Genomic DNA, 72,089 nt, shown 5'->3' with positions numbered 1-72,089 from the left:
ACACACACTCACCCCAACACACACACACCACACATACACAAACACACACCAACACACACACACACACACACACACACACACACACACACACACACACACACACACACACACACACACACACACACACACACACACACACACACACACTTACACAGAGATAGATCTATATATATGTATATATATATATATATATATATATATATATATATATATATATATATGTGTGTATATAAATATGAATGCACCTGTGACCTATGATCTTTGCTATAGATCAGTGGTCTGAGGCTGTGGTCACAAGAGTAAGGTACACGGTTGATGGCAAGACCCTTACCAGCATTAATATGAAGAGGGATCTTGGGGCCCAAGGCCATAACCTCCAGGAAGTGGCAACACAAACAGATACTGTAGCATTATAGGAGTATGGGATGCTTGCCTTCATTGGCAAAAACCTTGTTACATTGTGCATTGTCAAGAGTCAAGAGAGAGGTTGATGAACCTTTGGATGTTAAGAGAAGCAGGAAATGTAGAATTATGCATAAAAGAGGCACTAAGTTAAAGATCAGCTTCAATGTTATGGAATGGTGGAGCAGACACGAGGGGCTGAATGGCCTACTCCTGCTTCTATTTCATTGGGAATAAATGTGGAATTAAAACGAGTCTCTGTCACGACCGACACAAGGGACAGAAGATGCTGGAATTTTCCAGTATTCCGAGAAGATTTCCCATCGTGTAAACGATGAACTAAAGCCAGTTTTTGACCTTCCTGGAATGTTTTGCATTTATCAACACCTATCAATTGTGCAACTGATCTAAATTCCTTTGCAAGTTAGTCCTGTGTCACTACCACTCCCCCTATCTGAGGTTTATTGGCAGATTGTACACCGGGCTGCTGCTCTAGCCCCACATGGGTGGTTAGATAACCCTGTGCCCAACACCAATCTTCCCCACAGCACCACACATGCAATGTTTAGTATTTAGTTTAAAGATACAGCACGGAAACAGGCCCTTCAGCCCACCGAGTCCACACCGGCCAGCGATCCCCGCAATTAACACCATCCTACGCGAGGGACAATTTTTACATTTATACCAAGCCAATTAACCTACAAACCTGTACGTCTTTGGAATATTGGAGGAAACGAAAGATCTCGGAGAAAGCCCACGCAGGTCACATGGTGAACATACAAGCTCCGCACAGACAGCACCCGTGGTCGGGATCGAACCCGGGTCTCTGGTGCTGCAAGTGCTGTAAGGCAGCAGCTCTACCGCTGCGCCACCGTGCCGCCCCTACGATTCACAGGTATTCTCCATTCACTATCCCCTGCCTTAAATCCATGTTGTTTTTAGTTTAATTAGAAGCCTCTCAGCTGGAACTTTGTCAAATTACTTCGACTGATTTTGCAAGGTTGATCACCCTCAGCAATTTGATTCTGAAACCCAGTTCCTATCACTTCCCATTTAGCTTCATGCCTTATTTTGTATTCCATCCATAATTGAGTCAATACAATTTTGTCCCTCTCCCCAAGACCGCAAGAAAACGTTAATACAGGCCAGTTCATCACATAAACCAGCTTCTCCACACCCACCCCATAAATTCTGTCTACAATCTTGGGAAAGCTGCCAATATAATCAAGGGCTTGCACTAAACGTTATCTGCATTAAACATTATTTGCTGTAAACGTTATATCCTAGTAGACCAAGTGGACCTGTTGGGACCAAACCTCTCCTGCATTGGTGCAGCACCCTCCCCTCCCACCCCTCTTCCTCCTCCCCCTCCCTCCCCCTCCCCCTCTTCCCCTCCCCCCCATTCCATCCCCCTCAACCCCCCTTTATCTTCCCTCCTCCCCCCTCCCTCCCTCGCAAGGAGATAGATTTAAACTTTAAAATGTGAATAACTTAAAAAATATAACACCGATTTCAATGAAACTTCTTCCATTATCACCAAAGGGACGACGGTGAGTAAGTTGGGCCTAAAATTGTCACGCTATCTTGTACCGTTTTGGCTGTAGTTCAGGAACAAACGAACAAACAAACGAGAGTTTTAGTGTATAGATATCCTTTTTCTTATTTGTTTTGAGACACAGCGCGGAAACAGGCCCTTCGGCCCACCGTGTCCGCATTGACCAGCGATCCCCGCACACTACCTACACTCTCCTCCACATTAGGGATGATACCTACTCCAAAGACGTACAGGTATGTAGGTTAATTGGCTGGGTAAATGTAAAAATTGTCCCTAGTGGGTGTAAGATAATGTTAATGTGCGGGGATCGCTGGGCGGCACGGACTTGGTGGGCCGAAAAGGCTTGTTTCCGGCTGTATATATATGATATGATATGATATATGATATGATTTTACATTTATACATTTACACCAAGCCAATGAACCTACAACCCTGTATGTTTTTAGAGTGTGGGAGGAAACCGAAGATCTGGGAGAAATCCCACGCAGGTCACGGGGAGAACGTACAAACCCCATACAGTCAAGGACACGTGGTCAGGATTGAACCCAGGTCTCTGGTGCTGTAAGGCAGCAACTCTACCGCTGCGCCACAGTGCCGCCCCATGGCTAAACCCTAAACCAAGACAATGTGGCTGAGGTAGTCAACAAATGCATTGTGCTAGTTGGATTGTTGTTTCCCCAGGATGGCAATGTGGCGCAGCGGTAGAGTTGCTGCCTTACAGCGAATGCAGTGCCCGGAGACCCGGGTTCGATCCCGACTACGGGCGCTGTCTGTACGGAGTTTGTACGTTCTCCCCGTGACCTGTGTGGGTTTTTTCCGAGATCTTCGGTTTCCTCCCACACTCCAAAGACGTACAGGTATGTAGGTTAATTGGCTTGGTATAAATGTAAGTGTGTATGTAAGATTGTATTAATATGCAGGGATCGCTGGTCGGCACGGACCCGGTGGGCCGAAGGGCCTGTTTCCGCGCCGTATCTCTAAAACAAACTGAACTAAAACTAAACTAGACAGCAAGCCCTCTGTACCTGGCGTTACCTTTCTAATACTGACTTGGTCTGGACTATTTACCTACGAACATTAGGAATGCTCCAAGAATGTTGGTCTATTGCTCCACACTCAAATAATCCAAATGCTTGAAATTCAAAGCACAACACTGCAAATATTGAAAGCATGTAATGGGTTTAGACAGGAGGGAGAAGATTTCTGCTCAGTGTTCTGCAGTATGTTGGAGAGATTTAAATGAAGGTTTATAGCCAGATATCTAAATTCCATTTTTCTCTTCACAATTACCACCATGTAGAGTGTTTCACTAATTTCTGTTTCTATTCCTGGAAATTTTAATCGCTGATTTTTGCTCTAAAAAATTGAAATAACTTAAATACTGCAAATACAACCTCGAAATGGGACTTTAGTGTGAAACACATTTGAAGAGTCGGATAATTTGTATTGAATTAAACTTACCAAAACTCAGCCACATCTATGTGCTGTAGAAATTAAGGAGATGCATTGAGATATTCTGCGTAGAATGATCCTGGTGTTTTCTCACCTCCAGCTCTTCACCCCCACCCCACCCCACCCCCACCCCCCACACTACTTTGTCTGAAGAAGTGTCCCAACCCAAAACATCATCCATCCTTTTCATCCAGAGATGCTGCTTGACCCTTTGAGTTCCTCTAGCACTTTGTGCCTATCTTTGCTATACACCAGCATTTGCAGTTTCTACATGATACCAAAACCATCTCTTATTTACCTATACATAACCCATATCCCTCCATTCTCTGCATATCCACGTCCCTGTCTGAAAGCTTAGATACTATCGTATCTGCCTCCATCAACACCCCTGGCAGCGCATTCCAGACAATCACCACCCTCTGTGTTAAATATTTGCCATGTACATCTCTTTTAAACTTTGTCACTCTCAACTTAAAGCTCTGCTCTCTCGTATTTGATTTGTTCTAACTATGCAGCAACTAGGAATTTCTTTATTTTGTTGCTAATTCATCAGTCCAGAGGTTTGGAAGGGGATTATGGCGTTGAAGGCAGACCTATTGTCAATAATTGGTACAGCGCTCCATGAAAGTATGCATGTTGAGCACAGGAGTTGGGATGCCATGCTACTGCTGGATAGGACATTGGTGGAACCACACTTGGAATATGGCATTGGTTCTGGTCGAGCTGCTATTGGAAGGATGGCATTAAACCGAAGAAAAGATCCAAAAGGATGTTACCACGACTCAAGGGCTTCAGTTATAAGGAGAACAACTTACAACTTAAGGACAATATTCAGGCTGGAGGTAGTGACTAGTGGAGTTCAGCTGGGATCTGTGCTGGAACGTCAGTTTGTGATGCTTATAAATGACTTGGAGGTAAACGTAGACAGGTTGGTTAGTAAGTTTGTAGATGACACCAAGATTGCTGGGGCCAAGGACTGTGAGGAAGGCTCTCAAGGCAAACAGCAGGATATAGATCAGCTACAGAAATGGGCAGAGAAATGGCAGATAGAGTTCAATCCAAGCAAGTGTGAGATGTTGTACATTGGGAGGTCAAATTAGTTTAGTTTAGTTTAGAGATACGGCGTGAAAATAAACCCTTCGGCCCACCGGGTCCACGCTGACCAGCGATCCCCGCACATTAACACCATCCAACACCCAGTAGGGACAATTTTTACATTTACCAAGCCAATTAACCGACAAATCTATACGTCTTTGGAGTGTGGGCGGCACGGTGGCGCAGCCTTACAGTGAATGCAGCGCCGGAGACTCAGGTTCGATCCTGACCACAGGTGCCGTCTGTATGGAGTTTGTACGTTCTCCCCATGACCTGCGTGGGGTTTCTCCGAGATCTTCGGTTTCCTCCCACACTCCAAAGACGTACAGGTATGTAGGTTAATTGACTGGGTAAAAATGTAAAAATTGTCCCTAGTGTGTGTAGGATAGTGTTAATGTGCGGGGATCGCTGGGCGGCGCGGACTCGGTGGGCTGAAGGGCCTGTTTCCGCACTGTATCTCTAAATCTAAATTTGCTTTAATTCATGGTGCAGGATTTAACTCACAATAAAATAAAAAAAAATTGTCCTTCTCCTCCCTTTAAAATCAGAGCGTGAGATCAGGCACGGAATAGGTCACACCTGGAATTAATCAGGACCACATTGCCTGCCTTCGCTCGTGAAGCCTCCTTACACCATGCCGCAGAATTAGACATCGTCTCTCCTCTGCGATCAGAGGTGCTAATGAATGCTTCACGGGCCCACAGTGATTTCCTCTGCACATATTCTTCACAAGTTGTTGGTGGTAACCCGCCAAGTGGACCTGTTGGTTTACCCAGGGCTTTACAATTCAGAGCTTCCTTACACCCGCAAAGGATTCCCTGAAACCTCACTCCGAACCTTCACCGTTTCCCATGTCGCTCGAGTGTTTGTTGGCACTGGGCCTGTACTCGCTGGGGTTTAGAACGGTGAGCGGGGGGACCTCATTGAAACATCGAATAGTGAAAGGCCTGGATAGACTGGATGTGGAGAGGATGTTTCCACTAGTGGGAGAGTCTAGGACTAGAGGTCATAGCCTCAGAATTAAAGGACGTTCCTTTAGGAAGGAGATGAGGAGGAATTTCTTCAGCCAGAGGTTGGTGAATCTGTGGAATTCTTTGCCACAGAAGGCTGTGGAGGACAAGTCAATGGATATTTTTAAGGCAAAGATAAATTCTTGATTATAGATAATAGACAATAGGTGCAGGAGTATGCCATTTGGCCCTTCGAGCTAGCACCACCTTTCAATGTGATCATGGCTGATCATTCTCAATCAGTACCCCATTCCTGCCTTCTCCCCGTACCCCCTGACTCCGCTATCCTTAAGAGCTCTATCTAGCTCCCTCTTGAATTGGTACGGGTGTCAGGGGTAATGGGGACAAGGCAGGAGAATGGGGTTAGGAGGGAGAGATAGATCAGCCATGATTGAATGGCGGAGTAGACTTGATGGGCCGAATGGCCTAATTCTGTTCCTGTCACATATGACCTCAGGACTTGCTTAGTAAATCAGCTTCAGTGCTATTGTCTGAGGTATACATGTGTTATGGCAGCATGTCTCTCCAGCCCCTAGCATGACACCATGACATCTAGGGTGTGAGCTCAATGGCTTTTTGAGAGTCTGTTGGATACATTGAATTCTGCTGTTGGTTTTAATCAGTGTTTTTTCCTTTAGGAAGGAGATGAGGAGGAATTTCTTCAGTCAGAGGGTGGCGAATCTGTGGAATTCTTTGCCACAGAAGGACTGTGGTGGCCAAGTCAATGGAGATTTTTAAGGCAGAGATAGATGGATTCTTGATTAGTACGGGTGTCAGGGGTTATGGGGGAAAGGCAGGAGAATGGAGTTTGGACAGAGAGATAGATCAGCCATGATTGAATGGGGGAGTAGACTTGATGGGCCGAATGGCCTAATTCTGCTCCTGTCACTTATGACCTGATGACATTGATCCCTGTCAACCCTCAGTCAGTAGAAGTCCTCATCTGGGTCAGACCCTGTCTCCACTCCACGTCCACGACTGCACCTGGCAACAAGAGAGAATTAAACATAGACTTGATTGCATTTAGTATGGTATAGACAATAGACAATAGGTGCAGGAGGAGGCCATTCAACCCTTCGAGCCAGCACCACCATTCAATGTGATCATGGCTGATCATCCACAATCAGTACCCCGTTCCCTCCCTCTCCCCATACCCCCTGGCTCTGCTATCATTAAGAGCTCTATCTAACTCTCTCTTGAAAGCATCCAGAGAATTGGCCTCCACTGCCTTCTGTGGCTGAGAATTCCTCAAATTTACAACTCTCTGAGTGAAAAGGTTTTTCCTCATCTCCGTTCTAAATGGCCTACCCCTTATTCTTAAACTGTGGCCCCTGGTTCTGGACTCCCCCAACATTGGGAACATGTTTCCTGCCTCTAGCGTGTCCAAACCCCTAATAATCTTATATGTTTCAATAAGATCCCCTCTCATCCTTCTAAATTCCAGTGTATATCTGGTCTTAACATCGCCCGGTGCGGCTTGGCCGCGGGGCCTTCCATCGCCCGGTACGGCTCGGCCGCTGGACTTAACATCGCCCGGCGCGGCTCGGCCGCGGGGCCTAACATCGCTGGTGCGGCTCGGTAGCTGGAATTAGCGGTGCCCGGTGCGGCTCGGCCGCAGGGCCTAGCATCACACGGCGCGGCTCGGCCGCGGGACTTAGCTGCGCCCGGCTCGGCCGCGGGATGTTTCAGCGCCCGGTGCGGCTCGGCCGCGGGTACTTCCATCCCCTTGCGGGTGTGCGGGTCGGTCGGGGACGAGCTGTCTGTCCGTGGGCGTGGGGAAGAGAGTAGAAGTTTTGTTGCCTCCATCACAGTGAGGGGGTGTTTGGAGTCACTGTGATGGACGTTTGTGTTGGGGTCATGTGTCTTGTGTTCTTTTTTGTGTATGACTGCTATGTAATTTCGTTCGGTACCTTGGTACCGAATGACAAATAAAGCTCTGTTGTTGAACTGTTGATCTGATTGCGTAGCAAGCAAAACAAGGCTTTTCACTGTACCTCAAAGACATGTGACAATAATTAACCTAAACCTAAATCTAAATATGAATATGTAAGAAGGAACTGCAGATGCCGGTTTACACCATAGATGGACACAAAATGCTGGAGTAACTCAGCAGGTCAGACAGCACCTCTGGAGAGAAGGAATGGGTGAGGTTTCGGGTCGAGACCCGTCTAAAGATATTAATAACCTTGCACACTTTCCATTCCTTCCACATTAGGCAGCTTTTCTTTCTTTGATATTCCCTCCAGCCCTTTAATCCACCAGGTTATCTGCGTTTCTCTAATTTGGGGAATCATTTTTCGGGGAGTGACAAAGAAGGGATGATTACTTTTTGTGACTTTGTCACAGGTGACTTTGGCACCTTTGTGGTGACTCTTTTGTGCACATTGTATGCAAAACCCAAAGAATTTCACTGCACCTGACCTGGTACAAGTTACACTGATGTATGGACACAAAGTGCTGGAGTAACTCAGCGGGACAGGCAGCATCTCTGGAGAGAAGGAATGGGTGACGTTTCGGGTCGAGATCTTTCTTCAGGCTAGCTGAAGACAGTCTGAAGAAGGGTCCCGACCCGAAACGTCACCTATCATTGTTCTCCTCACCCGCTGAGTTACTCCAACCTTTTGTGTCCATCTTCAGCATAAAGCAGCATCTGCAGTTCCTCCCCTACACTTATGTGTAATTTAATTTACCGTGGTCAGAAGGTCCAGGACCACATGGGGGCGCTGTCCCTTGCCATCAGGGTACATGTGCTGTGGCGCTGGCAAAATCGGCCTTGTTCCCGGCAGCTCAGTCCCAGTTCAGAAGTTCAGAAGTTTATATGTGATAGGAGCAGGATTAGGCCATTCGGCCCATCAAGTCTACTCCACCATTCAATCATGGCTGATCATTAAGATAGAGCTCTTAATGATAGCGGAGTCAGGGGGTATGGGGAGAGGGCAGGAACGGGGTACTGATTGTGAGTGATCACATTGAATGGCGGTGCTGGTTTGAAGGGCCGAATGGCCTCCTTCTGCACCTATTGTCTATTGTCTACTGTCTATTGTCTGATCTAGCTCCCCCCTATTCTCCTGCCTTCTCCCCATAACCCCTTACACCCATACTAATCAAGAATCTATCTAAGACAGTTCCTTCCTACACTATCTCTGCCATTAAAATATCTCAAAGGGTGTCGAAGGATGAGCTGTGGCGATCCCAGGCTTCTCACTGCAGTTCACCCTTGCCTGGAGAGGAGGCGCTGGTGGTCTCAGGTTTATCCTGGCAGCTCAGTCTTTGCCTCGGTGTATGGGCGCAGTGGATTGTTGGGGGCCAGTAATAGGGATCAGAATAACCTCCAAAGAATGGGGCGCTGTCACACACTCCACCCCTCCAGAGAGAAGGTTCTGAGGACTGGTCCCTGGCCTGAAAAATTAACTTGTTTCTCTTTCCACAAATGCTGCTTGACTGGCTGAGTTAGACAATAGACAACAGACAATAGGTGCAGGAGGAGACAATACGGCCCTTCGAGCCAGCACCGCCATTCAATGTGATCATGGCTGATCATTCTCAATCAGTACCCCGTTCCTGCCTTCTCCCCATACCCCCTGACTCTGCTATCCTTAAGAGCTTTATCCAGCTCTCTTTTGAATGCATTCAGAGAATTGGCCTCCACTGCCTTCTGAAGCAGAGAATTCCACAGATTCACAACTCTCTGACTAAAAATGTTTTTCCTCATCTCAGTTCTAAATGGCTTACCCCTTATTCTTAAACTGTGGCCCCTGGTTCTGGACTCCCCCAACATTGGGAACATGTTTCCTGCTTCTAACGTGTCCAACCCCTTAATAATCTTATACGTTTCGATAAGATCCCCAGCATTTCCTGATTGAGAATACTCAGCCATGATCACATTGAATGGCGGTGCTGGCTCGAGGGGCCGAATGGCCTACTCCTGCACCCATTGTCTATTGTCTATTGTCTATTGTCGTGCTTTCGCCCCCCTACAAGATATTCCTTCAAACCCAACTCAGTAAACTGGGGGCAGCTTTTCCAACGTCTCCTTCTGTAGATTGGTGTTAATGTCTTTTTAATAAAATTTCTCTGTTCCACCTCTGAATGTTTTGGTAGAAGAAGAGCTGTTGTGGTTTGGTTGTTATCCCACAAACCCACACGTCTTTGGGGTGTGGGAGGAAACCGGAGCACCTGGAGAAAACCAACACGGTCACAGGGAGAACGTACAAACTCTGCACAGACAGCACTCGTAGTCACCAACAAACCCGGTTCTCTGGCGTTCAGTGAACACAAGCCCAGTCTTTCCAATCTTTCCTCATATGACAGTCCCTCCATCCCGGGGATTAACCCGGTGAACCTACGCTGCACTGCCTCAATAGCAAGGATGTCCTTCCTCAAATGAGGAGACCAAAACTGCACACAATACTCCAGATGTGGTCTCGCCAGGGCCCTACACAACTGCAGAAGGAATATTTTATCATCTAGGACAGGCAGAGCATTCAGGCATGCACTCATTGATTGCAAAGTGGTTTTGAAGCACGCCAAGGGGCAGGGACGGAAGTGTATCGATGCTGTTTGCACATTCGTTCCTCATGCAAAGAGCACTATCCCTTCTAGTCTGTTTTTCTTTTCCTGGGTTTTACTGCTGTCCTTTTACCTGTGGTGTCAAATGTACTGTAGGTGTACTGGGCAGAGTCACAGCATGGTATAAACAGGGCGAATGCAGAGAATGCCCGAGCAGTATCAGAGGCTGAGGGAGATTTTCATCCGTTTTTCTTATGTCAATAAACATTTGGACAGAACACAGATCAAAGCACACAATCACTGAATTCTGCAAATATGCTTTTGATGGAGCAGGAGCTTTAACCAAATGCCATAATTGGAACTGACAGAGATGAATTGGGCGCTGCTATTTTTTGCCACACAGCCTTCATTTCCCCTGAAGGACTAGATGTGGTGGTTTGTAACGAGCACAGCAGAAAAGACAAAACAAGTCCAGATGGCCCTTTGCTTTCATTTGACTCTCCACAATTAGATTGGGCTCATCTTCCAGGCTGGCACTGTCAGCTTCAAGATAAAAGTCCGACTGGAAGCAGAGGTGGGGGTTTTGCACACAGCTCATACAAGGTGAAACAGCTTTTTTCCACGAGTGACAGTTCTACTCAATAACCAAAGTCTGTAGTCTCTTTTTTGCTCTGGTTTATTTTCACCCACATGTTTAGACTGTAATGTTGTATCCTTATTGTTTTGATGTGGTTATGCTTTATTCTTAATTGTTAACTGTGTGTTTGTGTTGTCATTTGTGAGCGGAGCACCAAGGCACATTCCTTGTACGTGCACATACTTGGCCAATAATCTTATTCATTCATTCATTCATTCAATAGACAATAGACAATAGGTGCAGGAGGAGGCCATTCGGCCCTTCGAGCCAGCACCACCATTCAATGTGATCATGGCTGATCATTCTCAATCAGTACCCCGTTCCTGCCTTCTCCCCATACCCCCTGACTCCGCTATCCTTAAGACCTCTATCCAGCTCTCTCTTGAATGCACTCAGAGAATTGGCCTCCACTGCCTTCTGAGGCAGAGAATTCGACAGATTCACAACTCTCTGACTGAAAACGTTTTTCCTCATCTCAGTTCTAAATGGCCTACCCCTTATTCTTAAACTGTGGCCCCTTGTTCTGGACTCCCCCAACATTCATTCATTCATCTCCTCTAAAAGATGACGCCTCACAGGCAGTGTGGCACAACTCAGCACAGTCCTGAGTGCCAGCTAGGATATTTATACTTAAATCTCAGTTTACTTTAGTTCAGTTTAGTTTATTGTCATGCGTACCGAGGTACAGAGATAAGCTTTTGTTGCGTGCTCACCCAGTCAGCGGAAAGACAACACGTGATGCCAATCGAGCCATTCGTTCACAGTGTACAGATACATGATAAGGGAATAGCGTTTAGTGCGAGGTAGAGTCAAGTAAAGTCTGATCAAAATGAAGGTATTTATTCACAAAATGCCGCAAGCTGCCCAAGCGAAATATGAGGTGCTGTTCCTCCAATAGAAACATATAAAATTCTTAAGGGGTTGGAGAGGCTAGATGCGGGAAGATTGTTCCCGATGTTGGGGGAGTCCAGAACCAGGGGTCACAGCTTAAGGATAAGGGGGAAGTCTTTTAGGACCGAGATGAGAAAACATTTCTTCACACAGAGAGTGGTGAGTCTGTGGAATTCTCTGCCACAGAAGGTCAAGTCAAGTCAAGTCAAGTCAATTTTATTTGTATAGCACATTTAAAAACAACCCACGTTGACCAAAGTGCTGTACATCTGATTAAGTTCCAATGGGAAAAAAAAAGATAAAAAAAGGTAGTTGAGGCCAGTTCATTGGCTATATTTAAGAGGGAGTTAGATGTGGCCCTTGTGGCTAAAGGGATCAGGGGGTATGGAGAGAAGGCAGGTACAGGTTACTGAGCTGGATGATCAGCCATGATCATATTGAACGGCGGTGCAGGCTCGAAGGGCCGAATGGCCTACTCCTGCACCTATTTTCTATGTTTCTATGTTTCTAATTTCCGGTGGGCCTCACTATGGCACTGGAGGAGGCCCATGACAGAAAGGTCAGACTGGGAATGGGAGGGGGAGTTGGAGTGCTCGGCCACCGGGATACCAGATTGGCCAAACTGGAAATTGGAGGAACAGCACCTCATATTTCGCCTGGGCAGCTTGCAGCCCAGCGGTATGAACATCGACTTCTCCCACTTTAGATAGTTCCTCTGCCCCTCTCTTCCCCTCCCCCTTCCCAGATCTCCCTCTATCTTCCTGTCTCCACCTATATCTTTCCGTTGTCCCACCCCCCTGACATCAGTCTGAAGAAGGGTCTCGACCCGAAACGTCACCCATTCCTTCTCTCCTGAGATGCTGCCTGACCTGCTGAGTTACTCCAGCATTTTGTGAAAAGATTGTCGGAGGGTCTTCATATGAGGTGGATAGTGGTTCAGTGCTGCCTCTGGTTGTGGTGGGATGGTTCAGTTGCCTGATAACAGCCGGGATAAAACTGCCCCTGAATCTGGTGGTGTGTGTTAGATACAGGAGTGCTAGGTTCATGAATGGTTGGCAGGGAATTACCCAATCATGGAAGAACACAGCACAGGAACAGGCCCTTTGGCCCGCATGGTCTGTGCCGACCGGATGTCATGGTAGACTAATCTCCTCTGCCTGCAGGCAATCCACATCCCTCCATTCCTTGCCCATCTACGTACCGATCTAAAAGCCTCCTCAACACCACTATCAAATCTGCTTCCACCACCACTGGCAGCTTGTTCCAGGCACCCAGCACCCTCTGTATGAATCAACTTGGCCCACACATCTCCTTTAAGCATTACCCCTGTTCTCTTAAAGCTGTGCTTTGGTAGTCTTTGATCTTTCCACACTGTGAAAAAAGTCTCCCCTCTCTATGCCTCTCCTAGTTTTATATATTTATATTAGGTCTCCCCTCAACCTCCGGTGTTCCAGAGAAAACAATCTGAGTTTGTCCAACCTCCCCTTGCAGCTGGAACACTCTAATCCAGACAGCATTGTGGTCCTTTCCCCTCTGGTTTGGACATGGCCTGTCACTATATGCAGTCAGTGTAGAATGCCTCCGATCACTGGTAATGTTTTTAGAAACATAGAAAATAGGTGCAGGAGGAGTCCATTCGGCCCTTCGAGCCAGCACCGCCATTCATTGTGATCATGGCCGATCATCCACAATCAGTAACCTATGCCTGCCTTCTCCCCATATCCCTTAATTCCACTAGCCCCCAGAGCTCTATCTAACTCTCTTTTAAATTCATCCAGTGAATTGGTCTCCACTGCCCTCTGTGGCAGAGAATTCCACAAATTCACAACTCTCTGGGTGAAAAAGTTTTTTCTCACCTCAGTTTTAAATGGCCTCCCCTTTATTCTTAGACGGTGTCCCCTGGTTCTGGGCTCCCCCAACATTGTGTTAATATGGCATGGACAAGTTGGACTGAAGGGCCTGTGCATGTGCTGTTTAACTCTATATACGCTGGACTCCAGCAAGATACAGTGTTGCAGCCTTATACAATCCAGTGATATGGAACCTGGGCCTTTGCAAGGAACAAAGGAACATACGCAGTGGACTACTGAGGATTCAGCTTTAACGCTGTATCTCTTAAACTAAACTAAGCTAAACTCAGTCCTTGTCCAAGCCATCTTGGCAGGCATTTGCACCAGCAACATGAAAAATAACACTCTGTAAAATACACAAATAACCTGTTTTCATTTTTAATTCAAGCAGCAAACAAAAAATGGTGAGCTCGAGTCTGAATAGTTTACAGTTCAAATAATGAGTCGATTTATCATTTAATTACAGCTGTTTATTTTTTACCTGCAGACATCGTTAAAATGCCAAACGACAGATTAGATACACCAACCGCTTTCTAACATCAAGACGCTGGGATTGTATAACTGGGGAGCTGAAGTCGCCCAGTTGTTTGTCAAAGGTCTATTTTGAATTTTGAATCTATTATAAATGTTATATCAGGAACTCGAAGTGTGGCTGCCAAATGCAATGGGACAATGCTTTATACACTGGGGAGCTGGGCCACTGTTACACCCTTGGTTAATAATTAAAACAGAGTAAGCACGGGTGTAAAGGAGGTCAATTAGTTACAGTGTTAATCAATCTTGCACCAGCAATTCTCCAGATCAGATCGTGCCACGTTGTCAACCAAAACATCTCACATAAAGTATGAGTATTTTTATGAAGGCAGATTCAATCAGCACAGGAAAAAAGCCTGCAGAACCTCCAGGATCAAAAGGGTTCACTGTACCAGAGGCAATGTAGCCCTGATTAGAAACACCTTTGGAATAGAGTGCAGAGGCTGACGGGGCTGTTTAAAGCTCATGTGCGTGTGAGCGTGTGTGTGAGAGAGAGAGAGTGGGTCTGTGAGAGTGAGTGTGTGTGAGAGAGAGAGAGAGAGAGAGAGAGAGAGAGAGAGAGAGAGAGAGAGAGAGAGAGAGAGAGAGAGAGAGAGAGAGAGAGAGAGAGAGAGAGAGAGAGAGAGAGAGAGAGAGAGAGAGAGAGAAGAGAGAAAGAGAGTGAGCGTGAGCATGTCTGGGAGTGAGTGTGTGTACATTAGTGTAATGGTCAGCACAACAGTGTGAGAGTGAGTGTTAGGGTGTATGAGTGAGTGTGAACATGAATGAGTATGTGTGTGTGTGTGTGTGTGTGTGTGTGTGTGTGTGTGTGTGTGTGTGTGCGAGTGAATGAGTGTGGGTGTAAATGAGTGTGTGTGAGTAAATGTGTGAGAGGGAGTCTGTGTGCGTGTGATCTGTGTCACATCTGTGCCAGCATCTGCAGTTCCATTCCTACACATGGAAACAACCCCTTTGGCCTACGGAGTCCACACTAATTCTACATTAACCCCCTTTCCCATCTACTCCCTGCAGATTAGGGACAATATGCAGAGGCCAATTAACCTACAAATCTGCAGGTCTTTGGTTTCTGGAGGAAACCCACGTGGTCAAATGCACCATGGAATCATCTTCGATATGATACGATACAACTTTATTTATCCCGGAGGGAAGTTGGTCTGCCAACAGTCAAAGGATACATACAGTTGCAAGGCATTGAAGGTGTCACATGCATTATGGTAATAATGACATTTAAGTGACCAGTTATTGCACAGCACATACGTAACAAACGCAAAATAAGATAGAGCAGCGGTAGAGTTGCTGCTTTACAGCGAATGCAGCGCTGGAGACTCAGGTTCGATCCTGACTACGGGTGCTGCACTGTAAGGAGTTTGTACGTTCTCCCCGTGACCTGCGTGGGTTTTCTCTGAGATCTTCGGTTTCCTCCTACACTCCAAAGACGTACAGGTATGTAGGTTAATTGGCTGGGTAAATGTAAAAATTGTCCCTAGTGGGTGTAGGATAGTGTTAATGTACGGGGATCGCTGGGCGGCACGGACTTGGAGGGCCGAAAAGGCCTGTTTCCGGCTGTATATATATGATATGATATGATATGATAAGTAGAAAAGTCCTGGATGAGGGATGTGTAAAGATGGGGGGGGTTGATGGGGGGGGAGGGGAGGGGAGTCGAGTCAGTCGGTCTACCCCATGACAGAATAGGGAGGAGCTCTACAGCCACAGAGATAGAAGGATCTCCTGTGGCGTTCGGTGCTGCACCTTGTTGGGCCCAGTCTGTTGCTGAAGGTGCCCCTCAGGTTGACCAGTGTGTCATGGAGGGGGTGAAATTTCTTTTTAAAATTTCAAAATAGACTTTATTCAAGTAAACAAATATATACAATACAGGAACCGTGCAAAAGATTTCATCCGACATTCTCAGTGGTTCTACATACATTCAATACTGTTTACCCAAATCACACAATTTTACCCCACACCCTTGCCACTCACGTGGCCCACCGGCGTGAAATCCATTCTCTTATTTTGAGGGGCGTCTCCACCACACTTTGCCCCCCATGTCTAGCAGCGGAAGGACCCTAGACTGTGGTCCTCCCCCACAGAGCCTTGGCGTTGGCTGCACCGAGCTTCAGTGCGTCCCTCAGCACGTACTCCTGCAGTCCGCAGCGGGCCAGTCGGTAACATGTATTGTCCAAGGTGCTCTGCAGTTTGAGGAACATCCTCCTTCCCAAGACCAGAAGGGCAGTACTGGTTCAAGGACACAGCTCACCAAGGGCAATTAGGAGGGGGTAATAGACAATAGACAATAGGTGCAGGAGGAGGCCATTTGGCCCTTCGAGCCAGCACCGCTATTCAATGTGATCATGGCTGATCATTCTCAATCAGTACCCCGTTCCTGCCTTCTCTCCATACCCCCTGACTCCGCTATCCTTAAGAGCTCTATCTAGCTCTCTCTTGAGGCTCTCTTGAGGCTCTCTTGAGAATCATTGAGGCTCCAGTACTGATCCATCTTTGGCAGTCTAATGCTGGCCTTGCCATCAACATCCATGGTCACAGTTAGTAAATAGGCAAACAGATGAAAAAGAAGGTAGATAAATGGATAAATTGATAAACAAAGGGGCTGCCAAATGAAAGGTGATTTGATCAGATTTTCTTTGGATGTTTTGACATGCTTCTGTGTCAAACTTAAGTGCTGTCTTGCTGGAGCCATTTATCAAAGCAAGATAATCTAGTTGAACAAGGAGAGACGAGGTGTAATAGTCATTGGAAGTGTTCATCTGCTTCAGAAGTACTTATTACGAAAGATACCATCATTCCTAAAAACTGATCAGCAAATAAATAGTTATTTAAATACACCGTAGCACAGTCAAGGGAAAACTGTGCATTATAGTGCATGTGCTAGATATTTATAGCAAACCCTCTGGCACTTAGTGTTCTCATATACGTGAACAGTATAATTACAAAGATCACAATCTATTTAATGCTCTATTCAATGTAATTTCATGTCTTGAAGCCACCTGTCTGTTCAACATGGTTATCATTTGCATGCTTTAAGTATGAAAATACGTTTGTCTTTTCTGTACACTTGCCTCCTCTCAAAACAAGGCGGGAGCTGGGAGTTAGTGGTCCAACCGTCATTAACACAACAAAGGTTGTTAGGATTTATGACACTACTTTCTATTTCACTGTTACAGTTCGATGCTCCCAGGATGTGGAGCCAAGCCTTTATTGAGCTTCTGTCCTTCAGAGAGAGATGACTTAAAGGATTAACTGCTAACACCTTGCAGTTGCCTGCCAATCTTCCAACTGGATTATACTTGCACCTATCCTCATTGGCAGAACATAACAAGTGCACAAGTTCACAAGTTACAGGAGTAGAATTCCAGTGTTTTATGGGCGTGGCGGCACGGTGGCGCAGCGGTAGAGTTGCTGCCTTACAGCGAATGCAGCGCCGGAGACCCGGGTTCGATCCTGACTACGGGCGCCGTCTGTACGGAGTTTGTACGTTCTCCCCGTGACCTGCGTGGGTTTTCTCCGAGATCTTCGGTTTCCTCCCACACTCCAAAGACGTACGGGTATGAAGGTTAATTGGCTGGGCAAATGTTTTTTTTTTTTAATTGTCCCTAGTGTGTGTAGGATAGTGTTAACGTGCGGGGATCGCTGGGCGGCGCGGACTCGGTGGGCCGAAGGGCCTGTTTCCGCGCTGTATCTCTAAATCTAAAAAAAAAAATCGGCCATTCGGCCCATCGAGTTTATTCCACCATTCAATCATGGCTGCCTCCTAATCCCATTTTCCTGCCTTCCGCTCGTAACCCTTGACACCCGTTCTAATCAAGAATTTGTCTGATTCGGCCTTAAAACTATCCACTGACTTGGCCTCCACAGCCCTCTGCAGCAATTAGTTCCACAGATTAACTACCCTCTGACTAAAGAAGTTCCTCCTCACCTCCTTTCTAGAAGAATGTCCTTTATTTCTGAGGTTTTGATCTCTGGTCCTAGACTCTCCCACCAGTGGAAACATCCTTTCCACATCCACTCAATGCCTTTCATTATTCTGCCGGTTTCAATGAGGTCTTCCCTCAACCTTCTAAACTCCTAAACTCCAGTTGCCAACTAAGAGTTGGCAAATTGCAATACTCTCACAAGCACTCGGTGCGGACTCGGTGGGCTGAAGGTCCTGTTTCCAAAACTACGAAACTAAACCTAAAATACATGGTAGAAATAAGTAACTGCAGATGCTGATTAATACACAAAAGTGCTGGTGTAACTCAGCAGATCAGGCAGCATCTCTGGGGAACATGGATAAGTGATGTTTCAGGTTGAGACTCTTCTTTGGACTGATTGCAGAGGGGAGGATGTGAAAGCTAATAGAGAGGAAGATTCAGGAAAAAACGTGGCGCGTAATATGACTTTCATATGAAGAAAGACTGGATAGACTCGGCTTGTACTCGCTGGAATTTAGAAGATTGAGGGGGGATCTTATAGAAACTTACAAAATTCTTAAGGGGTTGGACAGGCTAGATAGAGGAAGATTGTTCCCGATGTTGGGGGAGTCCAGAACCAGGGGTCACAGCTTAAGGATAAGGGGGAAGTCTTTTAGGACCGAGATGAGAAAACATTTCTTCACACAGAGAGTGGTGAGTCTGTGGAATTCTCTGCCACAGAAGGTAGTTGAGGCCAGTTCATTGGCTATATTTAAGAGGGAGTTAGATGTGGCCCTTGTGGCTAAAGGGATCAGGGGGTATGGAGAGAAGGCAGGTACAGGTTACTGAGCTGGATGATCAGCCATGATCATATTGAATGGCGGTGCAGGCTCGAAGGGCCGAATGGCCTACTCCTGCACCTATTTTCTATGTTTCTATGTTTCTAATTTCCGGTGGGCCTCACTATGGCACTGGAGGAGGCCCATGACAGAAAGGTCAGACTGGGAATGGGAGGGGGAGTTGAAGTGCTCGGCCACCGGGAGACCAGTTTGGCCAAACTGGAAATTGGAGGAACAGCACCTCATATTTCGCCTGGGCAGCTTGCAGCCCAGCGGTATGAACATCGACTTCTCCCACTTTAGATAGTTCCTCTGTCCCTCTCGAAGGGCCGAATGGCCTACTCCTGCACCTATTTTCTATGTTTCTATGTGGATGCAAGCGAGGGGGGTATTGGATAGTCAGGTGGTTGGAACAAAGGCCAGATGTTTAATGGTAACATGTACCTAGGTGCACTTCTCCGTGGGTTGTCACCTTGTCGTGGTGGAGAAGCCTGTGTGGTCCTGAGATCCTGAGAGCGATGCCGTCTGGAGCTAGGCTCCTGGTAGGGTCACCCATGGCGGTAAGGTCGAGGGGGATGTCCCTGACAAAGAGCAATCCAACCAAGACCTCAACGGTGGAACAGGCGGAGGGAGGATGATGGCTGACTTTAGTGGAGCGTCACAACGGCTGGGTAGACAGATGGAGGCTGCAGCAGAAAAGGGTCCCCGGTCGTCTTGGACTCCACGCCACTGGATCCTGACCCAGATCTGTCAAAGACCATGTGGTGGCTGTCTGTGCACCAGTCTCCCCATGTTAAACAAAGTCATGCACAGGCGTCCTCTATGGAGAGGACAGTCACACTCGCTTCGAGTGACCGCCGATAATGACCTAGGGGCAGTGATTTCTTTTTTGCAGACAGTTCAGTAACAATCTTACTGTACATCAGACACAATCAAGAGTGTAAGAAAGTAGATTTCACTGAGGCGACACACAAGGGATTGGTGAGACTTGTTTAGTAACTCGGTGAGTCAGGCTCTTTTTCAAGCTGACATTTTGGAGTGAAACCCTTCTTCAGACTGACGTTTCCGGTCGAGTTCCTTCTTCAGACTGAAGAAGGGTCTCAACTCGAAACGCCACCCATTCCTTCTCTCCAGAGATACGCCTGTCCCGCTGAGTTACTCCAGCAAGGATTGGAGTTCATTTTTATTGACTATTAACATCACAGCTCCTATGCAATGGCATCAGGGAGACTTGCTTACTTTGCAACACATTTATATCCAATTGGGTTTAGTTAACAGCTCAGTGTCTATTGCTCCCACTCTTAACTCAGTGGCATTAACCTTCCTTTCAAATGGACCTTCTAATGTTACTGGTGCATTAAACATAATCCCATGGAATCACCAGTTATTTTGCTTTAATCTAATGGTGCACATGGAGTTTGTAAAAAAACCTTTGTTGAGGTATTTAGCACAAGAGATTGCCAGAAACGATTACATGGTGTGGAATTGGAGGGAGCATTTTGTACGGCTGGAGAAAGGGGTGTAGGTAGAATTATTTTTTTCAAAGTGGTTGGTGTAGGAAAATGTATCCCATAACATTCAATGCTGAAGCTACTTATATTTAATGTATATATCAATGACTTAGATGTCAGCCGAGATATGGCACTGTTGAAATCTGAGAGAGATACCAAAGGTTGGGTGTAATTAAGACTTTAGGAAAGCAAGAAAACGCCAAAGAGATGTAGCGAAGACTGGAGGAATTTAGTACAAGAGAGGTCCTATTTGTTTAAACCCAACAGCCTAAATGAGAATACTCCCTTTATTTTGGAGTTAGGCTTGTGCTGGTGGAAGATGTTTAATGGATTTGGCAACACACGTTTGGAGGACAGAAAGAGAAACGCTTCTGGCACATGAGGATGTGAAGCAAGCGAACAGGTTTGTACATCACCAGGAGGTATGGAATGTAAAATCCAGAGATGGTAATGTCCATATAAAGCCTTTTAGCTTAGTTTAGAGATACAGCGTGGAAAAAGGAAACTTCGGACCACCGAGTCCGCACCGACCAGTGATCCCCCCACATCCCCTACACACATTTATACATTTGTACCAAGCCAATTAACATACAAACCTGTGCGCCGTTGGAGTGTGGGAGGAAACCGAAGATCTTGGAGAAAACCCACGCAGGTCATGGGGAGAACGTACAAACTCCGTACAGACAGCACCCGTGGTCAGGATCGAACCCGGGTCTCTGGCGCTGTAAGGCAGCAACTCTATCACTGCGCCACCGTGCTGCCCTCAAGAGTATTGCGTGCAGAATTATGCTCTCTATCTGACTTGGGGGGGGGGGAAATGTAAGAAGAGAACAAACAGATTGGAAAATATACCTTACTTTATAAATTATGAAGAGACATAACTGGAATATTTTAAATTAAGAGGTGGCAACGGATGGATAGAACATTTTTGCCAATGGTTGAGAGAGTTTGAGACATGATTTCCTCTTTTTTTCTTTTAGTATCACTCATCTTTTAATCAACAGTAACTTATACATTTATTCAGTAATCAAGTATTGACTTTGGAGTTTAAGAAAATAACTGCAGATGCTGGTACAAATCGATTTATTCACAAAATGCTGGAGTAACTCAGCAGGTCAGGCAGCATCTCGGGAGAGAAGAAATGGGTGACGTTTCGGGTCGAGACCCTTATTCTCCCACTAGTCTTCCTGTCTCCGACTACATCCTATCTTTGTCCCGCCCCCTCCCTTGACGCCAGTCTGAAGAAGGGTCTCGACCCGAAACGTCACCCATTCCTTCTCTCCCGAGATGCTGCCTGACCTGCTGAGTTACTCCAGCATTTTGTGAATAAATTGACTTTGGAGTTGATGGGTTGGAGGATGAAGGGTGCAGGCAGAAGTACTCTTCTGTCTTCAAGAACTTCCAGCTCCGTTTGTCCCCCGTTCCACCTCTTTTCCAAGGAGAGTCTATGTGCACATTCACCGTTTGTTCTTCAGAAAGTAAAAATATTGAACAAAAAAAAGGGCTACTGCAATTAATTCAAAGTATTGTTTGGCAGGAAGGCTCTCAAAACTTTGCATGGAACAAGCACGGACGGGTATACATGTTGATCAATCTGACTTCATAAGCTGCCATTGTATTGAATCTTGCAATCTGGTTTTGATTTGACTGAATGAACCATGAAAAACGTACATCAGCTGGGCAGCTTGGTAGTTATGATTTCCTCTCGGAGGGGAACATGGGCGGCACGGTGGCACAGCGGTAAAGTTGCTGCCTTACGGCGCCAGAGACCCGAGTTCGATCCTGACCACAGGAGTATGTATGCTCTTCCCGTGACCTGCGTGGGTTTTCTCCGGGACTTCCAGGAACAACTTGGGAAAGAAAATGGTGGGGGTGCGTCAAGCGAAACTCTGAGGTTGAATAATCAATTCCGTGGAAAACTGGATTGAATACAGTAAAGTCAATGAATGAATTTTGAATTTGACGCAGTGGTGCAGATGATACAGCTGTTCCCTCACAAGCCCAGAGCCCAGGTTCAATCCTGACCTCTGGTGCTCCAGTTTCCCCCCCACTTTCCAAAGCCATGCAGGTAGGGAGGTACCTTGCCCCTCCTGTATACGTGTGTGGTACAGTTGGGGACAGGAGTGTTGACGAGAATGTGGAGAGAATAAACAAAGTGGGATTATTGTCAATGGGTGATCGATGGTCGGCATGGACCTGTTTACACTTCATGCACCTCGGCGGGGCCACGGGCAGATTCAAGGATGAGTCTCACCCCACTCACTCCCTCTTCTCCCCTCTCCCATCAGGCAAGATGTACAGAAGTGTGAAAACGCACACCCCCAGATTCAGGGACAGTTTCTTCCCGGCTGTTATCAGGCAACTGAACCGTCCTCTCACCAATTAGAGAGCGGTCCTGACCTCCCATCTACCCCATTGGAAACACTTTGACTCCAACTTTGACTCTACTTTGATCAGACTTTATCTTGCACTTAACATTATTCCCTTCATCCTCTATCTGTACTCTGTGGGAAGCTTGATTTTAATCCTGCATAGTCTTTTTGCTGACTGGATAGCTTGCAACAGAAAAGATTTTCACTGTACCTCGGTACACGTGACAATAATAATAAACTAAACTAGACTAAACTAATCCAAAGGACCAGTTTTAATGCAGTATCACACTACAACTACAAATGTATACAATCATTGTTTAGTTGGATTCGTAGCTATTTCTTCAGAACACAAAAAAAATCTACTCACTTGTAGTGTCCAGTTATACAACCCTAAATACAGGCAGACACAAAATGCTGAAATAACTCAGCGGGTCAGGCAGCATCTCTGGAGAGAAGGAATGAGTGACGTTTCGGGTCGAGACCCTTCTTCAGACTGAAGAAGGGTCTCGACCCGAAACGTCACCCATTCCTTTTCTCCAGAGATGCTGCCTGACCTGCTGAGTTACTCCAGCATTTTGTGTCTACCTTCGATTTAAACCAGCATCTGCAATTCTTTCCTACACCTAAATACAGGCAAGTTCTTCTGATGAACTGTGGGAAGACTCTTTTCGTCAGATCCGGATTTCTTCACCACCGGAGCCAAACGTCGACTTGGCTCGAGCATTGTCTCCAGATGGTGGAATGAAGCCCCAACCCAGAACTTGAGTAAATAAATCAGGCTCCAGTGGATTAAAGTGTAATAATTATGTCAGTTACTGAAACTGCAGGAGGTGCTGACATTGGCCTGCGCTACCTCAAATTGGTCTCTGGAGTAAACTGATCTAATTAACGTCACAGGCCAGACCAACTTTTGGCTATGTTTTCACTGAATTAAAGCAATTGGCATGTTTCCCCCAACATTTCTAAGGTATGCTTTCCTGCAGATACGGTCTGCAGTGTAAGGAAATATCCTGAAGCATTTACCAAGAGCACAGACAAAAACAAAATATCTTGATCCCAAGCCACAGAGATATCAGAACTGATCCCTACTGCTTGAACGAAGAGATCAATTTAAGTGGAATCACAACGGAGAACGAGGCAGAGAATTTTATTGAGAAGTCGAGAGATTTTTGTCATCCAATGATGAGAGATGGACATCGCTGCCGAGGTGGGCATTTATTGCCGGCTGTTGAGAAGATTGGGGTGAACAGGGCAGCACGGTGACGCAGTGGTAGAGTTGCTGCCTCACAGCGCCGGAGACCCGGGTTCGATCCTGATTACGGGTGCTGTCTGTACAGAGTTTGATCCCGTGGGATTTTTCTGGGTGTTTCGGTTTATTCCCACATTCCAATGACAAACAGGTCAGTTTGAAGAAGGGTCTCGACCTGAAACGTCACCTATTCCTTTTCTCCAGAGATGCTGCTTGACCCGTTGAATTCCTTTTTGTGTCGATCTCAGGTGTGAAGGTTAATTGGCTTTGGTAAGTTGTAAAATTGTCCCTAGTGTGTTTGATAGTGTTAGCCTCTCTGGTCGGCGCGGACACGGTGGACCGAAGGGCATGTTTCTCTACAGTCTAAAGTCTAATTCTACAGAAAATGTAACATAGACATAGAAACATAGAAAATAGGTGCAGGAGTAGGCCATTCGGCCCTTCGAGCCTGCACCGCCATTCAATATGATCATGGCTGATCATCCAGCTCAGTAACCTGTACCTGCCTTCTCCCCATACCCCCAAACTGGCCTGATATATCATGATCTTAAGGGATTGGACAGGCTAGATGCAGGAAAAATGTTCCCGATGTTGAGGGAGTCCAGAACCAGGGGTCACAGTTTAAGAATAAGGCATAGGCCATTTATGACTGAGATGAGGAAAACATTTTCACATGAGAGAGTTGTGAATCTGTGGAATTCTCTGCTACAGAAGGCAGTGGAGACCAATTCACTGGATGTTTTCAAGAGAGAGTTAGATTTAGCTCTTAGGGCTAGCGGAATCAAGGGATATGGCAGAAAGCAGGAACAGGGTACTGATTGTGGATAATCAGCCATGATCATCTTGAATGGCGGTACTGACTCGAAGGGCCGAATGGCCTTCTCCTGCACCTGTTTTTTTATTTTCTATGTTTCTATGATCATGGTTTACCACTATGATCCAAGTACAACAGACTGAATGGGCCTGTGAGGGGGTTCCATTAACACTCCCATTAGCAAGGAGAAGAATTTCTTATGAATTGTGTGACTTGAGGTCACACTAGAACTGTATAAAACTCGAGTGAAGCCAGAGACACAGCAGTCCATACAATTGGAGTGGTAGCCTCACAGGAAGGACTTGACAGACGATACAGAGGAGGTAGACGAGAATGTTGCCAAGTTTGGAGGTCAGGAGTCTGGGTCTGAAGAAGGGTCTCGACCCAAAACGTCAGTCTGAAGAAGGGTCTCAACCCAACACATCAGTCTGAAGAAGGGTCTCGACCCAAAACGTCAGTCTGAAGAAGGGTCTCGACCCAAAACGTCAGTCTGAAGAAGGATCTTGACCCGAAACGTCAGTCTGAAGAAGGGTCTCGACCCAAAACGTCAGTCTAAAGAAGGGTCTCAACCCAAAACGTCAGTCTGAAGAAGGGTCTCGACCCAAAACGTCAGTCTGAAGAAGGGTCTCGACCCAAAACGTCAGTCTGAAGAAGGGTCTCAACCCAAAACGTCAGTCTGAAGAAGGGTCTCAACCCAAAACGTCAGTCTAAAGAAGGGTCTCAACCCAAAACGTCAGTCTGAAGAAGGATCTTGACCCGAAACATCACACATTCCTTCTCACCAGAGATGCTGCCTGTCCCACTGAGTTACTCCAGCACTTTGTGTCTATCCACTTTCTTCATCAATTGTGTATTGATTTGTAATAAGTTTTGTTTGAAGAAAGAAGTTTGACGAATGGTCCCGACCCTTCCATATCCTGTCACCTATCCCTGTCCTCCACAGAGGCTGCCTTACCCACTGATTTACTCCAGCACTTTGTGTTTTACCCATGGACATTCATAGTCGAGGGGAGTCTTGTGCAGCGTTCAAGAGCTAAATGGTTGTTGGGAAGAAGCTACTTTTGAAACTTGAGGTCACGGTTTTAAGGGTGCAGGAGAAAGATGTGGATCTCTCTACATCCATACTGTCAGAATCCAGCTCCAGCTTTTTGTGTCTATGTTAGGCCGTGAACGTTGGCGGTTCAGGTGGAGCATCAATGGCCTGGCCCAGCGCTCCAGCACGAGGCTGCTTTCAGGGCAAGACACAAGGTTTGGGACAGAGACCAAAACTGCTTTAATGGCGTGGAAGATTCTGTAACCAGTCCTGCTGTGGCCAGCTCCCAACTTATTTGCATGCTCCTCAGTGCTGCCTTACTGAAAGTCATTACAAGAATCATTATGTAATGACCTTTTGGCTCAACAATTTAATGGCATAATTTAAATGAAATGAAATGTATTTTTTACTTGATGGCTCCGTATTGATAGTCAAGTCATAGACCGAGTAACTTGATGGAGCATTTGCACAGTTAATTACACTGTGCTTTGTGTAACCCGCGCACGTGATTCAAGGTGTCTCATCTTTGCGGCCAAGGTTTTTAAAAAATATATATTATTTTAATGCAACGAGAGTGGGCGCTACTTCTGCTTTCCAAAGCAGCTCGCTTGTCAACAAACGAGAGGTCAGCCATCCAGGAAGCTCGTTCCTCTAAGACAAAGATTTGAAGAGTGGGTCCTTGTCAGGAAATCAATTCTGACTTGTACATCGGCTCTGAGAGAGCGATGAGAGTCAGTTTTGTGTTTCGGTTTTTAAAGGGACTCTGCCAAGCTGGTTAAAACCGACTGAGCATTGACCATGTGAAAAATGTATACAATACAATACAATACAATGCAATACAATACAATACAATATATCTTTATTGTCATTGTGCAGGGGTACAACGAGATTGGGAATGCGCCTCCCACACGATGCAATAATTTAATTAATTTAAACAACAACAACCCAACGAAACAAATTGTAACAGTTTTAGGACAGAATAAAGTGCAAGTAGATCTGTGCCGGTTCATTGTGTGATGTAACCATCCGGCTCAGCAGGACCGGTTCATAGCAGCTATGGCCCTGGGGATGAAGCTGTTCCTGAATCTGGAGGTGCGGGCGTAGAAGGCCTTGTATCGTTCTGCCCGATGGAAGGAGTTCGAACAGACTGTTGCAGGGGTGTGAAGAGTCTTTGTGGATGCTGGTGGTTTTTCTGTGACATCGTGTGTTGTAGATGCCCTCCAAGTCTGGTAGCTGTGTTCCGATGGTCCTCTGAGCTCTATGGACTACCCGCTGAAGAGCTTTCCTTTCTGCCTCCGAGCAGCTGAGGTACCACACAGGGATGCCATGTGTTAGGATGCTCTGGGACTGTGACTGGTGCAATGCAGAATCCTGCCCTAGTATTTAAGGTGCATGTTCTGGACCTTCATGAGCAGCTTGTTGCTTTAACAAGAGCACCACTGACCAGAAAATTCTTCAAAACATCTACAAAGCTATTTCTTTACCTACTGAGTAAGGGTAAGAAGGAACTGCAGATGCCTGTTTAAACTGAAGATAGACGCAAAAAAGCTGGAGTAACTCAGCGGGACACACAGTATCTCTGGAGGAAAACGAATGGGTGACGTTTTGGGAACAAGGGTCTCGAGCCGAAATGCCACCCATTCCTTCTCTCCAGAGATGCCACCCGTCCCGCTGAGTTACTCCAGCTTTTTGTGTCTATCTTTACTTACTGAGTTTGGTATTCATTGTTCCTAATATCGGTGATCACAGAATTCTCCATTACAATCCAATGGAGAACTAAACACTCTGGTGAAGTTAACAAAAGCCCTGTTTACTCTACGTGTAGGAAGGAACTGCTGATGCCTCAAAGGTAGGCATAAAATGCTAGAATAACTCAGCGGGACAGGCAGCATCACTGGAGAAAAGGAATGGGTGACGTTTCGAATCGAGTCGCTTCTTCAGACCGAAGAAGGGTCTCGACCCAAAACGTCACCCATCCCTTCTCTCCCGAGATGCTGCCTGACCCGCTGAGTTACTCCAGCATTTTGTGTCTACCTCCTGCTCCTGTGTCTTATGGTCTTATGGTCTAAAACAGAAAATGCACTGAATGGTGAAGTGTTGCCTTCTAATTCCTCTGCAGTCTGTTTATCGAGTCCATTACAGCGATGTGAACTGAGATCGAAATGCACAGTCGCTATGTTATTGAACTTAACCTTGAATGATTCAATGGGTTTCATCTCCACTGACTTCTTTGAATGAACGTTCACTCTCTTTGTCTGCTTACTAGCTAAATACATTCTCTCCAGAGCACACAAGTCACTGACAGGAATTGTCACCACCATTGTCTCCCCCTGTGCTCTTGTGACTGAATGGAATGCATATTATATAATCGATAAGCCTCCAACATAAGAGATGTTTTACCATGTAAGGAATCCGTAGGAAGTAGAGCTTTTCCTGACCACACTCACCTGGGGCAATTCAAGTTTACTTGGGCATTTTTGGATATCCAGAGAAGTGTTGAGACTCACCAGTCAAACTGCATTGTATCGCAGAGCGCTGGAGTAACTCAGCAGGTCAGACCGTTCTTCAGACTCCCGATCCAAAGCGTTATCTGTCCATGTTCTCCAGAGATGCTGCCTGGCCCGTTGAGTTACTCCAGCATTTTGTGTCCTTTTGTGTAAACCAGGTAGACACAAAATGCTGGAGTAACTCAGCGGGTCAGGCAGCATCTCAGGAGAGAAGGAATGGGTGACGTTTTAGGTCGAGACCTTTCTTTGTCCTTTTGTATAAACCAGCATCTGCAGTTACTTGTTTCTACAAATGGCATTGTGTGTTTAATGAAGAAGAACGGGCGGCGCGGTGGCGCAGCGGTAGAGTTGCTGCCTTACAGCGCCAGAGACCCGGGTCCAATCCTGACCACGGGCGCTGTCTGTTCGGAGTTTGTACGTTCTCCCCGTGACCTGCGAGGGTTTTCTCCGGGTGCTCTGGTTTCCTCCCACACTCCAAAGACGTACAGGTTTGTAGGCTAATTGGCTCGGTGTAATTGTAAATTACCCCTAGTGTGTGTAGGATAGTGTTAGTGTGCGGGGATCGCTGGTAGGTGCGGTCTCGGTGGGACACAGGGCCTGCTTCTGTGCTGTATCTGTAAACTAAAATGAACTAAGAATCACTGACCTGCCTTGACTCGTCCTGACCCTGCCAAGGTAACCCAAACCGGGCAGAGAATTTGAAATTCATATATCAACCGCCAATCCCTCGATAATTCTTAAAGTTAAATGAGGATGAGTTTCAATTAGACAGCCTTACCCAAGCAAATCAGCTTTCATTATATATTATTGTAATCTTTAAGCCAACTGTCAGTGGAGAACCATATTGAATTTGCAAACACACCCACACATGCACGCACATGCACACACACACACACACACACACACACGCACATGCACACGCACACGCACACGCACACGCACACACAATTACATGTACACTATACACAACCTTGTGGGGACTTGCTTTAGTTTAGTTTAGAGATATCGTGTGGAAACAGGCCATTCGGCCCACCAAGCCCGTGCCGTGCAGCGATCCACGCGCACTAACACGACCCTACACACACTAGGGGCAATTTACATTTACACCAAGCCAATTAACCTACAGACCTGTAAGTCTTTGGAGTGTGAGAGGAAACTGAAGATCTCGGAGAAAACTCATGCAGGTCACGGGGGGAACGTACAAACTCCGTACAGACAATCATCATCATAATAATCATCATAATCATACTTTATTAGCCAAGTATGTTTTGCAACATACGAGGAATTTCATTTGCCATACACTCATACCAATAAAAAGCACCAGAACACACAGAATACATTTTAACATGAACATCCACCACAGTGACACCTCCACATTCCTCACTGTGATGGAAGGCGAAAAAAAGTTCAACCTCTTCCCTTCTTTCTTCTGCCGCGGTCGGGGGGCTTGAGCCTTCCGTTGACGGGACGATCTTACACCCGTAGCCAGCGGCGTTTTGACCCTCCGCATCGGGGTGATCGAGCTCCAGCATCGTGGGGGACTCTCACCTCACCTGCGCTGAGCGATTGGATCCGGGTCGGTGCTGGTCGAAACCTTCTGCGTCTTTGGAGCTTCCCGACATCGGTCTCTACCCGAGACCAAGCCAATCTTATCATGTATTTGTACGCTGTGGACGGCTCGATTGTAATCATGTGTTGTCTTTCCGCTGACTGGTTAGCACGCAACAAAAGCTTGTCATGAATGTTGGCATTCATAGCAAGAGGATTTGAGTTTAGGAGCAGGGAGGTTCTGCTGCAGTTGTACAGGGCCTTGGTGAGACCGCACCTGGAGTATTGTGTGCAGTTTTGGTCTCCTAACCTGAGGAAAGACGTTCTTGCCTTAGAGGGAGTACAGAGAAGGTTCACCAGATTAATCCCTGGGATGGCGGGACTTGCATATGAGGAAAGACTGGATAGACTGGGCTTGTACTCGCTGGAATTTAGAAGACTGAGGGGGGATCTTATAGAAACATATAAAATTCTTAAGGGGTTGGAGAGGCTAGATGCGGGAAGATTGTTCCCGATGTTGGGGGAGTCCAGAACCAGGGGTCACAGCTTAAGGATAAGGGGGAAGTCTTTTAAGACCGAGATGAGAAAACATTTCTTCACACAGAGAGTGGTGAGTCTGTGGAATTCTCTGCCACAGAAGGTAGTTGAGGCCAGTTCATTGGCTATATTTAAGAGGGAGTTAGATGTGGCCCTTTTTGCTAAAGGGATCAGGAGGTATGGAGAGAAGGCAGGTACAGGTTACTGAGCTGGATGATCAGCCATGATCATATTGAATGGCGGTGCAGGCTCGAAGGGCCGAATGGCCTACTCCTGCACCTATTTTCTATGTTTCTATGTTTCTATGTTTCTATGTTTCTATGTTTCTACCTCGGTACACGTGACAATAAACTAAACTCAAACAGATGACAATTAAACACTCTTGACTCTTGATTCCTGACTCCCTGACAAACTAACAGTTCTGATTGAATATAGACACAAAACGCTGGAGTAACTCAGCGGGACAGGCAGCATCTCTGGAGAGAAGGAATGGGTGACTGACCTGCTGAGTTACTCCAGCATTTTGTGTCTTGCATCCGTCCATCTGCGGGAGATGATGGTGCGGCTTGGCATTGTCCTGCTTGGAGATGGGGGGGGGGGGGGTTTCATCTGTGGTTACATCTCATTGTGTGACTGACTAGGCCTATCCGTGACAGGCAAACCCTTCCAAAGTTACCACAGGTGAGGTGCTCTCTGGGTAGTCCGTGGCTGCTGTCTTGGACCATGTTGCTGTGTTGGCGCCTGTGTTCCAGGGTCTTGAACCACATGCTGTCGTGATGTTCCGTGCCTGCCTGGAGGTCCTTCTTCGGTTTAAACCAGCATCTACACAGTTCCTTCCTGCACAGTTCTGACTGAAGACTACACTGTAACTCCACAGTGTAGTATGACACATAATACATAATATGAACAGACCACAACCAAACCATTATTGTTCCATTGCTGATTCCAATGGAAATTGTTCAGTAGGCAGACTTTCCCCTGCAACACAAGCCTGAATGTAGCCCCATCTCCGTCCTGACAGGGCATCTTATTTACTGTCACATTTCATACAAGTTGATGGGGAACCGAATCACAACAGGAAATTGTATCATTTATATAACAGAAGCAACTAATTGTGAAATTATTCCTCACATGTCAAAACAGTGGGTACAACAACACATTAGATTTTCATTGCAGTTTGACAGCTTGGCTGTATCACTGGCTGTATTTATTACGAAGGAATTAAGATGTAAAACCTGGGAAATTCAATACTCAACGTGAATGTACTCTGCAGAGTTTATTATAAAACAATGGTTAACTAAATCACTCATTTGCTCTTGCCTGCAGACTCTTTGAAGAAATCTGACAAGAGGTTTGGTAGCTAAACAGGGAATTTAAAAAAAACCGAAGATAGACACAAAATGCTGGAGTAACTCAGCGGGTCGGGCAGCATCTCTGGAGAGAAGGAATGGGTGATGTTTCGGATCGAGACCCTTCTTCAGACTGAGAGTCAGGGGAAAGAGAAAGAAGAGATATAGACGGTGATAGAAACATAGGAACATAGAAAATAGGTGCCGGAGTAGGCCATTCGGCCCTTCGAGCCAGCACCGCCATTCCATATGACCATGGCTGATCATCCAAAATCAGTACCCCATTCCTGCTTTTCCCCCATATCCCTTGATTCCATTAGCCCCAAGAGCTAAACCTAACTCTCTCTTGAAAACATCCAGTGAATTGGCCTCCACTGCCTTCTGTGGCAGAGAATTCCACAGATTCACAACTCTCTGGGTGGAAAAGTTTCTCCTCATCTCAGTCCCAAATGCCCTACCACTTATTCTTAAATGGAGAGAGATACAGAACACATGAATGAAAGATATGCAAAAAATAACGACGATAAAAGAAACAGGCTATTGTTGGCCAGGGGCTAGGTGAAAACGAGTTCCAGACAATGAGACTCAACAAGATGACTTTCAGAACTTTTTTTGTGGTGTTGCTTGGAAATTGTACAGTTGTGACTTCTCTCGCCAAGCCCCTGCTCTGCTTTGACAGTCGGACTTAGTACCCTCTGAGTAAGATTATTAAGGGGTTGGACACGTTAGAGGCAGGAAACATGTTCCCAATGTTGGGGGAGTCCAGAACCAGGGGCCACAGTTTAAGAATAAGGGGTAGGCCATTTAGAACGATGAGGAAAAAAATTTCAGTAGGACAGTTGTAAATCTGTGGAATTCTCTGCCTCAGAAGGCAGTGGAGGCCAATTCTCTGAATGCATTCAAGAGAGAGCTAGATAGAGCTCTTAAGGATAGCGGAGTCAGGGGGTATGGGGAGAAGGCAGGAACGGGGTACTGATTGAGAATGATCAGCCATGATCACATTGAATGGTGGTGCTGGCTCGAGGGGCCGAATGGCCTACTCCTGCACCTATTGTCTAATGTCTATTGTCTATTGATGGCAATGGGCAGTAGTTTCTGTTAAAGAACGTTCTTGATTATGTTTCATTGCAGAGATGTGAGTCCAGTGATACATGCTGAGCCTCCAGTGTGGTCCAACGTAGATATTGAACTGAAGATAGACACTGGTAGACATTGGACTGTTGGACATGCTGTGGTTTGGGTGACACACTAAACTAAGGCCAGGTGACATAAAACATGTGATACTCCTAACATAAGTGCATATAGAGTCATAGAGTCAGAGAGTGTTAGAGCATGGAAACAGGCCCAACTTGCCCACACTGGCCAACGTCCCATCTACACTAGTCACACCTGCCCGCGTTTGGCCCGTATCCCTCCAAACCTGTCCTATCCATGTACCTGTCTAAATGTTTCTTAAACGTTGGGATAGTCCCTTGCCTCATAAATCTTCTCTATACCCTTTCCAGCTTGACAACATCCTGCCTATAACATAGTGCACAGAACTGAACACGATACTCTAAATGCGGTCTTACCAACGTCTTATACAACTGCAACATGACCTCCCAACTTCTATACTCAATACTCTGACTGATGAGGCCAATGTGCCAAAAGCCTTTTTGATCACCTTTCTCCCTGCCACTCGACCTTCAAGGAACCATGCACCTGCACTCCTAGATCCCTCTGCTCTACAACACTCCCCAGAGCCCGACCATTCACTGTGTAGGTCTTGCCCATATTAGACTTCCCAAAATGCAACACCTCACATTTCTCTGTATTAAATTCCATCAACTATTCCTCAGCCCACCTGGCCAATCAATCAAGATCCTGCTGCAATTTTTCACAAACATCCTCACTATCTGCAAAACCACCCACTTTTGCACTGAATATCGTGAAGATATTCGAGCGGCTGCCTGTTCCAGTTTAATGTTGATCGACAGAATATAACTGGCGAGTACAAAACTGAATCTGCAGAGGTCCACTAAGTGTTGCACTGCCTACACCTTCCAGGTACACTCCTGCAAACTCATCCCTGCCACTTTCTGCCTTACAACCCATTCCCAAACATATCTACCATTTGGAGATTGAAAAATAGGCCATTGAATGGAATTCTGTCAAAGAGCTGAAGATAGACACAAAAAGCTGGAGTAACTCAGCGGGTCAGGCAGCAACTCTGGAGAACAGGAATAGGTGACGTTTCGGGACTTCAGACTGAGAGTCAGGGGAAAGGGGAATAGCTTCTTTGTGTCAAGACCCAGATGGTTAAACTGTTATCCAAATGTATGGATAAGGCAGCATCTGTGGAGGGAATGGATTGGCAACATCTCAGGTCAAGCCCCTTCATCAGACTCAAATGTGTGAAGACTCAAGACCGAAACCTGAGATCCCTTGTACAGAACGTCACCTATCTATTTCCTCCATGAATGCTGTTTGACCTGTTGAGTTCCTCCAGCACTTTGTGCTTTGCTCAAAATTCCAGTTTCTGCAGTTTCCTGCAACTCCGTCCTTTCTGTCCACACTCGCTCGTGATACTTCAGCGTTCACTTCACCTCATCCAGGCCTCCACAATCTTGTACATTTTAATCAAGTCTGCCCTCAATCCTCCGTTGTTCATTGGGGGGTAAATACCAGCCAGAACCCCAGGAATTACTGCTCTTCCTTGTGCATGTTGTGCGGGAAACCTTAGATCCACGCTATTGCAGAGAGAATGCAGAAACTGAATTTAAGATTTTGTCTAAAACTTAGCATGTCTAACAGCGAGCATATTTGGGACTATGTTAGAACATAGAGCAGTACAGCAGGGGAACTGGCCCTTCGGCCCATCGTGTCTGTGCTGACCATCATGACAATCTAGTTTAGCTTACTTTTGAGATACAGTACGGAACCAGGCCCTTCAGCCCACCGAATCCGCACTGACCGGCGATCCCCACACGTTAACACCACCCTACACACACTGGGGACAATTCTACATTTATACCAAGCCAATTAACCTACAAACCTGTGCATCTTTGGAGTGTGGGAGGAAACTGGAGATCTCTGAGAAAACTCAAACGGCTGACAGGGAGAACGTACAAACTCTGTACAGACAAGCACCCATGGTCAGGATCAAACACGGGTCTCTGGCGCTGTGAGGTAGTAGCTCGACTGCTGCACCACCGTGCCGCCCTGATTTAAACTAATCCCATTCTCCTGCATGTGAACTGAAGCCTCCATTCTCTGCTACTCCCATGCCTGTTTAAACATCACTATTATCTCTGCTTCCACCACCTCTCCTGACAGTTTGTTCCACCCTCTAAAAACTTTCCTTGTGAATCTCCTTTCAACTTTGCTCCTCTCACCATTGGCCTATGCCCTCTAATATTTCATTCATAGTTCTAACTTGGGGAGAAAGACTCTCATGTGTCATAGGGACACATAGCAGAGAAAGAGGCCCTTCAACCCAACTTGTCCATGCCGACCAGCTTTTATGACTGAGCTCGTTCCATTTGCCTGCGTATGGACCATACCCTTCCACAGCTGTCCTATCCATGTAGTCTAGTTTAGTTTTGAGATACAGTGTGGAAACAGGTCCTTCGGCCCACCTAGTCCGTGCCGACCAGCGATCACCCATACACTAGTTCTATCCCACACACTAAGGAGTATTTATAGAAGCCAATTAGCCTACAAACCTGCACGTCTTTGGAATGTGGGAGGAAACCGGAGCAACTGGAGAAAACCCACGTGGTCACAATGAGAACATTGTAGTGAGTCCAAATCGAGCGATGTTATCAAAATACTTTATTCTTGGTAAAAAAACGTGACAATACGCAACGCACTTACTTTGGACACACACTACTTAACTAGCTAATATAATTTAATCTAATCTCTCCAGTTTGGCGCCAGACACTCCTGTACCTCGCGCTCCCGCACCACGTGACCCGTTAGCCCAACCGAGGGTTCGAGACCCCCCCGCCAATCCGTATGTCCCTACAACATACTAACTCCACACAGACAGCACCCCGAGTCAGGATTGAACCCTGGTGCTGTAAGGCAGCAGCTCTACCGCTGTACCACTGTGCATCCTCTTGTCTGGATGTTTTTTAAACATCACTATTGTATCCACCTCTAGAGTATCCTCGACCCATATACACAACGACCTATGTGAACGTGGCCTGACCAACGTCTTACACAGCTGCAATACGACTTCCCAACCTTCATACCCAAAGCCTCAAGTTATATTTCCCACCCTGTGATGTAATGGCAGTGCACATAGCTGTGTTCAGATTTCAAGAGTGTTACAAACCCATGGCCAATTAACTGAGAGGAAAGAATGCAACGTGACACAACCTGAACTGATAGAAAAATAAACCAAGCATTCGTTCATTAAGTTGCTTGGAGGTGATACAAAATTGAGATTGGAGGGGGGATTCGGCCGTTAGTCCAAATACTTTGCCCTCGGTCACCGAAGTGTTTAGTTCAGTTTATTGTCTCGTGTACCGAGGTACAGTGAAAAGCTATTGTTGCGTGCTAACCAGTCAGCAGAAAGACAATACATGACGAATGAATGAATGAATACGTTTATTGGCCAAGTATGTGCATATACAAGGAATGTGCCTTGGTGCTCCGCTCACAAATGACAACACAAACATACAGTTAACAATTAAGAATAAAGCATAACCACATCAAACCAATAAGGACACAACATTACGGTCTAAACATGTGGGTGAAAATAAACCAGAGCAAAAAAGAGACTACAGACTTTGGTTATTGAGTAGAACTACCACTCGTGGAAAAAAGCAGTTTTTATGCTTACAATCGATCCATTTACAGTGTATAGATACATGATAAGGGAATAATGTTTAGTGCAATGTAAAGCCAGCAAAGACCGACCAAGGATAGTCCGAGGGTCATCAAAGAGGTAGATAGAAGTTCAGTACTGCTTCCTGGTTGTGGTAGGATGATTCAGTTGGGAAGAAATTGTCCCTGAATCTGGAGGTGTGCATTTTCACACTGCTGTTCCTTTTGCCCGATGGGAGAGAGGAGACGAGGGAGTGGCTGGGGTGTGACTGGTCCTTGATGATGCTGCCGGCCTTGCCGTGAAGAGTTAAATGGAGCTGTTAGTCCAAAGAATTTGCCCTCAGTCACCAAAGAGTTAAATGGAATCGCAGTTGCGACTGTGTGAGGAATGCTGTGATAGAGAAGTGTTGGGATTCCTAACCGGTACATAGCGTTGACGTGCTCACACGGAATGCCAGGGGCTGCTTTGATGTGGCGCACTTGCCCTCTCCTTTCAAAAATAAATACTGTTTTGTTTTTGTTTCCAAGGCGATGAAATGTTCTGGCTAAACAAGGGAACGATACCAGTAGGTGAGCTGCAGATACATGTCCCTCAGCCTTGAGGGAGGCACTCGTGCATTGATGTATTTGTAGTTCAGTTTAGAAATACAGTGTGGAAACATGTCCTTCAGCCCACCGAGTCCACGCCGACCAGTGATCTCCCTCTACCCAAGGGACAATTTACAATTTTTACCGAAAAGCCAATTAACCTACAAACCTGTACGTCTTTGGAGTGTGGGAGGAAACCAGAGCTCCCAGAGAAAACCCATTCGGTCACGGGGCGAACGTACAAACTCCAACCCAAAGTCAGGATGGAGCCCGTGGCTGTAAGCCAGCAACTCTACCGCTGCGCCCTGAATGTATTTGCACGCTCCACTAGCTCTGGAGATCTGGAACCCTTGCAATTCCCTGTCCAAGGTCGCAGAGACATGCTCGCTGAGGAGGCTCAAGGCAGCGATCAATTGATTTTTGACTCCTGATATTGTGTGCAGTTGCTGAGTTTCAGGACATCTTGCCACTCCCGGGAAAGTTCCAGGGGAATTCCCCTGGGATGGCGGGACTTTCATATGAAGAAAGACTGGATAGACTAGGCTTGTACTTGCTGGAATTTAGAAGACTGAGGGGGGATCTTATAGAAACATATAAAATTCTTAAGGGGTTGGAGAGGCTAGATGCGGGAAGATTGTTCCCGATGTTGGGGGAGTCCAGAACCAGGGGTCACAGCTTGATAAGGGGGAAGTCTTTTAGGACCGAGATGAGAAAACATTTCTTCACACAGAGAGTGGTGAGTCTGTGGAATTCTCTGCCACAGAAAGTAGTTGAGTCCAGTTCATTGGCTATATTTAAGAGAGAGTTAGATGTGGCCCTTGTGGCTAAAGGGATCAGGGGGTATGGAGAGAAGGCAGGTACAGGTTACTGAGCTGGATGATCAGCCATGATCATATTGAATGGCGGTGCAGGCTCGAAGGGCCGAATGGCCTACTCCTGCACCTATTTTCTATGTTTCTATGTTTCTATTTCCATGTGAGAAACGTGTCCCTTGGGGACCCGCCATTGGTGTGTGTTCCCCACTCCGAGCCACTTTACCCTGCGTTTCCACGCACTGACCAACTTCCACCCCTCCAGTTTCTGGAGTCAAGTCTCCATAATACACGTGGACAGCATGTAGTAGTGGGGGAGGAATGAATGACTTGTATATGTTTCTATAAGATCCCCTCTCATCCTTCTAAATTCCAGTAAATATAAGCCCAGTCGATCCATTCTTTCCTCCAAACCCGCAATATCTTAGACCAAACCTCCTCATGTCGAGAGGTATGAATATTGACTTCTCTAACTTCAGTAACCCTTGCTTTCCCTCCCTCTCCATCCCTCCCCATCCTTGTTCTCCGACCAGTCTGACTGCCCCCTTGATTAAATTTTACCTCAGTATGCTTCGTTGTCACCTTCCCTGGGCTAACAACGATCTATTCTACATTTTCCTTGAACGTCATCCCCTTTGATGTCACATTTTCACACCTTCCCCTTCCGTATCTCTGTGTCTCCCTCTCCTCTGGCTCTCAGTCTGAAGAAGAGTCTCGACCCGGAATGCCACCCATTCCTTCTCTCCAGAGATGCTGCCTGTCCCACTGAGTTACTCCAGCATTTTGTGTAAACCAGGCATAGTCTACGCTTCCCCCACACATAGTCTATGCTTGGTCTCACCAATTAGAGGGGGCCATGTAGGGAGCAACAATGCAGTACACAAGGTTGGAAGAGGTCACTTTCTTACCTGGAAGGGTTTGCTAACGTCTCTTGATGGAGGTGGGTTCAATTTGCTCAAGATACCATCTGCGTTTCTTACACTATAATCGGTTTAATTTATACCCTTCTATTTCCATAAAACATGCTGTTCTATAGCTTTAGGGGTCTGAATTCTTCCTTCTGCACTTTACTGTCTGTTTGCCAGGCGTCTCGTTCATTAACAAAGGTCAAGTGGTTCATTAAGGTTGTTAAGGCGATGAATTAGCATCATTCAATTTTACCTGTCTTTGAATGATTTAATGTACACGCTTTCTTCATGAAGTGTTTAACAAATCTTTTTATTTCAAGGAGATAAAAGTGAAGAGTTGTGGATACAGGATTAGCACCAGTAAAATTCTGCCGTGGTCTACATCGTCTGCCTGCTTGTGAGTGGAAATAAACCCAGTTGCGTGTCTGGCTGCAGATTTCTGCTCTGATATTGTGTAGGAAGGAACTGCAGATGCTGGTTTAAACCGAAGACAGACACAAAAAAGCTGGAGTAACTCAGCGGGACAGGCAGCATGGGTGATGTTTCAGGTCGAGACTGAAGAAGGGTCTAGACCTGAAACCTCACCCATTCCTTCTCTCCAGAGATGCTGCCTGTCCCGCTGAGTTACTCCAGGTTTTTGTGTCGATCTTCCGCTCTGATCTTGCAGCTTCTAATGTACGGTAGGCAGAACATTGGTGCAGTGGGTAGACCTGCAGCTTCACAGCGCCGGAGACCCAGGTTCAATCCTGACCTCGGGTGAAGGGGGCCCTGCTGAGAGCTGCGCAGCCGACCAGCCGACCAGGATCACTCTTGGCCACCGGTAGAGTGAGGAGAGGCATCTGTCTGTACGGAGTTTGTATGTTCATTCCGTGACACACGTGGATTTACTCTGGCAACTCCGGTTTCCTCCCACACTCCAAAGACGTACAGGTTTGTTGGTGAATTGGCATCTCTAAATTGTAAATAGTTTCAAGTGTGTAGGATAGTGCTAGTATACGGGTTGGCGCGGACTCGGTGGGCCGAAGGGCCTGTTTCCACACTGTATCTCTAAAGTCTAACGGAATGTGCATGAAATCATTAGAGGGTGTATAAAATTGAAGTAGAGGAATCGAGGACCAGAGAACATAGGTTTAAGGTGAAGGGGAAAAGATTTAATAGGAATCTGAGGGGTAACTTTTTCACAAGTGGGTGTATGGAACGATCTGCCAGAGGAGGTAGTTGAGGCAGGGACTATCGCAATTAGATAGGTACTTAAATAAGACAGGTTAAAAGGGATATGGGCCAAACGCAGGCAGGTGGGACTATTGTAGCTGGGACATGTTGGTTGGTGTGGGCAAGTTGGGCTGAAGGGCTCCAATGTTACATCTTGGCACTGAATGTTGTACCCTTTATCCTTTATCTGTGCAGTGTGGACGGCTCGATTGCAATCATATATAGCCATTTCTTTGTCTGGATAGCGTGCAAACAAAAGTTTTTCATTGTATCTTGGTAAATGTAACAATAATAAACTAAATGAACTAATTAACTAAGTTGGATATTGGGCGAGTCCTATTTTCCTGCATTTGGCCAATATTTCTCTAAATCCTTCCCATCCATATATCTGTCCAAATGTCTTTTTTTACAGTCATAAACCTACATACCGTGCAAGCCAATTAACCTACATACCGTGCACGTCTTTGGAGTGTGGGAGGAAACCGAAGATCTCGGAGAAAACCCACTCAGGTCACGGGGAGAACGTACAAACTCCGTACAGACAGCACCCGTAGTCGGGATCGAACCCGGGTCTCCGGCGCTGCATTCGCTGTAAGGCAGCAACTCTACCGCTACGCCACCGTGACCGCCTCTAGATTCTAGATCACTACTTCTATGTTATCCCAGTTTTGCATCCTGCACACTAGGGGCAATTTACAGAGGCCAATTAACCCACGAACCTGCACGTGTTTGGAATGTGGGAGGTAACCACAGCACCTGGAGAAAACCCACGTGGTCACAGGGAGAACATGCAAACTCCGCATAGACAGTACCCGAGCTCAGGATCAAACTCGGGTCTCTGGCGCTGTGAGGCAGCAATCTTACTGCTGCACCACTGTCCAGTGCAAAAAACAACATGGAAACCTGGACACATTGAATGACGATGAGTTAATGATTTAGTTGTGTTTGCTGAATATCCCAAAATCTCTCCGATTTTTTTGAAATGTTTAGCTTTTTTTCCCCCTTAAATTCTGGAAATTCCTAAGATGCAGGTGCTTACTCTGTGAGGAATGAGTACCGGCAACGGCAGACAATGAAATCACTCTCTGTCAGATATCATTCTGCTTTACCGGAAGGCAATGGATTTTAATATCATCGAGCTCCCAACATTAATTATCTCTTGGATTTAGCTACTCATGTGTCCTTAGCTTAAGCTTCCTTGCAGCTTAAAAGTGATTAGAACCAGTTCATTCCCAAGTAAAGCAACGAACTTAATTAAAGAAAGTATACTTATTTAACTGTTTGGTGTTGGTAAACTTCCCATGGTGTGAATGCCTGAGGTCACACTGTAGGATGTTGGCATCTATCCAGACGGAAAAAAAACTGCAGATGCTGGTTTAAATCGAAGGTAGACACAAAATGCTGGAGTAACTCAACGGGTCAGGCAGCATCTCGGGAGAGAAGGAATGGGTGACGTTTCGGGTCGAGACCCTTCGTCAGTCTGAAGAAGGGTCTCGACCCGAAACGTCACCCATTCCTTCTCTCCAGAGATGCTGCCTGACCCGCTGAGTTACTCCGGCATTTTGTGTTTGCCCAGCACCTCTCCAGTGGTGTGGAATTCCACTCCCGGTTTTAGAACAGTGTCAAAAGTGTTCAATTTATACTGGAGATCAGCTTCCGCAGAAACAGAGGATAATTGAGAAATCCATTCAGGGTTTGGATATTTATTTTGCAGGATCAACAAGGAATGGAAAGGAGCTAGTCAATTATCCAAGCCAAGGCCACTTCCCCCATCAGAAAGCACAGTCACATGCAAACATACTGGCAGACACCATTCAGCAAGCACAACTAAACCTTTAACTCGAAGGTAGACACAAAATGCTGGAGTAACTCAGCGGGTCTGGCAGCATCTCGGGAGAGAAGGAATGGGTGATGTTTCGGGTCGAGACCCTTCTTCAGACTGATGTCAGGGGAGGGGGCGGGACAAAGATAGAGTGCAGTCGGAGACAGGAAGACTGGTGGGAGAACTGGGAAGGGGGAGGGGAATAGAGAGGGAAAGTAAGGACTAACTGAAGTTAAACCATTTAACTCACCATTATTCAGCATAGATAGACACAAAGGGTGGTGGGTGTATGGACCAAGCTACCAGAGGAGGTGGTTGAGGCTGGGACTATCCCAACGTTTAAGAAACAGTTAGACAGGAACATGGATAGGACAGGTTTGGGATATGGACCAAGTGCAGGCAGGTGGGTCTAGTTTTAGATTTTATTTTAAATTTTAGAGATACAGTGCGGAAACAGGCCCTTCGGCCCACCGGGTCCACACCGCCCAGTATACTTTGGCTTCTGCACTATTGTAGTCTGGTTGACCTAAATTGCTGATGATGCATTGTATATTTACTTAGTATAAGAAAATAACTGCAGATGCTGGTACAAATCGAAGGTATTTATTCACAAAATGCTGGAGTAACTCAGCAGGTCAGGCAGCATCTCGGGAGAGAAGGAATGGGTGACGTTTCGGGTCGAGTCTCGACCCGAAACGTCACCCATTCCTTCTCTCCCGAGATGCTGCCTGACCTGCTGAGTTACTCCAGCATTTTGTATATTTACTTGTTGTTCTTGTTGTGTTTAATGTGCCTGTAAAGCTGCCGTAGGAATGTCATTGTGTAGGAAGGAACTGCAGATGCTGGATTACACCGAGGATAGACACAAAATGCTGAAGTAACTCAGCGGGACGGGCAGCATCTGTGGAGAGAAGGAATGGGTGACGTTTCGGGTCGAGACCCTTCTTCGTTGTTCTGGTTCATACCCAGTGCATCTGACAAATAAACACAATTGAGTCTTTGTCTCAATGCCACTGCGTACAAACAGTGAGATCATTCAATTTGGTGCTGGTTAAACCATTGCCATGTTTATAAAGAAATTAAAAGCAGTTTGGCCACGATGATCTCAGGAAGATGGTTCTTCTTTCATGAAATCTGGCGGGCACATATTCTCAGCTACCGCTTCCCAAGAAAGAGATTAGACCTTAGATAAACAGCAAATTCCACCACATAATTTAATTCCTTGTCCATTTCTCCATCCTAGAAACATGTGCCATTTTGATCCACCCACGCATTTTGTCTCTACTGATTTATATATTGGTTGTACATCCTAATTAGTGTCAAGCTGCCCTACACTGAACTGAACTGAACTGGTTTGTAAGTTCACAAGTGATAGGAGCAGAATTAGGCCCATCAAATCTACTCCACCATTCAATCATGGCTGATCTATCTCTATGCTCCTAACTGCATTCTCCTGCCTTCTCCCCATGACCCCTGACACCCGCACTAATCACCCGTTACTAAGGTAATGAATCGTTTCTGCAAATGTCTACGTTTTCAGATTTTTTTTCATTATTTCTCGCTTCTTGCTGAGTTCTTCAAATCTCCTACTAGGGTCCTACTTCTCCAGAATCGCAGAGTGTAGAATTCCCCACAGCTTCTGTTGCGATCAGACACCGGCAATCAACCAAACACCAGACGCGAAGGATGTCCTCCTTTATATTAAAAAAAACATTCCATCCAGTTCTATAAATAATTACATTGGCAGCGGTACAAACACAACAAATTGTTAATGATTCCTTCCAGTGACATCTGCAGAAATTCCAGGGTGATTGGAGCTCCTCATTTCCTCATTAATAGAAACATAGAAACGTAGAAAATAAGTGCAGGAGTAGGCCACTCGGCCCTTCGAGCCAGCACCGCCATTCAATATGATCATGGCTGATCATCCAAAATCAGTACTCCGTTCCTGCTTTCTCCCCATATCCCTTGATTCCGTTGGCCCTAAGAGCTATATCTAACTCTCTCTTGAAAATATCCAGTGACATCTGCAGAAATTCCAGGGTGATTGTAGCTACTCTGCTGTTCAATCATGGCTGATCTGTCTTTCCCTCCTAACACCGCATAACCTCTAACACCTTCATTAATCAAGAATCTGAAGAAGGCTAATCAGTCTGAAGAAGGGTCTCGACCCGAAACGTCCCCCATTCCTTCTCTCCCGAGATGCTGCCTGCCCTTTGAGTTACTCCAGCATTTTGTGTCTATCTTCGATTGAAACCAGCATCTGCAGTTCTTTCCTACACTAATCAAGAATCTATCTTGTAAATTTCCCCGGTGTGGGATGAATAAAGGAACATATTATCTATCTCTGCCTTAAAAATATCCACTGACTTGGCCTCCACAGCCTTCTGTGGCAATGAGTTCCATAGATTCACCACCCTCTGACTAAATAAATTTCTCCTCATCTCCTTCCTAAATGTCCTGGTCCTCAGAGGCTGCCTGAAGCCTGGAGAGTGAGTAAGTGTGTTGAGTGTAAACAGGCTGGAGAGTAAGTAAGAATGTTTCGCTCGCTGAAGGAATCGGGGGTCTGTGTGTTGGAGTGTGTGGGGAATGTCTGGAGTGCCAGAGGTCCAAGAGAATGGGTTAAAATTGCCATTGGGCCACAATAACATCCGCAAAGCCAATATACCTGTACATGTTCAAAGTAGAGCCTCGCTGAGTTGATGGTTGTGTTTCAGCAACAGAGTCAGATACAGGAAATTCACTGCCTTGGTTTACACAAAGGGTGGTGGGTGTATGGAACAAGCTGACGAAGGAGGTAGTTGAGGCAAGTAGTTGAGTCTATTACAATATTTAAAATATTTAACATGGATAGGACGGGTTTAGAGGGATAAGGGTCAAACGCAGGTAGGTGGGACTAGTGTTTATGGGGCATGTTGGTCGGTGTGGGCAAGTTGGGCCGAAGGGCCCGTTTCCACACTGTAACACTCTATGACTCTATGAGATTTAACTCACACACATGCATGCACACACATGCACACACACTCACGCAAGCGCACACACAAACACTCGCATGCACACATACATGCATGCATAAACAAGCATGCACGCACGCACACACATGCATGCATGCATATATGCACACACATGCACGCACATGCACGCACACGCACACACATGCACACACACGCACATGCATGCACACACACATGCATAGATATGTACAGACACACACACACGCACGCACACACATACACTCACAGGCACACATATACACATAAACGCACGCACGTACACACTCTCTCACACACGCACGCACATACATGCATGCACACACACGCATACACACACACGCCACACACACAAACATGCACACACTCACACTGACACATACACGACCGCACTGCAGCATCACAACTGTCACTTTAGGAGCCAGGGCAGCTATTTTATTGGGACTTGGACACCTCTGGTAGATCATCGAGTTCTCCCCCCACCTTTGAATCACGACACTCCTGAGATGGAGGCTCATGAATAAAACCGGGTTCATTTCTCCCTGCCTGTCTCTGGCTTCACAGCCGGTTCTTGTTAGCACTGCAGAATTCAAACAGATGCTCACAATGACTGACTCTGATGGAAAAGTTGCTGCTGGCTCTCAGATTATCAGAACAGATTGCTGCAATGTTATATCGTTCAGAAAAAAAAAAATCCCCCTTTTTTTGGTTTGACATACAGATGCCTCTTTGTTCTGGATTTTCAGAAGAGCTTGCCATTCCCCCACTCCCTCACAACGCAAACGTATCACAAAGGCAATCTACTGCTGTCAGCCTTCTTCAAACTAAGAGTGAGTGCGCGGAATTACATGGGAGACATTACACCAGCAGAGCAGAGACCGATGGTGATAGTGTACCAACCACAGCAGTACAGTTGTCCAGCTTTCTATATCAGTGCAGAGAGCCTTAAAAATACAGCCAACATCAACAAACAACTCCCTCCACCCTCACCACACCCACATTTCGCAATTACCACCGGGAAACATAGAAACATAGAAAATAGGTGCAGGAGGAGGCCATTTGGCTCTTCGAGCCAGCACCGCCATTCATTGCTGATCATCCACAATCAGTAACCCGTGCCTGGCTTCTCCCCATATCCCTTGATTCCGCTAGCCCCGAGAGCTCTATCTAACTCTTCTCAGGAGGAAGGTACAGGAGCCTGAAAAACTTGACCTTCAGCTTCAAGAACAGTGGAATATTTCAGTGGGTATTTTTTAAGGCAGAGATAGACAAACTCTTGGTTAGAACAGGGGGTGTGAAGGGTTGCGGGGAGAAGGCAGGAAAATGGGATTAGGAGGCCGAGATCAGCCACGATTGAATGGGGGAGTAGACTTGATGGGCCGAATGGCTTAATTCTACTCCTATAACGTGAACTTGTGAGCAGCTTCTTCCCAACAACCATCAGGCCCTTGAACACTGCACAACACTAACCTCAGAAACTATTTGGTCAGTGGGCGCACGTTAGGCCGAGGGGCCTGTTTCCACATTGTGTGATTCTATGACCACATCTTCTATGGATTGTGTCTTTCACTGCGTAAGGGCTTTAGTTTTCCACTCTGTTTACCTAGTATTACGGTAATTAATTTATTGTAGTTTTGATTATTATACCTTATCTCGGATTTACTCAGTTTATCATGTTCATAGGTTTATAGGGTCTAGGAGCAGAATTTGGCCATTCGGCCCATCAAGTCTACTACACCATTCAATCATGGCTGATCTATCTTTCCCTCTCAACCCCATTCTCCTGCCTGAGCCCCATAACCTCTGACATCCGCACTAATCAAGAATCTCCGCTTAAAAATATCCACTGACTTGGCTTCCACAGACGTCTGTGGCAATGAATTCCACAGACTCACCACCCTCTGACTAAAGAGATTCCTCCTCATCTCATTTCTAGAGCTGCACTAAGTAAGGGTCCTGTTCCACTTAGGTGTGCTTTTAGGCGACTGCCGGCGACTGTCATAGTCGTAGCAGGTCGCCGAAAAAACGGTGACTGGACCCCCCTACGACAATGTCTACGACAAGCTACAACAACCCACCACCTAGTCGACATCAAGCTATGGCAAGCTACCGACAACCGGCGACCCAGTCGTTGCGACTTAGGACGTCCACCTACGACCGCGCCTACGACAACCTACGACCACACAAGCGACAACCTACGACAACTGAAGTCAACTCACGTCTACCCGTGACAAGCTACGACCGTGTCGGCGACAACTGAAGACAATTCAGGTCATTTTGGCCTCCGGTTTTGACGTCGGTACCTGTCGCTGGTGGTCGTCGGTAGTCGCCAATGGAATTCACCGAGGTCAGCACCGGCGACAACCTACGTCACCTGGCGACAACCTACGACAGCGCCCCCATCAGGAGACGTCAAGCTACGATCATTGGCATCAAACCAACAGTCGCCAAAATTTGTTTAACATTTCAAAATCCAGCAGCGACCAGAAAAACGCTACGACTCTTTTGGAGACGACTCACGACCACGCAGGCGACACCCCGGCAACCGTGCGGCGACGGCCTAGTCACCTGTAGACGCCTAAACAATAGCCTAAGTGGGACAGGGGTTTTAGAATGTTATTATTCCTTTGTCAGTATTTATGACAACGTAACACTCTTGACTCTTGAAGAGAGACACGTAATGCTGGAGTAGTTCTGGGGACAGGCAGCATCTCTGGAGAGAAGGAATACGTGACGTTTCAGGTCAAGACCCTTCTTCAGACTGAGAGTCAGGGGAGAGGGAGACCCAGAGATAAGGAAGGGCAAGGTGTGAAAACGAGGGATCAAAGGGGATGGGAATCAAGGAAAATGTAGAATAGACCATTGTTACCACGGGAAGGTGAGAATGAGGCAGACAAAGGTAAAATTTAATCAGGAGGACAACTGGGAAGGGGGGGGGGGGGTGAATGGAGAGAGAGGGAAAGCAAGGGTTACTTGAAGTTTGAGAAGTCAATATTCATGCCGCTGGGTTGTAAGTGGAGTTTACAGTCTGTGCTAAATAAAATCCATTCCAGAAGCTTATCCCTGTTTTGGAGATTTAATATGCAAAGTGAACGTTGAATGGGCAGCAGGCTTCATGTTTGTAAGTTCACAAGTTCTTAAGTGGTAGGAGTAGAATAAGGATATTCAACCCATCAGGACCACTCAATCATTCAATCATGGCTGATCTATCTCCCCCTTTCTCCTGCCTTCTCCCCATAACCCACGTCACCTGGACTAATCCAGAATCTATCTATCGCTGCCTTAACAATATCCACTGACTTGGCCCCCACAGCCTCCTGTGGCAAAGAATTCCACAGATTCACTGCCCTCTGACTAAAGAAATTCTTCCTCATCTCCTACCTAAAGGAACGTCCTTTTATTCTTCGGCTATGACCTCTGATTCTAGACTCTCCCACAATACTCTCACCACCCGCTGTATTGTCATCGTTAATTGGAGGTATTTGATCCCCCTATGTATTCTTGGTTCCTCCCACTTTACCAATGGTGGACAGAACCTTGCCTTGCAGCGTCACTTATCGATGTCACAGGAGTCCCTTAGTCAGGTTGCCCTTGATGGTGAGAACTCGTCCACTTCTTTGATGGTCTGGCCATTCGGTTACGTGCATGTTTGTCACCCGCCCGATTCTGCGGTTCTTTGAGTTGTGGGTGTTTGCTGAGTTTTATAGAGGTCCCCTACATCAGAATTCCTGGAAAGCCAAACATTTAGTCTCCATGAAGACAGACACAAAAATCTGGAGTAACTCAATGGGTCAGAGAGCATCGCTGAAGAAAAGGAATAGGCCCAGACCCTTCTTCAAATTCGACCTGAAATGTCACCTATTCCTTCTCTCCAGAGATGCTGTCTGACCCGTTGAGTTACTCCAGCATTTTGTGTCTATCTTCGGTGTAAACCACCATCTGGAGTTCCTTCCTCCACATTTACTCTACTTGCGTGGCGTATCGCAGTAAAATAATGGACATTTTCTCAACAGGGCATGAGGGTTTAAGTTTGCAGGCAGCACTGCTGTGTTTGGGTTCCGGTCTTCTGAGTTTCTTTGTGCCACTGACAGCATCATTCAGAGGTTGAATTAATCCTTCCTGCAATATACTACTGGAGGATATTTCCACTAAACTTTCACTTCTCAGAAACGATTGTTGCTGCAAAATAATCTGTTCTTTCAATCACCATGTCACATGCACTTTAAGATGGCTTTTCCCCTTGTTGCAGGGGACCTGCCTGTACTTTCTGTACTTTTGTACATTGGAGTTGGCTCAAGCATAGTTATCCAGTTCAGTCATGGTTTTCTGCGGCTAGCTTGGCTGCCAGAGTCATCTGGATTGATTTGATCTTATTACCTTTGTAGGGAAGTATTAGTCAAGCTGATCTGTGCGACTTAAGAGATGTCTTCAGGTTCTGAACACTTTTTATACCCATTCACTCGACTTGCTAGGTACGTAAATGCACAATTTGCAGATCACCTAGAAATGCCTTCTGCAGGTTAAATCTACAGATTACTGATTGCAGGCACAGGTTACTGATGTGAATGATCAGCCATGATTGCAATGAATGGCGGTGCTGGCTCGAAGGGCCAAATGGCATCCTCCTGCACCTATTCTCTATGTTTCTATGTATCTATGCCAAATATGTTCAACTATTCAAATATGTTCAGTCTGAAGAAGGGTCTCAACCTGAAGAAGGGTCTCAACCATGCATTCCTTCTCTCCAGAGTTGCTGCCTGGCCCGCTGAGTTACTCCAGCTTTTTGAGTCTATGCTCAACTATTGTACATATTACTCGAATTATAATATTTATCCTTTTGAAATCAATCAGCAAAATTTAGTTACAATAGAGTTATAGAGTCATAGAGTCATACAACACTTGGCGGCACGGTAACACAGCGGTAGAGTTGCTGCCTTTCAGCGCCAGGGACCCGGGTTCGATCCTGACTACGGGCGCTGTCTGTACGGAGTTTGTACGTTCTCCCCGTGACCTGCGTGGGTTTTCTCTGAGACCTTCCATTTCATCCCTCACTCCAAAGACAATTCTGACAGGTACATGGATAGGACAGGTTTGGAGGGTTATGGACCAAGCGCAGGCAAGTGGGACTAGGATAGCTGGGACATTGTTGGCCGGTGTGGGCTTTGGGCCTAAGGGCCTGTTTCCACACTGTATCACTCTATGACTCGATGACTCTATCTGGACCAGGCTCAATGGACGAAGTTGTCTTCACCTGTTCCTGTTCTTATTTCTCGAGGTATTACCTAGCTGTTGGAACCCAGAAGTTTTTCAAACCTATTTAAGAAGATAAGCTCTTAACCATACCGTGAAAGATTAGACGCCATCACAATAGATTTGCTGTAATGAATGCGAGAGTCTGCCCGATGTCAGCAGGTCTCCTGACAGCAGAACAGAAGGAAGATGCAAGGTGATTAATTTTCTAACATGATAAATATTTTATTACAACCAATGGAACAATAGAAATTGTCGAACCTCTGGATGCAGAGGAAGAATAAATTGAACGATTGAAACGGTCTTGAACCTTAATCTCTGTTTAGTTTAATTCAGTTTAATTTAGTTTAGAGGTACAGTGAGGAAACAGGCCCTTCGGCCCATCGAGTCCGCACTGATCAGCGATCACTACACATTCTACACAAGAGACAATTTTTACACTCATACCAAGCCAATTAACCTACAAACCTGCACGTCTTTGGAGTGCGGGAGGAAACCAAAGTTCCCAGAGAAAACCCACGCAGAACATACAAACTCCATACAAACAGCAACCGTAGTTGGGATGGAACCGAGGACTCTGGCACTGTAGGCGCTGTAAGGCAGCAACTCTACCGCTGCGCCACCGTGCCTCTGTTCTGCTCCTCTCCTGAATTCATCCTCTGTTACCCGATCGTCACGTTGTTGTTGTTTGTCATTTTCCTCGTTCCTTCTTCATCGTTCCAAGGCTGCTCACGGTTTAACCACCTGAAGAAAACTCTGATCTTGCACATTCAAAAACAAATTGGTCTTGTATTTCAAAACAGGTTTAAGCAAATGAAACTTAAAACGAGGAACCTATCTGATTTGGTATTAACTGTAAATAACCTATTACGGTTATTCATTTATTCATTTATTTTCATTCTTTTTTTGAGCTCACCAATGCCTCTGCTTCCTTAAAAGATTGAGGAGATTCAACATGTCGCTGAATTCTCTATTGAGCTTCCACCAGTGTAGAGTAGAGAGCTTAATGGCCACTCGCATCACAGCCTGTTTCATCAGTTCAAACGTCAAGAATGAAGGAGATTACAGAGAGTGGTCGACACTGCCCAGTCCATCACCCGCAATAAATTCCCCACCGTCGAAGGGATCTACAGGAGGCGCTGCCTCTACTGCTGCACCACTGTGCTGTCCGTGTGGAGTTTGCATGCTCTCCCTGTGACCGTGTGGGTTTTCTCCAGGTGTTCCCGTTTCCTCCCACATTCCAAAGACGTGCAGTTTTGTAGGTTAATTGGCCGTTGTAAATTGCCCCTCGTGTGTAGGATGTAGGGTCGCCAACCGTCCCATATTAGCCGGGACATCCCGTATTTTGGGCTAAATTGGTTAGGCCTGCGGGCCGCTGTAGGCCGGGACAGTGTCGGCTAGCGGAGTGCATTCGGGGAGCGGGGCCGAGTGTGTTCGCCTAATAGAGGTTGCTTAGCAACCCGCCTCCCGGCCCGGGCGGCCGCCATTGGTGGAGCGGGAGCACGTGGTCGCTGGCTGGGTGAGATCACGTGGGGGCGCGGGGCGGTGACGTCACCTTGTCCCATATTTGGGAGTGAGGAAGTTGGCAACCCTGTAGGATGCAAAAGTGGGATAACATAGAACTAATGTTTGGGTGATCAATTGTCACCGTGGACTCTCGTGGACTGAAGACCTTTTCCCATGCTGTATCTCCAAACTAAACAAGAGTACAAATTACACTGCAGTATGTCTGAGAGCAACCAATAACCTCCTCACCTTTCTGTGCTTTCACTGCCGAGAACAGTGAACCTTCATACATAAAAGTCACGGCTTATATTACCTGTTTTATTTAAAAGACACAAAGTGGTGAACACTGCCCAGTCCAGCAATGGAACTGACCTCCCCACCATCGAAGGCATCTGTAGGAGGTGGTGCCTCAAAAAGGCAGTCAGCATTGTCGAAGACCCACACCTCATTTCATTCCTGCTATTGAGAAGAAGGAATAACCTCTGAAAACCGTGACCTCCAGGTTCAGGAACAGCTTCTTCCCAACGACCATCAGGCTCTTGAACACTGCACAACTTTAACTAAACTACAGATAGACACAAAATGCAGCAGTAACTCAACGGGTCGGGCAGCATCTGTGGAGAAAAGGAATAGGCGATGTTTTGGGTCGAGACGCTTCATTAGACTAAACTACCATTACCTAAACTATGAAGTATGTTTCTTTATGTAGGAAGGAACTGCAGATGCTGGTTTACACCAATGATAGACACAAAATACTGAAGTAACTCAGCGGGACAGGCAGTATGTCTGGATAGAAGGAATGAGTGACGTTTCGGGTCGAGACTCTTCTTCAGACAAAGAAACTACTATTCTTTGGAGAGAAGGAATGGGTGACGTTTTGGGTTGAGACCCTTCTTCAGACTCTGCCTGTCCTGCTGAGTTACTCCAGCATTTTGTGCCTATTATTGATTTAAACCAGCATCTGCAGTTCTTTCCTACGCAACTATATTTCTTTGTTTTATTTTTACTCTTTAGTTGCACTGAGGACGTTGGGCTTTTCTGCGTGAGTTTTGGCGTAATTAATTTATTGAATGTTTCATTTGTTTATTGTGTTAACTATGAGTATTGTGCTTACAGGTTGGCTATGTTACTGCAAGTAAGAATGTCGTTGTTCTGTTGTCCGTACATAAGACAATTAAACACTTACTCCTCTTTTGAGGAATGAAGGCCCCCCTCCCATTCCAATCCCTATCTTGTTATGTTTCTAGATTGTATAACAGAAATTTATTGGGAACTGTGTCTGTGGAACATTCTTGTTGTATTACAGTACAGTTTTATGGCAGAGGTACTGATTTTTTATGATGCAGCTGTGACCCAGAAGTTTGCCAAAAGAATGCAACCCTTCCCTCAATACACTGCAAAATGAGGAAACAGCCCAAGACCTTAAGCTGAACACCACCACCACCACATGAAACCCAGACTGTTGCAGAAGGCTTTTTATTTTGGTGTCTGAAATGATGCAACTCAGAAAACGTTTCAATTAATTAAACTGAAGCTGCGTTTGACTGCCGTTACCTTGGGACGGCACGGTGGCGCAGCGGTAGAGTTGCTGCCTTACAGCACCAGAGACCCGGGTTTGATCCTGACTACGGGAGCTGTGCTCCGGTTTCCTCCCACACTCCAAAGACGTACAGGTTTGGTAGGCTAATTGGTTTGGTAAAATGGCAAATTGTCCCTCGTGTGTGTAAGATAGTGTGCAGGGATAGCTGGTTGGCGCGGACTCGGTGGGCCGAAGGGCCTGTTTCCATGCTGTATCTCTAACCTAAACTAAACTAAACTCAACTCAACTCAACTCAACTCAACTCAACTCAACTCAACTCAACTCAACTCAACTCAACTCAACTCAACTCAACTCAACTCAACTCAACTCAACTCAACTCAACTCAACTCAACTCAACTAAACTCAACTAAACTAAACTGAACAACTAAACTAAACTAAATTGGACTAAGCTAAACTAAGCTAAAACTGCAACTACACTGCATTATGGATTGAGGCCTTTCGCATTGGAATTGAATCTTCTGGCACCTGACTTGTGCCCTCTCTGCCTAGATGCCCACAGTTGCTTTCCAACAACTCTGAGTTTTGAGAGAGTAGGTGCTCCCTCACTACACTGGATGTTTTCAAGAGAGAGTTAGATTTAGCTCTTCGGGCTAACGGAATCAAGGGATATGTGGAAAAAGCAGGAACGGGGTACTGATTTTGGATGATCAGCCATGATCATATTGAATGGCGGTGTTGGCTCGAAGGGTCGAATGGCCTACTCCTGCACCAATTTTCTATGTTTCTATGTTTCTATGTTTCTATGCACTGTTGGTGGCTGCTTGAACTGTCCTCTCAGTTGGAGCAAACCCAGGCAGCTCTAGACAGCTTCTATCAGAGAAGAGCCTTGTAATCCTGTGTCTTAGTTTCAGGTCAGAATCCACCCTAAAGAGTTTAGGCAGACTTCCAAATTGCCACAGTTAGACACAAAATGCTGGAGTAACTCAGCGAGGCGGACAGCATCTCTGGAGAGAAGGAATGGGTGACGTTTCATGTTGGGACCCTTCTAAATTGCCACAATGATATATAGCTGCTTTCAAAGAGATTTTCATATTGATAAGCCATGATTCCACTGTAATTGCTGGTTAGACCTGAAGTGGGAATGCTCACCTTTAAGATGCTCCTTAATGTGACCTGTGTCCTCCTGTTCAAATATATACTTGTGCGATTTGGTGTCCAATTTTGGTTGGTAACATCTCTATGGGACAGCTTGGGGCCATTTACAACATCTAGATTGCTACACAGATTCAAGTTGTTGCTCGTGAGGGAGGCCCAACATGGAATGCAATGGACCATTACAGATGGTGACTTGGACAGGTTGTGTGAGTGGGCGGATACATGGCAGATGCAGTTTAATGTGGATAAGTGTGAGGTTATCCACTTTGGTGGTAAGAATAGGAAGGCAGATTATTATCTGAATGGTGTCAAGTTAGGAAAAGGGGACGTACAACGAGATCTGAGTGTCCTAGTGCATCAGTCACTGAAAGGAAGCATGCAGGTACAGCATGCAGTGAAGAAAGCCAATGGAGTGTTGGCCTTCATAACAAGGGGAGTTGAGTATAGGAGCAAAGGGGTCCTTCTGCAGTTGTACAGGGCCCTAGTGAGACCGCACCTGGAGTACTGTGTGCAGTTTTGTTCTCCAAATTTGAGGAAGGATATTCTTGCTATTGAGGGCGTGCAGCGTAGGTTTACTAGGTTAATTCTCGGAATGGCGGGACTGTCATATGTTGAAAGACTGGAGCGACTAGGCTTGTATACACTAGAATTTAGAAGGATGAGAGGGGATCATATCGAAACGTATAAGATTATTAAGAGGTTGGACACGTTAGAGGCAGGAAACATGTTCCCAATGTTGGGGGAGTCCAGAACCAGGGGCCACAGTTTAAGAATAAGGGGTAGTCCATTTAGAACTGAAATGAGGAAAAACTTTTTCAGTCAGAGAGTTGTGAATCTGTGGAATTCTCTGCCTCAGAAGGCAGTGGGGGCCAATTCTCTGAATGCATTCAAGAGAGAGCTAGATAGAGCTCATAAGGATAGTGGAGTCAGGCGGTATGGGGAGAAGGCAGGAACAGGGTACTGATTGAGGATGATCAGCCATGGAATGGCGGTGCTGGCTCGAAGGGCCGAATGGCCTCCTCCTGCACCTATTGTCTATTGTCTATTGTCTATTGGCACGGTGGCACAGCTGGTAGAGCTGCTACCTCAGGGCGCCAGAGACTCTCATTCGATCCTGACTTCAGGTACTCACTGTGTGAAGTTTGCACATTCTCCCTGTGTCCACGAGGGTTTCCTCTGGGTGCTCTGGTTTCGTAGAGTCATAGAGTGACACAACATGGAAACAGGCCCTTCGGCCCAACTTGCCCACACTGGCCACTATGTCCCAGCTACACTAGACCCAGCTGCCCGCGTTTGGCCCACATCCCTCCAAACCTGTCTTGTCCATGGTTTCTTCCCACATCCCAAAGTCGTGTGGGTTTGTAAGTTAACATTGCACAGCAATAGAAATATTTCTGTAGGAAACCCGGTCCAATTGCACAGCTGTAAAAATGCAATGGTTTTAATCATTGGGCGTGATCGGGTTTCATCTCACTACGATCATGTTGTCCCATCTGCTACAAAGAGCCTGGGGGCACAATAGTGGAGAGCTGCAGCAGAACTTCCTGATGTCCAAACCCTTACTCAACGTCACTGAAGGAAATGTGGCCTGGCATTATCAACGCACTGTATGTGGGAGCTTGGATGTGAAAATTAACCTGTTCACTGCCAAGTTTCTTCTTTTACTATTGGCCAAGACTCGAGTATATCAAGGGTGGCACTGAACAGGTTAAATGCTGCAGATAGACACAAAATGCTGGAGTAACTCAGCAGGACAGGCAGCATCTCCGGAGAGAAGGAATGGTTGATTTTTCGGGTCGAGACCCTTCTTCGGACTGAAGAAGTCAGATTTCAGACTGAGTCTGAAGAAGGGTCTCGGCCCGAAACGTCACCCATTTCTTCTCTCCGGAGTTGCTGCCCGTCCCGCTGAGTTACTCCAGTATTTTGTGTCTATCTTCGGTTTAAACCAGCATCTGCAGTTCCTTCCTGCACAGGTTAAATGCTGCGTTGCTTATATTACAACAGAGAGAGGGAACCCAGGCTCAAGAGAAGTGGTTATCCACTTTAGGTGAAGAGGAGGGATTTCACCTCAGAGTGCCTTGGAATCATTATCCCAGGAGAACTGTGTTGGGCAAGTCATTGAATGTATAGGAGCTGGGGTTTTTTTGATCAGCAGGGAAGTTGAAGGATATGGGGAACAGGCAGGAAAATGGTGCCAGGGCCAAAATCAGACCACCCACGTTATTACTGAATGCTGAGCAGGCTCGGAGGGCTGTGTGCCTGAATCCTGCCCTCCACTTTTATGTTTGTGGCGCTGATTACCATTTTTAAGGGAGCTGCCAAAATTCAGTGAGGATTATTTTCGCAAGGATGAACGGAAAAATGCTGAAAAGGAGCAGAGTTTGCGTTTGCAACGCCCAGAAGTAAATAAATAGCCAGCTTTCTATTCGAGAGGCCGGGGAGAGCTCTTTCCCAGCGTATGGTTCAGACTCGTAGTGCACTCCACCGCGTGGTTTTTCCTTACACATTCTTGCTTTGTCCCTCTCGGTTTTGCAGAGTGTTATGTCAGCTTCATTGCTATTGTGCCCCTTCTGTTACAGTGCAAACCTCCACATAGCAATCCCGTTCAATCATAACTGTTTATGCCTGACTTAGCAGTGAAAGTCATCTGGATTGATTTAATCCCTCTACCTTAGCAGGAAAATATTATTCAGGCAGATCTGCTTGTGTTCTCCGAGCCGCGTACGGAACATTTCTGTTTGGTCATTTGATTTTATTGAGTAATTGAAGCCTATTTTGTTACTAAAGTGATTATAATCAAGAAGAAAATGCTCCAGCCATTGCAAATGTCTGTCTTTGATCACAAGGCATAAATGAAAATTCATAACACATTGGTTCACACGGCTTTGTTGATGATCCAGCAGTATTTATACTGGGGTAGCCAGCCAAAGCAGATTTAAACAGGAGCCACATCCCTCTGTCTAAGGTCTACGATCATTCTATTCCATTCTATTCCATTGTGTAAATAAAATCACTGTTTCGATCCACACTGACTGCTTGTGGTAAATAAGTCTTTCTTTAACACTCACTGTCGGTGGAGAAATATTAGTTGCTGGACAAAGAGATGGAATTGCCCCTTAAACTTCAAATTAACCCTTTGAATATGCGTCAATCCAACAATCTGGATCTGGAATTAAACACTGCTTTCCGTTGCATACAAACCTGTCTGGAATCAGTGCTCGAAGCCCATTTGCTTGGTTACATATCCTTCATAAGTATCATTCTCATTCCATTTCCATCCATTCCGTCAGCCCTTCCACACCAGAGGCCCTGGATGGTTGTTTGTTAGTCATTGCTGTGATTTCCATTGAAGCTACAAGTGTATACGATAAAGAGAACATTCATTGGATTACGGGAACAATCGATAGATTTAAAGTCCATCATGCTTTTGTGCAGCTTTGATTTCTTTGTGCAGTTGTCTTCACCACGGAGCCCCAGTGTCAGAGGTTCAGACTGAGGCCCCAGGGAGGCAGAGGGCACAGCTTGCTTCATGTTCCTCTGGGTCCCTGCTCTTCCTTTGGGAAAACAAGTGCCCAGCCTGTCCAGGTGGGTCTTTGCCGAAGGGAGTGTGACAAGTCTCCAGAGAAACAGGTCCAATGATGGGGAGAGGTCAACTTTCTGGGGCTTTAGCTGCAGCGCGTGGAGCCATAAAGCAGGGAAACAGGCCCTTCGGCCCAACTCATCCATACCGACCAAGATGAGTCTGAAGAAGGGTCTTGACCCGAAACGTCACCCACTCCTTCTCTTCAGAGATGCTGCCTGACCTGCTGAGTTACTCCGGCATCTTGTGTCTATCTTCGATGTAAACTGGCATCTGCAGTTCCTTCCTACACATTTCATCTGCCCCATCCAAACTATTCCCAAAACCTTTCCAATCTATGTACCTGTACAAATGTCTTTTAAATGCTAAAACAGTCAAGTCAAGTCAAGTCAATTTTATTTGTATAGCACATTTAAAAACAACCCACGTTGACCAAAGTGCTGTACATCTGATTAGGTACTAAGGAAAAAATGAAACATACAGTAGCACGCAAACAGTTCACAGCGCCTCCTCAATGAGCCTCAAACGCTAGGGAGTAGAAATAGGTTTTGAGCCTAGACTTCAAGGAGTCGATGGAGGGGGCAGTTCTGATGGGGAGAGGGATGCTGTTCCACAGTCTAGGAGCTGCAACCGCAAAAGCGCGGTCACCCCTGAGCTTAAGCCTAGACCGCGGGATAGTCAGTAGCCCCAAGTCGGCCGACCTGAGGGACCTGGAGTTAGAGAGGTGGGTTAGAAGATTTTTGATGTAGGGTGGGGAATGTCCATTTAGGGCTTTGGGCTTTATATGTGAATAGGAGGAGCTTGAAGTTGATTCTGTACCGTACAGGGAGCCAGTGGAGAGAGGCCAGAATCGGCGTGATGTGGTCCCTTTTATGGGTACCCGTCAGGAGTCTCACTGCAGTGCCCAGGGTTCTCCCATATCCCTTTAAACCTTTCCCATCCATGAACCTGTCCAAATACCTTTTAATACCTGTCCACTCGTCCCTTCCTACCCAAACCACCCCATCCCCGGGCACTTTCCCCTGCAACCGCACGAGATGCGACACCTGTCCCTTTACCTCCCCCCTCAACTCCATCAAAGGACCCAAACAGTCTTTCCAGGTGAGACAGAGGTTCACCTGCACCTCCTCCAACCTCATCTATTGCATCCGCTGCTCTAGATGTCAACTTATTTATATCGGCGAAACCAAGCGCAGGCTCGGCGATCGCTTCGCTGAACACCTGCGCTCGGTCCGCATTAACGCAACTGATCTCCCGGTGGCCCAGCACTTTAACTCCCCCTCCCATTCCCAGTCTGACCTCTCTGTCATGGGCCTCCTCCAGTGCCATAGTGAGGCCCGCCGGAAATTGGAGGAGCAGCACCTCATATTTCGCCTGGGCAGTTTGCAGCCCGGTGGTATGAACGTCGACTTCTCCAACTTCAGATAGCTCCTCTGTCCCTCCCTTCCCCTCCTCCTTCCCAGATCTCCCTCTATCTTCCTGTCTCCACCTATATCCTTCCTTTGTCCCACCCCCGACATCAGTCTGAAGAAGGGTCTCGACCCGAAACGTCACCCATTCCTTCTCTCCCGAGATGCTGCCTGACCTGCTGAGTTACTCCAGCATTTTGTGAATAAATCAAATACCTTTTAAATGTTGCTATCTTACCTGCCTCAACTACTGCCTTTGGCATCTCGTTTCACATACCCAACACCTTCTGAGAGAAAAAAAACAGCTCCTCAGTTTCCTATTAAATCTTTCCCCTCTCAGCTTAAACCTCTGTCCCCTGCCTCTTGATCCTCCTACCCTGGGAAAAAGATTCTGTGCATTCACCCTGTCTGTATTCCCCCCATGGTAAAATGTTGGGACTATTTTTCCACATCCCTTGGAACCATCCTGAACAACCTCCTTGGAGAAATCAGAAATAACTTTCACAACAAGCTGCAGATGTACAACTCAGGAACGAGAGACTGGCTCAGTGCAAAATATGGAGCAAAGCTTCAGAAATCGTAAACCTTTGAGTCTTGAACAGATTTATAAAATCATGAAATTGTAGAATCATGAGGGGAATTATAAAATTCTGAGGAGAAAGATAGGGTGAATGCACAGAGCCTTTTACTCTAGGGTAAGAGAATCAAGAACTAGAGGACATCGGTTTAAGGTGAGAGAGGAAAGATTTAATAGGAATCTGAGGGATAACGTTTTTACACAGAGGTTGGTGGGTTTCTGGAATGGGCTGCCAGAGGTAATAGTTGAGGCAGCTACTATAACTATATTTAAATGGTGTTTGGATTGGTACATGGGTAGGAAGGGTTTAGAGAGGTATGGGCCAAATGTAGGCAAATTAAACTTGCTGGGATGAGGCAACTTAGTTGGCATGGACCAGATGGGCCGAAGGGCCTGTTTCTGTGCCATATGATTCTATGACTGTAACTGTTACAGTACAGATGGAGGCCATTCTGCCCATCATGTCATTGCCAGCACCTAGCAGATCGACCTGATGAATCCTGTTCTCTCTTCTCTTTGCCCAAAGCCTAGCATATGATTTTCCATTGTGCCTCTCAGATTTATTTTTGAATTAAGTGATCAGTTCTCGTTTCAAATCGTAATTATCACCTGCTGTAAAAAAAAGCTAAAGATGTATGCATGTATTTAGAGGGCACGAAAATGATTTAGGTCCATTAATAATGTTGATATAAATAGAATACATCTTCATTTTTCAGAGCAGGGATTGGAGATTAGTCATTTGACGAGCATCTGTGGGTGCTAAAATTGGAATGAAGCATTTATATGAGTCAGTTATACTATGATTGCATGAGGAAGGAATGCCTGCATAGAAACAGGAGCAGTCAACCTGCGCCATCTTCATTCTTTCATTGGGGAATGTAGTGTCTCTGGTTGAGTGACAGTGGACAATAGACAATAGGTGCAGGAGTAGGCCATTCGGCCCTTCGAGCCAACACCGCCATTCACCGTGATCATGGCTGATCATCCACAATCAGCACCCCGTTCCTGCCTTCTCCCCATACCCCCTGACTCCGCTATCATTAAGAGCTCTATCTAACTCTCTCTTGAAAGCATCCAGGGAATTGGCCTCCACTGGGCAGAGAGTTCCCCAGCTTCACAACTCTCTGAGTGAAAAAGTATTTCCTCACCTCCGTTCTAAATGGCCTAAACTGTGGCCCCTGGTTCGGGACTCCCCCAACATCGGGAACATGTTTCCTGCCTCTAGCATGTCCAATCCCTTAATAATCTTATATGTTTCAATGGGCGGCACGTTAGTGCAGCGGTAGAGTTGCTGCTTTACAGCGAATGCAGCGCCGGAGACTCAGGTTCGATCCTGACTACGGGTGCTGCACTGTAAGGAGTTTGTACGTTCTCCCCGTGACCTGCGTGGGTTTTCTCCGAGATCTTCGGTTTCCTCCCACACTCCAAAGACGTACAGGTATGTAGGTTAATTGGCTGGGTAAATGTAAAAATTGTCCCTAGTGGGTGTAGGATAGTGTTAATGTACGGGGACCGCTGGGCGGCACGGACTTGGTGGGCCGAAAAGGCCTGTTTCCGGCTGTATATATATGATATGATATGATAAGATCCCCTCTTATCCTAAATTCCAGTGTGTACAAGCCCAGTCGCTCCAGTCTTTCAACATACGAGAGTGAATGTTTACTCTGTCCATACCTGTTATAATTTGATGTACTACTATCGGGTCTCCCTTCAACCTCTCACGTTCCAGAGAAGACAATCCAGGTTTCTCCAACCTCTCCTTGTAACTAATCTAGGCATCACTCAGGCAAGTCTCTTCTACACCCTCTCCAAAACCTCCATATCCTTCCTGTAATGGGGCAACCATCACAAGCAAACTGCACGCAATACTCCCGATGTGGCCTCACCAACGTCTGCATCATGAAATCCTATCACTTATGCTGAATGTCCTGACAAAGGCAGGAAAGTATGCCATATCACGCTATGTGTAGGAAGGAACTGCGGATGCTGGTTTAACTGAAGACAGATGAAAAATGCTGGAGGAACTCAGCGGGACAGACAGGATCTCTGGAGAGAAAGAACGGGTGACATTTTGGGACGAGTCTGAAGAAAGGTCTCGACCCGAAGTGTCACCCATTCCTTCTCTCCAGAGATGCTGCCTGTCCTGCTGAGTTACTCCAGCATTTTGGGTCCAACTTCTTTATCACTCTCTCTACTTTCAGGAAGCTATTACTTTCAGGAAGCTATGGACTTGGATTCCTTCAGTTCAACAATATTTCCCCTTATCGAAGTAGATCAAAACTGAAGTGGTCGTGGCAGGTACAATCACTACATTGAAAAGACATTTTGGCAGGTTGTGGATTGGAAGGGTTTGGAGGGTTAGGGTCAAATGCAGGGAAATGGGACTAGTTCAGATGGGCATTTTGGTGATCATGGGCAAGTTGGGCTGAAGGACCTTGTTCTGTGCTGTGTGACTCTATCTAAGGAGTTATGATCAAACACATTGTTCAAACTCACTGCCCAAGTCTACTCCATTCAATCTTGGCTGATCTATCTTTCTCTCTCAACCCCATTCTCCTACCTTCGCTCCATGACCCCTGAAACCCATACAAATCAAGAATCTATCAATCTCCACCTTAAAAATATCCATTGACAGCCTTCACAGCCTTCTGTGGCAATGAATTCCTCCTCATCTTTCTAAAAGTACTTTGTGTTATTCTGAGGCTGTGGCCTCTGGTTCTAGACTCCCCCACTGGTGGAAACATCCTCTCCACATCCATTCCATCCTGGCGTTTCACTACTTGGTAGGTTTTGATGAGGTGACAAATTGTTTTGTTCAACCGTGATTAGAATATAGGGTCAACCTTTTTGAAAAATCTGATATCCCAATAAATTAGTTTTCATTCAGTTGTATTCATTATATGATCAGGTCTTTCCTGTTGGTCAAATTGGCCAATGCAATCGGCATCTAAAATTACTAGCAGCATGGCGACGCAGCGGGTAGAGCTGCTGCCTCACAGCGCCAGTGTCCCGGGTTTGATCCTGACCTCGGGTGCTGGCTGTGTGGAGTTTGCACGTTCTACCTGTGACCACGTGGGTTTCCTCTGGGTGCTCCGGTTCCCGGCAACATCTCAAAGACGTGCGGGCTTATTGGCCCTCTGTAAATTTACCTTAATGTGTAGGGGGTAGATGGGAACGTGGGATAAGATAGAGCGAGTGTGAATGGACGATCAATGGTTGGCGTGGACTCAATGGGCTGAAGGGCCTGGTTCTATGTTACATCTCTCTAAACAGCCTGCTCTGTGTTACAGTCTCCTCTGCAATGCATAGCCTGGTTGTCGCTGTGAAAATATCCTCTGTGCATCAAAACCATCTGTGATTGTTTAGGTAATGATCCAGAGCATCAATATATCCAGCTTCTTGGATAATAAGCTGATAAGGTAAAGTGAAGTGCAGCGTCTCTGACTCCATGCAATAAATTTCCATCAACAATAATAGTCTGTTGTTGGTTGAAGAGTAAATGCTGTGTGGACCGCTGGTGGACACACTGTCCACACACTACCCTCTGGTCAGTGATGATTTGCTTCTACACCCATCCTGGGCAACGACACTCTGGATGGGAGGTTGGGAGCCGTTGCACATCAGCTACTACATGGGCCTGACAGAGGGAGGACTTTGTCCAATGGCAAGAAGGTCCAGGATAATTGTACACCAAGCTCGGCTGCGTAGAATTAGCCTGCAACACACACACACACACAGACATACACTCATGCACACACACATGTGCATACGCACAGACACACAAACACACACTCACCCTCACACACACACACGCGCACACACACGCACACACACACACACACGCTCACACACACACACGCACACACACTCACGCAGGCGCGCACACACATACACACACGCACGCACGCGCACACAAACAAACATGCACACACATACACACACTCACGCTCACATACACACGCACGCACACACACACACACAAACACACACATGCACGCGCGCACACACACACACACAAACACACACATGCACGCGCGCACACACAAACAAACATGCACACACATACACACACACACACACGTGATCTTGCCTACAAGCTGACACTTTGAAAATACTTCAATAATTGTGAAATATTTTGGTTGCCCAATTTGTTAAAAACACTGCATCAATTTGCATGTTTATTTTTGATCGTAGATCTCCTCCAAGCAGCTGACAGCAGTCAATCGCTTCTCTCAAATGAGGACAGTGCAGCCTCCCGCAGTGTTCTAGGGGGGATTCGCAGGATGGTGGTGGGTGGTGATCCACCAGCAGCCTGACGCAGGGACCAGAGTGCACCAACTGAGTGATCCCTCATGCTGATTATAACCTGTGGGCCAGGTGGGAGAGCACCAAAGCTAAACAATCAGAAAACCTACAAATTTATAATAAAGGACGTTTTTTAGTTCCTTCTGTTTGTTAAAGAGGGGATTATGTTGACAGTGGGTACTGGAGAAGAGAACCACGATCTTTGGTTATGCACTCCAGGGTGGTATTAGAGTAGTGGGATGTTTCGGAAGATCAAACACAGAGAGAATGTAAACTAAAGTTTAAAACCACCCACTCTTGTTTCTGCCCAGTTTTTCCACTGTAATCTCCTCTTTACAGCCCCTTTCAACTTCTGCCCAAATACAGCTTCTTGCTCATTCCCAAATTTACTCCACAGTATTTATACTCTGGACTTAACACTCGCAATCTCTCTTTCTTTAGCTCCTTTTCCTCTCTTCAGATGTTCCTGAGTTTTGGGGCCATCTCCCAGAATGGTTCTGTCTTGATACCTCTCACATCAAGTACCTGAAGAAGGGTTCCAACCTGAAATGTCACCCATCCATTTTCTCCAGAGTTGCTGCCTGACGGCTGAGTTACTCCAGCACTTTGTGACTGTCTTCGGTATAAACCAGCATCTGCAGTTCCTTTCTACACAACTACCTTAGAATGTTTTATCAACTTAAAGGAACAAAAAAATAAGTTCTTGTTCTTCTCCCATCCTTTCCCCTCACCTCTCTCTACTGACTTTCTCCCCTCCACGACATCAGTCTGAAGAAGGATCCTAACCCAAAACATCATCTTCCCATTCCCTCTCTAGATGCAGCCTGACCCGTTGAGTTCCTCTGGCAATTTGTGTTTTGCTCAGGATTCCAGCATCTGCATTCCTTGTGTCTCCTGCTAACTGGCTGTAGAGGGAAGAAAGAACATTGGGACAAGGGACTGCAGATGTAGGAAACATGAGCAACAAACAGCTGGAAGAACGTAGCTGGTCAGGCAGCATTAGTGGAGGGAAATGAACAGACAGAGTTTCAAGAAGCACGGTGGTTCAACTGGCTTCGGGGTCGAGACCCATCTTCAGTCTGGTCTCGACCCTTTCCTTCTCTCCAGAGATGCTGCCTGTCCTGCTGAGTTGCTCCGGCATTCTGTGCCCAACCTGGTCGTGTTTGCTTGCTCAGTTTCTGGACTCTCTCAAAATGAAAGATGCAGTCCTGTTGCCCATTACGGGCAGTTTCTTGCTGTGTGCTCCTGTCCAGTGGGAGATGTGGTAAGTCTGATACGTCTTGCCTCCGGGATAATCGGCAGCACTCAGCAAGAACTTCACCCCATCTGTCTATTCCAAAACAATGTGCACATTCGCTGTTACATAAATCCCTGTGAAACGTGAACAGTACCTGAGGGTGTTGGCCTCATACAACCATGGTGTTGGCCTCATACAACCATGGTCCTGAACAGTCAAAGGAATAGAAAATTCTAATCTACTGCCAACACACGTCCATCAACCAGAACAGTAACACAACAGTTAACATCACATGTGCAAGAAGGAACTGCAGATGCTGGTTTAAACTGAAGGTAGACACAAAAAGCTGGAGTAACTCAGCGGGACAGACAGCATCTCTGGAGAGAAGGAATGGGTGACGTTTCGGGTCGAGACCCTTCTTATAACAGTTTAGTTTATTGTCACGTGTACCGAGATAGACAATAGACAATAGACAATAGGTGCAGGAGTAGGCCATTCGGCCCTTTGAGCCAGCACCGCCATTCAATGTGATCATGGCTGATCATTCTCAATCAGTACCCCATTCCTGCCTTCTCCCCATACCCCCTGATTCCACTATCCTTAAGAGCTCTATCCAGCTCTCTCTTGAATGCATTCAGAGAATTGGCCTCCACTGCCTTCTGAGGCAGAGAATTCCACAGATTCACAACTCTATGACTGAAAAAGTTTTTCCTCATCTCTGTTCTAAATGGCCTACCCCTTATTCTTAAACTGTGGCCCCTGGTTCTGGACTCCCCCAACATTGGGAACATGTTTCCTGCCTCTAACGTGTCCAACCCCTTAATAATCTTATACGTTTCGATAAGATACAGTGAAGAGCAGAGGTTTCTTTGTTTAAGAAGGGAAGTAGGTGTAATCCAGAGGGCATTGCTTGAAAGTGAGTCGTAAAACGCTTGGGAAATGTGCGGGACAGTTTGTAACACCGAGAGTGATGCACACCTCGAGATTCAGGGACAGTTTCTTCCCAGCTGTTGTCAAGCAACTGATCCGTCCTCCCTAACCAGCGAGCAGTCCTGACATCCCATTTACCTCAATGGAGACCTTTAAACTATCTTCAATGGGACTTTACTGGGCTTTATCTTGCACCAATCAATCGGCCCTTTATCCTGTATCGGGACACTGTGGACAGCTTGATTGCAATCGTACAGTAATGTCCCTGACTATAGCAAGAAACAAAAAGCTTTTTGCTGTACCATTGTACACGTGACAATAATAAACTGAATTAAACTCAACTAATGGGTGCCAGGAACGTGCTGCCAGTGATGGTGGTGGAGGCATATATGATAGTGTTGTATAAGAGGCTTTCAGATAGGCATATGGATGTAGAGGGATATGGACCAAATGCAGGCAGAAGGGTAGTTTAACTTGGCATGGAGACAGAAGGATTTGCAGATGCTGGAATCCTGAGTAAAACACAAGGTGCTGGAGTGACTCAGTGGGTCAGGCAGCATCTGTGGAGGAAATGGATAGGCAACAATTTGAGTCAGGACCCTTCCTCAGACTCAAGACTGAGTATCATGTCTGAAGAAGGGTCCCAAACTGAAACGTCGCCCATCCATTCCTTCCACAGATGCCACTTGGCCCTCTGAATTACTCCAGCACTCTGTGCTCCAAGCTAGCTTCATCTTCTTCTTGTGTCTTCTTGCGTGTGGCGTGCACAGCCTAAAGTTGTAGGTCAAGGGTAGACATCCAGGCCAGGGCAGCAGCAGTAGTTGCTGGGTGGATGGCCTTGATACCACCAGGGAAAAGCCTCAGTGAGCAGTCATTCACCATGTGTGGGATGGTCTGGGCTGGATATCCGCAGTCGCAAGCAGGGCTGTCTGTCATATGACCTGGCTTCATTCTCAGCATGGACATTGTGGGTTGAATGGCCTGTTACTGTGCTGTACTACGTTCTATCCTGCAACAAAAATCAACACTAGCATGTAACAGGATTCAAAAACCTTCTATAGGGCGACACAGTGGCTCGGCGGTAGAGCTGCTGCCTTACAGCGCCAGAGACCCCGACTACGGGTGCTGTCTGTACGGAGTTTGTACGTTCTCCCCGTGACTTGCATGTGTTTTCTCCGAGATCTTCAATTTCCTCCCACACTCCAAAGACGTACAGGTTTGTAGGTTCATTGGCTTGGTGTATATGTGTGTAGGGTAGTGTTGATGCGTGGGGATCGCTGGTCAGTGTGGACTCGTTTGGCCGAAGGGCCTATTTCCGCGCTGTATCTCTAAACTAAACTAAACTAAACTAGATGATTGTTAAATTAAACCTTTTGATGCATACTTACTTTTTCCAACCAGTGCAGCTACAATTCTACAAACCATTTTAAACGGGGGGGGGGGGGGGGGGGGGGGGGGAGCTTGGTGTTATTAAGGGCAGCTCCGTGAATACAAGGTCACAGCACAAGTGATCACAGGTGTGAATGGAAGAAGTAATTGTCATGCAAAATAAAAATGATCGCAGATGCTACTCAGAGGCTTGCCTTGGGCACATTCGCCAGTATTCCCAAATGAGGGTAACAGTGCCGAGCTAAAAACACACGAGAAGAGGAAAAGAACACACAGGGAAAAAAGAAAATCAATGAGTCATAGAATTTCTCAACCACACTGGAAATCCATTAATTCAGACTACAACATTTTAATTCTCAAACTAGATTTGTTTTGAGACCTACACAAAATACGAGTCCTAGCTCAAACAAGACATTCACCCAATGTGATCTCATGTAATGAATGCTTGACATTCTTCAGCTGTGGGCACCATTTTCTATTTATTTCTCTTGAACTGCTCCTGATTATAAGGCCCGTTTACTGCTCCAAGGTCACTACCTTTGGAGTGCGTCTCCTCTTGAGTGGCCAGGGAGAGGAATCTCATTAGATTTTCATCTGATTCATTGAACTCTGCCACTCTCCAGTGATCTGATAAAAAAACACCTGGAGTGGTGTCTGTGGTCGGTTTGTGCTCAAAAACCCCTGCAAGGACTGGAAATTGTCCATAAACGGTGGCAACGGTTCACGTTCCGAAGTTCCTCTTTGCGTCTAATACCAGGGGCGGCACGGTGGCGCAGCGAGAGAGTTGCTGCCTTACAGCGCTAGAGACCCAGGTTCGATCCTGACTACGGGTGCTATTTGTACGTTCTCTCCGTGACCGCCTGGGTTTTCCCTGGGTGCTCTGGTTTCCTCCCACACTCCGAAGACGCACAGGTTTGTACGCTAATCAACTTCTGTAAATTGTAAATTGTCTCTCGGGTGTAGGATAGTGCTGTTGTATTGGTGATCTCTGGTCGGTGCGGACTCGGTGGGCCGAAGGGCCTGTTTCCACACTGTTTCTCCAAAGTCTTAAGTCTAAAAACTGGACAGGTTGGGCAGGCCAGGCTTGTATCCGCTGAAGTTTATAAAGATTAAAGGTGAAAACATATGATTGAATCATGCCAAGTTCCTGAGGGATTCTGACAGTATGGATGTGGAGAGATCTCCATCTTTCTCCTGCAGCCTTAAAACTTTGACCTCAAGTTTCAAAAATAGCTTCTTCCCAACAACCATTAGGCTCTTGAACACTGCACAAGACTCACCTCGAATGTGAATGTCTGTAGGTAAAACACAAAGTGCTGGAGTAACTCAGTGGGTCAGGCAGCCTCTGTGGAGGACAAGCGACAGGATATGGAAGGGTCGGGACCATTCTTCAAACTTCCTTTTTCAAACAGAACTTATCGCAAATCAATACCCAATTGCTGAAGAAAGTGAAGAGACACAAAGTGTTGGAGTAACTCAGCGGGTCAGGCAGCATCTCTGGAGAGAAGGAATGGGTGACGTTTCGGGTCCAGACCCTACTTCAGACTGAGCGTCCCACTTCTTCTGAAGAAAGGGTCCTAGTCTGAAATATCGCATTTCCATGTCCTCCAGAGATGCTGCCAGACCTGCTGAGCTTCTACTGAAGAAGATGGCACCTCCATTTTATCGGCAGTTACAAGTTGCAGTTGGGATGGTGAGAGTAGTTTGTGGTCACCAATCACCAGACTTTCACCCTTAACGTATCACTTTACATTACATCAGACTCTCGTATTTTCAAGTTGAATAAATTTCTTGTTGCATCAGCTCATTTTCACTTGTAAGCCCTTGAATGTCATAAAATTCTGCTTGCAAATTATTCCTGGTAATTAGGTAATAGCTGTACTCCACTATGCACTTCCAGACCTGTCAAAACATTTAGCTTGGCTTCTAAACCCATTGATTCCAGCATAGTTCATGTTGAAACATAAACCTTCCTCACTGCGAGAGTTTCTTGGTATGTCATGGATAACCAATTCATAAACCCATTTATCAAACAAAATGGCACAATTGCACCAATATTGTGAAATTGGTTGGCAACCGATCTCATTTAAGTTCAGAATTTCACAACTAATATTTTCATAAAGTCTGTCCTTTGAACTTCAAATGTTTTCTTATTGTAAGTAATCTCAAATCTCTTAATCTTTTTTAACACTAGCACTGAGCATTGACATTTAAGCAGGGATTGCTTTTGATAATGATGCCATTTCAAAGCCACCTATTTAAGCTGAGTTGCATGTTCTAATGTGTTTTCTACAAAAATGCATTTTTTATTATGCGTTAACACCGCCAGGACTTCGCTGTGGTTCCCATGCGGCTGCTGCATTCTAGATATTTAGTGCATTCAAGGGGGCTGCACGGTAGCACAGCGGTAGACCTGCCGCCTTACAGCGTCAGAGACCAGGGTTCCATCCTAACTACAGGTGCTGTCTGTATGGAGTTTGTACATTCTCCCTGCGACTGCTTGCGTTTCCTCAGGGTACTCTGGATTCCTCCCACACTCCAAAGATGTACTGGTTTGTAGGCTAATTGCTTTGGTAAAACTTCTAAATGGTCCCTAGTGTGCAGGATAGTGTTAGTGTACAGGGATTGCTGGTCGGTGCGGGGCTCGGTGGGCCGAAGGGCCTGTTTCCGCACTGCATCTCCAAACTAAAGTAAAGTCAATGACGAAATAGTTTGTCCAGTCCCAGATCACAGCATGTATGGGTCATTTCTTATTCTTGTGCCTCCTTGTGGAGTCAAAACCATTATCTATTTCCTCTAGAAACACAAGTTGGCCGAGAAGTTCAAGAGTCGAGAGTGTTTTGTTATCGTATTCATGAAATGGAACAATTAAATTCTGTAGAATGAAACGTAGATGAAGACAGGTTTGTGGATCCTCAACCTTCTTCTCCCAAAGTCCACAATCAGGTCCTTGGTCTTACTGACGTCCATAAGTGATAGGAGCAGAATTAGATAATTCAGCCCATCAAGTCTACTCCTCCATTCAATCATGGCTGATCTATCTGTGTCTCCTAACCCCATTCTCCTGCCTTCTCCCCATAATCGCTGACACGTCGAGAGCAAGGTTGTTGTTCCGGCAACATTTCATCGATCTCCCACCTGTACTCTGACTCATCGTCATCTGTAATCCGTCCAACAACGATGGAGTCATCGGTGAACTTGAAGATGGAGGTGGAACTGTGACAGGCTATACAGTCATGAGTGTAGAGTGAGTAGAGCAGGGGGGCTGAGCACACAGTCTTGAGGTGCTCCCATGCCGAAGGTCACCGAGGATGAAGTGTTGCTGCCAATTCGTATAGATTGCGGTCTGTTGATGAGGAGGTCTAAAAGGATACAGCGTTCTTCGTCAAGGCTAATCCTGGACAACACGAAGAAGGGTCTCGGTCCGTCACGTCACCCATTCCTTCTCTCCAGAGATCCCGCTGAGTTACTCCAGCATTTTGTGTCTATCCGTGATGTGAACAATTGACTAACTCCTTATCCACACGATACTGTAATTGCACTTTAAGTGGGAAATGTCATGGTGTCAAAAAGTAAATAAAATTAACAGGATGATATGAAAGAATCAAAATCTATCTGCCTTATCAAAAGGCCAATTTGTATTCCAGTTGCAATTTGAAGAACCATTAGGCAATTGGTTAATCTCTAGGTCTTAAATCTGGATTTACTTTGGGATGAAAAACCTTTGTTCTCTTCCTCTCTGCCAATTGAATTTGTGCTGTCTCAAAGCAAGTGCTTGCTTATAAAAAAAACAGAGCCACAAATAGACATCAGGTAAAGCACTAATTAGCACTCATTTAATGATCGCTCTCAGCAGGACCAGAAGGATGCTGTCTGCAGGAGATGGAAGAGGCAGAGATTTGTCAATAGGTTGCTCACCCACAATGCCATCTATGTTTATAATCAAAGTGCGGATTTGTGAAGAGGGTGTGGAGAAAGATGCAAATGTCCGGCACGGTGGGGCAGTGGTAGAGTTGCTGCCTTACAGCAACAAAGATCCGGGTTCAATCCTGACTATACGCTGTCTGTACGGAGTTTGTACGTTCTCCCCGTGACTGCGTGCGTTTTCACCGAGATCTTCGGTTTCCTCCCACACTCCAGAGACGTACAGGTTTGTAGGTTAATTGGCTCGGTATTAATGTAAATTGACCCGTAGGATGGTGTTAAATGTGCGGGGATCGCTGGTCGGTGGGCCGAAGGGCCTGTTTCCGCACTGCATCTCTAAGCTAAACTGAACTAAACAGAGGTTCAAGGTAGTTTCACAAAATGCTGGAGTAACTCAGCAGGTCACGCAGCATCTCAGGAGAGAAGGAATGGGTGACGTTTCGGGTCGAGACCCTTCTTCAGATTGCTCCCCCTCTGTGATTTCTCCTGCCGTCCTACTCTACGCCTCAGTCTGAAGAAGGGTCTCGACCCGAAACGT

This window comes from Rhinoraja longicauda, chromosome 35 (genome assembly GCF_053455715.1).
Source record: "Rhinoraja longicauda isolate Sanriku21f chromosome 35, sRhiLon1.1, whole genome shotgun sequence".
Lineage (NCBI taxonomy): Eukaryota > Metazoa > Chordata > Chondrichthyes > Rajiformes > Arhynchobatidae > Rhinoraja > Rhinoraja longicauda.
This window is presented reverse-complemented; position numbering follows the sequence as displayed.